At 44.4% G+C, this 72,089-nt stretch overlaps 2 protein-coding genes across 2 annotated transcripts; both read left to right on the plus strand.

The window, feature by feature from the left end:
* Nucleotides 1-13,389: 13,389 nt before the first annotated feature.
* Nucleotides 13,390-27,591, plus strand: LOC127300357 (sulfate transporter 4.1, chloroplastic). The gene is made up of 17 exons (XM_051330460.2): nucleotides 13,390-13,781; nucleotides 17,008-17,056; nucleotides 17,164-17,365; nucleotides 17,944-18,112; nucleotides 18,500-18,565; nucleotides 18,673-18,780; nucleotides 19,296-19,403; nucleotides 19,490-19,555; nucleotides 24,445-24,505; nucleotides 24,653-24,780; nucleotides 25,448-25,489; nucleotides 25,785-25,901; nucleotides 26,043-26,094; nucleotides 26,317-26,455; nucleotides 26,536-26,621; nucleotides 26,793-26,869; nucleotides 26,965-27,591. Exons 1-17 carry the CDS (start codon nucleotides 13,467-13,469, stop codon nucleotides 27,262-27,264), a joined length of 2,085 nt encoding a protein of 694 aa, XP_051186420.1. The 5' UTR covers nucleotides 13,390-13,466; the 3' UTR covers nucleotides 27,265-27,591.
* Nucleotides 27,592-29,602: 2,011 nt separating this feature from the next.
* Nucleotides 29,603-30,672, plus strand: LOC127300358 (uncharacterized). The gene is made up of 2 exons (XM_051330461.2): nucleotides 29,603-29,827; nucleotides 29,931-30,672. The coding sequence occupies exons 1-2, from the start codon at nucleotides 29,641-29,643 to the stop codon at nucleotides 30,323-30,325; spliced, it is 582 nt and encodes a 193-aa protein (XP_051186421.1). The 5' UTR covers nucleotides 29,603-29,640; the 3' UTR covers nucleotides 30,326-30,672.
* Nucleotides 30,673-72,089: the final 41,417 nt, after the last annotated feature.

Below are 72,089 nucleotides of genomic sequence, written 5' to 3' on the forward strand. Positions count from 1 at the left end.
TTTATTCACATAAAATGACATCCTATATATGAATCTTATTCTCCGGACCATTCCGGAACTCCTCGTGATGTCCGGGATCTCATCCGGGACTCCGAACAAATATTCGAACTCCATTCCATATTCAAGTTCTACCATTTCAACATCCAACTTTAAGTGTGTCACCCTACGGTTCGCGAACTATGCGGACATGGTTGAGTACTCACTCTGACCAATAACCAATAGCGGGATCTGGAGATCCATAATGGCTCCCACATATTCAACGATGACTTTAGTGATCGAATGAACCATTCACATACGATACCAATTCCCTTTGTCACGCGATATTTTACTTGTCCGAGGTTTGATCTTCGGTATCACTCTATACCTTGTTCAACCTCGTCTCCTGACAAGTACTCTTTACTCGTACCGTGGTATGTGGTCTCTTATGAACTTATTCATATGCTTGCAAGACATTAGACGACATTCCACCGAGAGGGCCCAGAGTATATCTATCCGTCATCGGGATGGACAAATCCCACTGTTGATCCATATGCCTCAACTCATACTTTCCGGATACTTAATCCCACCTTTATAACCACCCATTTACGCAGTGGCGTTTGATGTAATCAAAGTATCTTTCCGGTATAAGTGATTTACATGATCTCATGGTCATAAGGACTAGGTAACTATGTATTGAAAGCTTATAGCAAATAACTTAATGACGAGATCTTATGCTACGCTTAATGGGTGTGTCCATTACATCATTCATACAATGATATAACCTTGTTATTAATAACATCCAATGTTCATGATTATGAAACTAATCATCCATTAATCAACAAGCTAGTTAAGAGGCATACTAGGGACTCTTTGTTGTTTACATATCACACATGTATCAATGTTTCAGTTAATACAATTATAGCATGGTATATAAACATTTATCATAAACATAAAGATATATAATAACCACTTTTATTATTGCCTCTTGGGCATATCTCTAACAAATACAACATATGTTTCTTACACTAGGAGATATGGAAGAAGGAGAAAAGAAAGATTTTGTTTTAGAAACCCTTCTCAAAGAATTTAGAGGTATAGCAAGAGAAGCTAGAAAAGTTTTTACTAAATATAATATGCTTGGCTCTTATACCAACTTTGCTAGTATCCTTGAAAAAATGGATATGGATAGAATAAGGTACACTAATAATGTTAATGATGGTGGGGAGATTAAAGTACCGATACCAATTAAGCTCCTAGGAATGCATGAAGCATTAGAAAAGAATTTTGATTGGATTGTTCCTGAAAATTTGTTTGATGAGAATAGAAAACCTAAGAGTAATGTAAAAGGAGCCTCTGAAACTTACATATATAAGATACAATGCATGGATGCTTCATCTCTTGATAATACTTGATACACACTTTCTGCGCCTAGCTGAAAGGCGTTAAAGAAAAGCGCTTATGGGAGACAACCCATGTTTTTACTACAGTACTTTTATTTTATATTTGAGTCTTGGAAGTTGTTTACTACTGTAGCAACCTCTCCTTATCTTAGTTTTATTGCATTGTTGTGCCAAGTAAAGTCTCTAATAGAAGTATGATACTAGATTTGGATTACTGTGAGAAGCAGTTTTCTTTCTTTGTCACGAATTTGGGTCTAATTCTCTGTAGGTAACTCAGAAAATTATGCCAATTTACGTGAGTGATCCTCAGATATGTACGCAACTTTCATTAGTTTAAGTTTTCTCATCTGAGCAAGTCTGGTGCCTGTTAAAAATACGTCTTTACGAACTATTCTGTTTTGACGGATTCTGCCTTTTATTTTGCATTGCCTGTTTTGTCATGCTTGATGGATTTTTCGATTCCATTGACTTTCATTAGCTTTGTGCAATGTCCAGAAGTATAAAGAATGATTGTGTCACCTCTGAATATGTGAATTTTAATTGTGCACTAACCCTCTAATGAGTTGCTTTGAGTTTGGTGTGGAGGAAGTTTTCAAGGATCAAGAGAGGAGGATGATATACACTATGATCAAGGAGAGTGAAAGCTCTAAGCTTGGGGATGCCCCGGTGGTTCACCCCTGCATATATCAAGAAGACTCAAGCGTCTAAGCTTGGGGATGCCCAAGGCATCCCCTTCTTCATCGACAACATTATCAGGTTCCTCCCCTGAAACTATATTTTTATTCCGTCACATCTTATGTACTTTGCTTGGAGCGTCTGTTTGTTTTTGTTTTTGTTTGAATAAAATGGATCCTAGCATTCATTGTGTGGGAGAGAGACACGCTCCACTGTTGCATATGGACAAATATGTTCTTAGGCTTTACTCATAGTATTCATGGCGAAAGTTTCTTCTTCGTTAAATTGTTATATGGTTGGAATTGGAAAATGATATATGTGGTAATTGGTATAATATCTTGAATAATGTGATACTTGGCAATTGTTGTGCTCATGTTTAAGCTCTTGCATCATATACTTTGCACCTATTAATGAAGAAATACATAGAGCATGCTAAAATCCGATTTGCATGTTTAGTTTCTCTAAGGTCTAGATAATTTCTAGTATTGAATTTGAACAACAAGGAAGACGGTGTAGAGTCTTATAATGTTTACAATATGTCTTTTATGTGAGTTTTGCTGCACCGCTTCATCCTTGTGTTTGTTTCAAATAAACCTTGCTAGCCTAAACCTTGTATCGAGAGGGAATACTTCTCATGCATCCAAAATCCTTGAGCCAACCACTATGCCATTTGTGTCCACCATACCTACCTACCACATGGTATTTTTCCGCCATTCCAAAGTAAATTGCTTGAGTTCTATCTTTAAAATTTCCATTCTTTTACCTTTACAATATATAGCTCATGGGACAAATAGCTTAAAAACTATTGTGGTATTGAATATGTACTTATGCACTTTATCTCTTATTAAGTTGCTTGTTGTGCGATAACCATGTTCCTGGGGACGCCATCAACTACTCTTTGTTGAATATCATGTGAGTTGCTATGCATGTTCGTCTTGTCTGAAGTAAGGGAGATTTACCACTCATTTAATGGTTAGAGCATGCATAATGTTAGAGAAGAACATTGGGCCGCTAACTAAAGCCATGCTCCATGGTGGAAGTTTCAGTTCTGGACATATATCCTCAATCTCATATGAGAACATTAACTGTTGCTACATGCTTATGCATTAAAGAGGAGTCCATTATCTGTTGTCTATGTTGTCCCGGTATGGATGTCTAAGTTGAGAATAATCAAAAGCGAGAAATCCAATGCGAGCTTTCTCCTTAGACCTTTGTATAGGCGGCATAGAGGTACCCCTTTGTGACACTTGGTTAAAACATGTGCATTGCGATGATAATCCCGGTAATCCAAGCTAATTAGGACAAGGTGCGGGCACTATTAGTATACTATGCATGAGACTTGCAACTTGTAGGATATAATTTACATAACTCATATGCTTTATTACTACCGTTGACAAAATTGTTTCTTGTTTTAAAAATCAAAGCTCTAGCACAAATATAGCAATCGATGCTTTCCTCTTTGAAGGACCTTTCTTTTACTTTTATGTTGAGTCAGTTCACCTATTTCTCTCTACCTCAAGAAGCAAACACTTGTGTGAACTGTGCATTGATTCCTACATACTTGCATATTGCACTTGTTATATTACTTTACATTGACAATATCCATGAGATATACATGTTACAAGTTGAAAGCAACCGCTGAAACTTCATCTTCCTTTGTGTTGCTTCAATACCTTTACTTTGAATTATTGCTTTATGAGTTAACTCTTATGCAAGACTTATTGATGCTTGTCTTGAAGTACTATTCATGAAAAGTCTTTGCTTTATGATTCAATTGTTTACTCATGTCATTTACCATTGTTTCAAATCGCTGCATTCATTACATGTGCTTACAATAGTATTGATCAATATTATGTTGGTAGCATTGTCACTAAGAAATTATCTTTGTTATCGTTTACCTACTCGGGACGAGTAGGAACTAAGCTTGGGGATGCTTGATACGTCTCAAACGTATCTATAATTTCTTATGTTCCATGCTACTTTTATGATGATACTCACATGTTTTATACACATTATATGTCATTATTATGCATTTTCCGGCACTAACCTATTAACGAGATGCCGAAGAGCCGATTCTTGTTTTTCTGCTGTTTTTGGTTTCAGAAATCCTAGTAAGGAAATATTCTCGGAATTGGACGAAATCAACGCCCAGGGTCCTATTTTTGCACGAAGCTTCCAGAAGACCGAGGGGGAAAGGAAGTGGGGCCACGAGGCGCCCAAACACTAGGGCGGCGCGGCCCAGCCCCTGGCCGCGCCGACCTAGCGTGTGGGGCCCTCGTGTGGCCCCCCGCGTTGCCCTTCCGCCTACTTAAAGCCTTCGTCGCGATACCCCCAGTACTGAGAGCCACGATACGGAAAACCTTCCAGAGACGCCGCCGCCAATCCCATCTCGGGGGATTCAGGAGATCGCCTCTGGCACCCTGCCGGAGAGGGGAATCATCTCCCGGAGGACTCTACACCGCCATGGTCGCCTCCGGATTGATGTGTGAGTAGTTCAGCCCTGGACTATGGGTCCATAGCAGTAGCTAGATGGTTGTCTTCTCCTCATTGTGCTATCATTGTCTGATCTTGTGAGCTGCCTATCATGATCAAGATCATCTATCTGTAAAGCTACATGTGCGTTTGTTGGGATCCGATGGATAGAGAATACTATGTTATGTTGATTATCAATCTATTACCTATGTGTTGTTTATGATCTTGCATGCTCTCCGTTATTAGTAGAGGCTCTGGCCAAGTTTTTACTCTTAACTCCAAGAGGGAGTATTTATGCTCGATAGTGGGTTCATCCCTCCATTAAATGCAGGACAGTGATGAAAGTTCTAAGGTTGTGGATGTGCTGTTGCCACTAGGGATAAAACATTGATGCTATGTCCGAGGATGTAGTTATTGATTACATTACGCACTATACTTAATGCAATTGTCTGTTGTTTGCAACTTAATACCGGAAGGGGTTCGGATGATAACCTGAAAGTGGACTTTTTAGGCATAGATGCATGCTGGATAGCGGTCTATGTACTTTTTCGTAATGCCCAATTGAATCTCACAATACTCATCATGTCATGTATATGCATTGTCATGCCCTCTCTATTTGTCAATTGCCCAACTGTAATTTGTTTACCCAATATGCTATTTCTTATGGGAGAGACACCTCTAGTGAACTGTGGACACCGGTCCATTCTTTTACATCGAATACAATCTACTGCAATACTTGTTTTACTGTTCTCTGCAAACAATCATCATCCACACTATACATCTAATCCTTTGTTACAGCAAGCCGGTGAGATTGACAACCTCACTGTTTCGTTGGGGCAAAGTACTTTGGTTGTGTTGTGCAGGATCCACGTTGGTGCCGGAATCCCTGGTGTTGCGCCACACTACATCTCGCCGCCATCAACCTTCAACGTGCTTCTTGGCTCCTACTGGTTCGATAAACCTTGGTTTCTTACTGAGGGAAAACTTGCTGCTGTACACATCATACCTTCCTCTTGGGGTTCCCAACATCACAAGGAAGCTACTACGCCCACATCAACTGTGTGCAAGCAGCGCGCCACCCTATGGTGTGGCCCCACCAGGGCCCCTCTGACGCCGCCCTTCCGCCTACTTAAGGCCTCCGTCGTGAAAACCCTACCACGATCGACGAAACCCGCAAAAACCTTCCAGAGCCGCCGCCATCGCGAAGCCAAGATCTGGGGGACAGGAGTCTCTGTTCCGGCACTCCGTCGGGACGGGGAAGTGCCCCCGGAAGGCTCCTCCATCGACACCACCGCCATCTCCATCAACGCTGCTGTCTCCCATGAGGAGGGAGTAGTTCTCCATCGAGGCTAAGGGCTGTACCGGTAGCTATGTGGTTCATCTCTCTCTCTATGTACTTCAAAACAATGATCTCATGAGCTGCCTTACATGATTGAGATCCATATGATGATGATTGTAATCTAGATGTCGTTATGCTAGTCAAGTGAATTTTACTTATGTGATCTCCGGAGACTCCTTGTCCCACGTGTGTAAAGGTGACAGTGTGTGCACCGTGTGGGTCTCTTAGGCTATATTTCACAGAATACTTATTCACTGTTATGGATAGCATAGTGAAGTGCTTATTTATATCCCTTTATGATTGCAATATGTTTTGTATCACTATTCATCTATGTGCTACTCTAGTGATGTTATTAAAGTACTCTATTCCTCCTTCATGATGTAATGGTGACAGTGTGTGCATCATGTAGTACTTGGCGTAGTTTATGATTATGATCTCTTGTAGATTATGAAGTTAACTATTACTATGATGGTATTAATGTGATCTATTCCTCCTCTCATAGTATGAAGGTGACAGTGTGCATGCTATGTTAGTACTTGGTATAATTACAATGATCTATCATGCACTCTAAGGTTAATTAAATATGAATATCGAATGTTGTGGAGCTTGTTAACTCCGGCATTGAGGTGCTCTTGTAGCCCTACACAAATAGCGGTGTTCATCATCCAACAAGAGAGTGTAGAGTGGTTTTATTATGTGATCGATATTGAGAGTGTCCACTAGTGAAAGTAGTATCCCTAGGCCTTGTTCCCAAATACTGCAATCTCCGCTTGTTTCTTGTTTTATCGCATGTTTACTTACTGCACGCCAGCAAGCACTTTTCTGGCGCCGTTACTACTGCTCATATACATTCATACCACCTGTATTTCACTATCTCTTCGCCGAACTAGTGCACCTATACACCTGACAAGTGTATTGGGTGTATTGGGGACACAAGAGACTTCTTGTATTGTGGTTGCAGGGTTGCTTGAGAGGGATATCTTTGACCTCTTCCTCCCTGAGTTCGATAAACCTTGGGTGATCCACTTAAGGGAAACTTACTGCTGTTCTACAAACCTCTGCTCTTGGAGGCCCAACACTGTCTACAGGAAAAGGAGGGGGCGTAGACATCAAGCACTTTTCTGGCGCCGTTGCCGGGGAGGAAAGGTAAAAGGCATTCACACGCTGGTCCCAGGTAACCAAACACTTTTCTGGTACCGTTGTGATTGCTCGAAGCTATTTCCTTTAGATCCTGCAATTGCATCTTTTTGTTTCTTGTTTACACTAGTTAGGCATAATGGACAACAATGAGCTTCTTATTCTATTTCCTGATTTAAGACATGGATGGTTTGATGCGGAAATTAAAAAACCCATGGAACATATTAGTATGAACGCTTTGGACACCATTGTTGCTAATGATATGGAAAATTCTAAGCTTGGGGAAGCTGGTTTTGATGAGCATGATATTTTTAGTCCCCCAAGCATTGAGGAGAAAATTTACTTTGATGATACTTTGCCTCCTATTTATGATGATTATAATGATAGTAGTCTTTTGGTGCCGCCTACTATGGAGGATAAATTTGATTATGATTACAATATGCCTCCTATATTTGATGATAGCTACTATGTTGAACTTGCTCCCACTACAATTAATAAGAATGACTATGCTTATGTTGGGAGTAGTAATTATTTTATGCATGAGACTCATGATAAGGATGCTTTATGTGATAGTTATATTGTTGAGTTTGTTCATGATGCTACTGAAAATCTTTATGAGAGAGGACGATATGGTTGTAGAAGTTTTCATGTTACTAAAACACCTCTCTATATGCTGAAAATCTTGAAGTTGCGCTTGTCTAGTTTTCCTATGCTTGTTGCATTATACCTACATAACTTGTTTATTTACAAGATTCCCTTTCATAGGAAGCATGTTAGACTTAAATTTGGTTTGAATTTGCTTTTTGATGCTCTCTTTTGCTTCAAATACTATTTCTTGCGAGTGCATCATTAAAACTGCTGAGCCCATCTTAATGGCTATAAAGAAAGAACTTCTTGGGAGATAACCCATGTTTTTATTTTGCTACAGTAATTTTGTTTTATATTTGAGTCTTGAAAGTTGTTACTACTGTAGCAACCTCTCCTTATCTTAGTTTTATTGCATTGTTGTGCCAAGTAAAGTCTTTGATAGTAGAGTTGATAGTAGAGTTGATACTAGATTTGGATTGCTGCGCAGTAACAGATTTCTTGGTGTCACGAATTTGGGTTGAATTCTCAGTAGGTAACTCAGAAAATTATGCCAATTTACGTGAGTGATCCTCAGATATGTACGCAACTTTCATTCAATTTGAGCATTTTCATCTGAGCAAGTCTGGTGCCTCTAAAAAATTCGTCTTTACGGACTGTTCTGTTTTGATAGATTCTGCCTTTTATTTCACATTGCCTCTTTTACTGTGTTGGATGGATTTCTTTGTTCCATTAACCTCCAGTAGCTTTGTGCAATGTTCAGAAGTGTTAAGAATGATTGTGTCACCTCTGAACATGTGAGTTTTTGATTATGCACTAACCCTCTAATGAGTTTGTTTCGAGTTTGGTGTGGAGGAAGTTTTCAAGGGTCAAGAGAGGAGGATGATATATGATTAAGAAGAGTGAAAGGTCTGAGCTTGGGGATGCCCCCGTGGTTCATCCCTGCATATTTCAAGAAGACTCAAGCATCTAAGCTTGGGGATGCCCAAGGCATCCCCTTCTTCATCAACTTATCAGGTTTCTTCTCTTGAAACTATATTTTTATTCGGTCACATCTTATGTACTTTACTTGGAGCGTCTGTGTGCTTTTATTTTTGTTTTTGTTATTTTAATTCTCTGAATAAATGCTTGTGTGGGAGAGAGACACGCTCCGCTGGTTCATATGAACACATGTGTTCTTAGCTTTTAATGTTCATGGCGAAGGTTGAAACTGCTTCGTTAATTGTTATATGGTTGGAAACAGAAAATGCTACATGTGGTAATTGGTATGATGTCTTGAATAATTTGATACTTGGCAATTGTTGTGCTCATGTTTAAGCTCTTGCATCATATACTTTGCACCTATTAGTGAAGAAATACATAGAGCTTGCTAAAATTTGGTTTGCATAATTGGTCTCTCTAAGGTCTAGATATTTTCTAGTGAAGGTTTGAACAACAGGGAAGACTGTGTAGAGTCTTATAATGCTTGCAATATGTTCTTATGTAAGTCTTGCTGCACTAGTTCATACTTGAGTTTGCTTCAAAATAACCTTGGTAGCCTAAGCCTTGTACTGAGAGGGAATACTTCTCGTGCATCCAAATCCTTGAGCCAAACACTATGCCACATGTGTCCACCATACCTACCTACTACATGGTATTTCTCTGCCATTCCAAGTAAATACTTCATGTGCTACCTTTAAACCTTCAAAATGCTTCTCAATTTGTGTCAATGTTTTATAGCTCATGAGGAAGTATGTGGTGTTTATCTTTCAACCTTGCCATTTACTCTTGACAGACTTTCATAATGGACTAGTGGCACATCCGCTTATCCAATAATTTTGCAAAAAGAGCTGGCAATGGGGTTCCCAGCCCCGATTAATCAAACTTCATTAATAATTCTCTTCACATGTTTTGCTCCGATTCATCAGTAAGCAACTTAATTTTGCAAATAGACACTCCTCCATGGTATGAGATTGATGGAAGGCACCCGAGGATTCGGTCAGCCATGGCTTGTGTAAGCAAAGGTTGGGGGGAGTGTCACCCATAATAAAACTAAAGTACATGTGTAAACAAAAGAGAAGAGGGATGATCTACCTTGCTGGTAGAGATAACGTCCTTCATGGGAGCCGCTCTTGAAAGTCTGGTTGGCGAGGTAGTTAGAGTGCCCACTACCATTCGTTGACAACAACAAATACCTCTCAAAACTTTACTTTTATGCTCTCTATATGATTTTAAAACTTGAAAAGCTCTAGCACATGATTTATCCCTGCTTCCCTCTGCGAAGGGCCATTCTTTTACTTTTATGTTGAGTTAGTTTACCTACTTCCTTTCACCTTAGAAGCAAACACTTGTGTTAACTGTGCATTGATTCTTACATGTTTACCTATTGCACTTATTATATTATTTTATGTTGACAACTATCCATGAGATATGCATGTTACAAGTTGAAAGCAACTGCTGAAACTTATATCTTCCTTTGTGTTGCTTCAATGCTTTTACTTTGAAAATATTGCTTTATGAGTTAACTCTTATGCAAGACTTATTGATGCTTGTCTTGAAAGTACTATTCATGAAAAGTCTTTGCCATATGATTCAGTTGTTTAATCATTGTCTTTACCATTGCTTTGAATCACTGCATTCATCTCATATACCTTGCAATAGTATGATTAAGATTATGTTGGTAGCATGTCACCTCAGAAATTATCTTTGTTATCGTTTACCTACTCGGGACGAGTAGGAACTAAGCTTGGGGATGCTGATACGTCTCCGACGTATCGATAATTTCTTATGTTCCATGCTTGTTTTATGACAATACCTACATGTTTTGTTCACACTTTATATCGTTTTTATGCATTTTATGGAACTAACCTATTGACGAGATGCCGCAGTGCCAGTTCCTGTTTTCTGCTGTTTTTGGTTTCAGAAATCCTAGTAAGGAAATATTCTCGGAATTGGACGAAATCAACGCCCAGAACCCTATTTTTCCCGGAAGCTTCCAGAGCACCGAAGGAGGGCCAGAGGGGGGCCAGGGGGGCCCCACCCCACAAGGCGGCGTGGCCAGGGGGTGGGCACGCCACCCTATGGTGTGGCCCCACCAGGGCCCCTCTGACGTCGCCCTTCCGCCTACTTAAGGCCTCCATCGTGAAAACCCTACCACGATCGACGAAACCCGCAAAAACCTTCCAGAGCCGCCGCCATCGCGAAGCCAAGATCTGGGGGACAGGAGTCTCTGTTCCGGCACTCCGTCGGGACGGGGAAGTGCCCCCGGAAGGCTCCTCCATCGACACCACCGCCATCTCCATCAACGCTGCTGTCTCCCATGAGGAGGGAGTAGTTCTCCATCGAGGCTAAGGGCTGTACCGGTAGCTATGTGGTTCATCTCTCTCTCTATGTACTTCAATACAATGATCTCATGAGCTGCCTTACATGATTGAGATCCATATGATGATGATTGTAATCTAGATGTCGTTATGCTAGTCAAGTGAATTTTACTTATGTGATCTCCGGAGACTCCTTGTCCCACGTGTGTAAAGGTGACAGTGTGTGCACCGTGTGGGTCTCTTAGGATATATTTCACAGAATACTTATTTACTGTTATGGATAGCATAGTGAAGTGCTTATTTATATCCCTTTATGATTGCAATATGTTTTGTATCACTATTCATCTATGTGCTACTCTAGTGATGTTATTAAAGTACTCTATTCCTCCTTCATGATGTAATGGTGACAGTGTGTGCATCATGTAGTACTTGACGTAGTTTATGATTATGATCTCTTGTAGATTATGAAGTTAACTATTACTATGATGGTATTAATGTGATCTATTCCTCCTCTCATAGTATGAAGGTGACAGTGTGCATGCTATGTTAGTACTTGGTATAATTACAATGATCTATCATGCACTCTAAGGTTAATTAAATATGAATATCGAATGTTGTGGAGCTTGTTAACTCCGGCATTGAGGTGCTCTTGTAGCCCTACACAAATAGCGGTGTTCATCATCCAACAAGAGAGTGTAGAGTGGTTTTATTATGTGATCGATATTGAGAGTGTCCACTAGTGAAAGTAGTATCCCTAGGCCTTGTTCCCAAATACTGCAATCTCCGCTTGTTTACTGTTTTACTGCATGTTTACTTATCGCACTTGACAAACACTTTTCTGGCGCCGTTACTACTGCTCATATACATTCATACCACATGTATTTCACTATCTCTTCGCCGAACTAGTGCACCTATACACCTGACAAGTGTATTGGGTGTGTTGGGGACACAAGAGACTTCTTGTATTGTGGTTGCATGGTTGCTTGAGAGGGATATCTTTGACCTCTTCCTCCCTGAGTTCGATAAACCTTGGGTGATCCACTTAAGGGAAACTTGCTGCTGTTCTACAAACCTCTGCTCTTGGAGGCCCAACACTGTCTACAGGAAAAGGAGGGAGCGTAGACATCAGTAGTATTCCAGCGGTTCTGAAATAAGTGTTCAAATACATATGTATCTAAAAAGTTACGACATTTATTCTAGAAAAGAGGTAGTATGGTACTCCCCCATCCAATGATATCATTTTAGAAGGGAGGAAGTACTTTGTTTTAGGAGTTCAATTCTTATGTATAGGAACATATATAGGTATACTATCTCCGTCCACAAGGGCACGTATAATGGGGTGATGCCAACCTTCCCTTACGCTTGCCACGTCAGATTTTTGCTTAGTTGGAGGAGAAAGAATGAAGAGAGAGAAAGTTGTCTCCCCTCAGCTAAGGGATGATCTCTTATGAAATAAGAGATGGCTATTTTCCCCATTGTACGACTTGTCTTCTCTTATTCACATAATTTCCTACTAAAAATAATTAATTATCATTTATTGCAAGGCATGACAATAAGAGATAATGCATTGTACCGATTATATTTATCATCATCTCTAGATGACATGGACTGCTAAGAGAAAACGTGCATTTCCTACCATTATACATGCCCTAAATAGATTTATCTAAATCTAGATACTCCGTGTAGTTCATACTAATTGACTCAACTTTATCTAGATGCAAATATATCTGTCAACAAATATGTCTAGATACATCCGTATCTAAATAAAGTTGAGTCAATGATATAACATATGTTCAAGGACGGAGGGATACATTTTAAGAAAGGAAATAGCTTGTTTAGATAGGAAAACAATGTCTCTTTCCCAATTTAGTTTACACATATGTGTGTGTTGTTTTCGTTGCCGTTTACCATGATAGAAGGGAAGATTTCTTTCTCTCTCCTCTTTTTATCCGAATAATAAAGCACAACGGATGGTGACGAAAACATCCATACTCATGCGTGTAAGTATAAACGTATCTCCGTTTAGTTGATTCATATTTGTGTAGATATACATGTATCTAGATACATTTTAGTTATAGATACATGCGAATCTAGATAAATCCAAATCAAACAATTTGGGTGATCTGAATAAACGACATTAGTGCATTGGATGCCGTTACGCAAATAATCTGTAGTTCCTGATGTGAGATTAATAAACGGATCTGTAGTTCCTCATGTGAGATTAATAATGTTGCAAGCACAACACACTTGGACTTTCGTCCTGCCTTGTGCCACGCAACTCACAACAACCAAATCAGCAATACGATGCGATGCACACGTGCCGGCAGGCTGTCCAGGTGCATCGCCGTCGCGAGAAAAGGCGATGCACGCGCCCAGAATCCCGTCCAGTTACAACAACGGCGGTCAACCGCACGAGAACAATGATTGGCCCAGTAGGGCCGTCCGATCGCCACCCCAGGAGAACAATCCGGCCGTCGACACTTGCAGAGAGACGTATAGCCACTCCACGCCTTGGCCCACTCGCTCGCCTCCACATCCTCCGGCCGTCGAACCGAACAATTCAAGGAATCCTCGAACCGAATGGACCGGTCGTCGTTCGCGTCGGCGAGCTCCGGCGAGCTGGCCGCCGCCGCCGTTTCGGGGCTCGGAAGGCCGGTGAGGGTGATACCGCTGCGCCACCCTACGGACACGGCCGCGCGGGGGCCGGCCTCCTCCGCCGCCGCCCCGTCGTCGTTGCTGTCGGCGGCGATGGAGAGGGCGCGGGGGATGGGGCCGTGGGAGTGGGCGGAGACGGCACTCCCGTGCCTGGCGTGGATGCGGAGGTACAGGTGGAAGGAGGACCTCCAGGCCGACCTCACCGCCGGCATCACCGTCGGAGTCATGCTTGTGCCCCAGGTACCCTTCTACTCCCATAGTAGTAGTTTCTAGCATATTGCTTTGACCCGATGTACTATTGCTATACAATGTTGTAATGACCAAGTTCCTTGAGATTTCTGCTCAAAGAATACATATCTCTGAAAATTAGCTGTTGGCTCCTGCTCCTGCTCCTGCTCAAGCTTATTGACTTATTGGTTGCTCGAGTCAGGAAAATAAAACTATTGTTTGCTCTATTGCTTGTCTTATACTACAGAGTAGTACTGTTGGTGTCCGTTTATGAGAAAACTTCTAAAATGCTATTCTATTGGAGCCGGTTAAACACGAATTCTGAGATCTAAAGTCGTGAATACAGCTTATATTCTTAGATCTTATATTGCTTTGACAGGATCCACTACTGCTATGCAATGTTATAATGTCCAAGTTCGTTTAGATTTTTACTCAAAAAAATACATATCTTTGGAAATTAGCTGAATCTTTTGCCTCCTGCTCGAGCTTATTGACTTATTGTTCGCTTGAGTCAAGAAAATAAACTATTTTTGCTCTATTGCTTGTCTTAAAGTATTGTTAGTTCCCGTTTATGAGAAAACTTCTAAAATGATATTCTATTGGAGCCGGTTAAACACGATTTCTGAGATCTAAAGTCGTGAATACAGCTTAAATTCGTAGATCTTATATTCCTTTGACAGGACCCACTATTGCTATGGAATGTTGTAATGACCAAGTTCATGTAGATTTTTACTCGAAAAATACATATCTCTGGAAATTAGCTGAATCTTTTGGCTCCTGCTTGAGCTTATTGACTAATTGGTCGCTCGAGTCAAGAAAATAAACTAGTACTGTACTGTAGTATTGTTTGCTTGTTGCTTGTCTTATAGTACTGTTGGTGTCCGTTTATGCGAAAACTTCTAACTATAGGAGTCAGGTAAACACGAACTCTGAGATGTAAAGTCGTGAATACAGCTTGAATTCTTAGATCTTATATTGCTTTGACAGGATCCACTATTGCTAATAATGACCAAGTTTGTTTAGATTTTTACTCGAAAAATACATATCTCTGGAAATTAGCTGAATCTTTTGGCTCCTGCTTGAGCTTATTGACTAATTGGTCGCTCGAGTCAAGAAAATAAACTAGTATTGTACTGTAGTATTGTTTGCTTGTTGCTTGTCTTATAGTACTGTTGGCGTCCGTTTATGAGAAAACTTCTAACTATAGGAGTCAGGTAAACACGAACTCTGAGATGTAAAGTCGTGAATACAGCTTGAATTCTTAGATCTTATATTGCTTTGACAGGATCCACTATTGCTATGCAATGTTATAATGACCAAGTTTGTTTAGACTTTTACTCGAAAATTGCATATCTCTGTAAATTAGCTGAATCTTTTGGCTCCTGCTCGAGCTTATTGACTTATTGTTCGCTTGAGTCAAGAGAATAAACTATTGTTTGCTCTATTGCTTGTCTTAAAGTATTGTTGGTTCCTTTTATGAGAAAACTTCTAAAATGATATTCTATTGGAGTCAGTTGACACAAATTCTGAGATCTAAAGTCGTGAATACAGCTTAAATTCTTAGATCTTATATTGCTTTGACAGGATCCACTATTGCTATGCAATATTATAACGACCAAGTTCGTTTAGACTTTTACTCGAAAAATACATATCTCTGGAAATTAGCTGAATCTTTTGGCTCCTGCTCGAGCTTATTGACTTATTGGTTGCTCGAGTCAAGAAAATAAACTATTTTTGCTCTATTGCATGTCTTAAAGTATTGTTGGTGTCCGTTTATGAGAAAACTTCTAAAATGCTATTCTATTGGAGCCGGTTAAACACGGATACTGTGATCTGAAGTCGTGAATACAGCTTAAATTCTTAGATCTTGTATTGCTTTGACAGGATCCACTATTGCTATGCAATGTTATAATGACCAAGTTCGTTTAGACTTTTACTCGAAAAATACATATCTCTGGAAATTAGCTGAATCTTTTGGCTCCTGCTCGAGCTTATTGACTTATTGGTCGCTCGAGTCAAGAAAATAAACTACTGTTTGCTCTATTGCTCGTCTTAAAGTATTGTTGGTGTCCGTTTATGAGAAAACTTCTAAAATGCTATTCTATTGGAGTCAGTTAAACATGAATTCTGAGATCTAAAGTCGTGAATACAACTTAAATTCTTAGATCTTATATTGCTTTGACAGGATCCACTATTGCTATGCAATGTTATAATGACCAAGTTCGTTTAGATTTTTACTCAAAAAATACATATCTCTGTAAATTAGCTGAATCTTTTGGCTCCTGCTCGAGCTTATTGACTTATTGGTCTCTCGAGTCAAGAAAATAAACTACTGTTTGCTCTATTGCTCGTCTTAAAGTATTGTTGGTGTCTTTTTATGAGAAAACTTCTAAAATGGTATTCTATTGGAGCCGGTTAAACACGATTTCTGTGATCTGAAGTCGTGAATACAGCTTAATTGAGTAGTTGACTGCACAAGGGAGTGTTACTACGAGCAACTTGTCCATCCCATATATGGTTTGTTTGCAAACAGTGGCATTCAATTGATTTTTCATGCAAGGTTTTGAAGTATTATTATTTCAAATATGGAGTTGAGCTCTGTAATTTATTCAAGTTAGATGGGAAGGTTGGTGTATAGCTAGTTGCCTGTGCCCACTATTAGCACATTCCAGAATTAAACTTTCTGCTATTAGGTTGATTTGTGCATTGGCAAATGCAGTATTTTCATATCCTATTTTCCATGTGATGGGCTTCTGGTTATTGATAGTTACAAGTAACATATCCTTCAGTTAAGCGTAACTTGTTTAATCAGAATGAATGAGATCGGTGCAGCATATATTGGGGGAAAATTGTATGAATTCATAGGTGGTAATTGGGTTCCTCGGCAACCATTGATTACCAAGTGTACCAGGGTAAAGGCGCCATAATTTCATTTATTGTGTTTTTTACTGATTTCGTTTGAATTTGGTATGTTTATTTATGTATATATTTTTAATTCAGCGCTTATTTGCTGTTTTTTATGGATTAACTGAACTTATTGGGTCTTCCTGCTAAGTTGTATTGAAAGTTGTGCACAATATCTCAGCTTGGTTACATAACTTGTTCATTGTCCTGATTTTCCTAACAGTTAGTAACGAACATTCCTGTTCACGTGCGTGCTGGTTTGGTGTTAGTATTTTGTACCCTCCATTTGCTCTACATTTTTTTGTCAGAAATTCATTTTTGTATTGTGTTGTAGGCAATGTCATATGCAAAGCTGGCTGGGCTTCACCCAATTTATGGGCTGTGTAAGTGCTTACATCTGACTCTCCTTACTTTTTCTTTTCTTTATATACTCAAATGAGCATACTAGTTGATGCAAATCATCTGTTTTCATTTTCATTGTGCTGAACAGACACAGGCTTTGTACCACTGATTGTCTACGCAATTTTTGGGTCCTCGCGACAATTAGCAGTAGGGCCAGTGGCACTTGTTTCCCTGCTAGTGTCCAATGTTCTTGGGGGTATAGTTAATTCATCTAGTGAGCTGTATACAGAATTAGCCATATTGTTGGCATTCATGGTTGGGATATTGGAATGCTTGATGGGATTGCTAAGGTAATTCTGTTCAGCGAGGAAAGTTAGTGTTCCTGCTTATCCATTTTGGAAAAATTAAAATTTGAAAGCATTGAACTTGCTCTTGTAACATGTATGCAGATTCATTGTTATTCTATTCTTTCGTATTAGCAATATAACAATGTGTATAGCTCAGATGATTAACTCCCTAGCTGCATATCTTCATTTTCGGATGCTTTATCTTTTGCTAGTGTTTACCCAAAGGACCAAGCTGCTTTCCATTGTATTTTGTCTTGTTGGCAAAACTGTCCTGAAATCATTTGACTTTGGGAAAAAGGGGCATATTACAAAAGCAACACTCGGTGCTTGCATAGTATATATAGAAAGGGAGCATCAGTGTACCCCCATCCCCACGTACACCCCAAAATATCCCACCTCCATCCATGGAAATAAAATAAAACGCAAGCACTGCATCATGAACTGTTCACATGTATAGCTTGTCTTTATGGTTTGTATGGAAGACCTTTATATTTTGCATTGAACATGCACTATATCCATGAACTTTTTTTGAATATTTTTGGAATAGTGCATGTGGTTCATGCATTTTCCTTTTTTGGCAGACTTGGTTGGCTTATTCGTTTCATCAGCCATTCGGTAATATCTGGATTCACTACAGCTTCAGCCATTGTAATTGGTTTGTCCCAAATCAAGTATTTCTTAGGTTACAGTGTTACAAGAAGCAGCAAAATTATACCACTTATTGAGAGTATAATTGCAGGAATAGATCAGGTGTGTTTTCTTCTGCCCCTGTATCTCGTTCCATGTCTTATTTTAGATCCACACTGCTGCCTAAGCATATAGCTTGAAAATATTTTGATTGCCATTAGCTCACTATTGTCACTGCCATTGCAAAGCTTAGCATATGTCTGTGAGCATCACTTAGTTGGATACTGTCCACGGTACCAAACCCAGTACTTTTTTAACAATAAAAATGCGAATGCATTCTTCTGACTACAGTGAACAGTTCTCAAGTTTTAAGCTCTGCCATTTATACGTATTACAAAACATTAATCAACCTTCCTTAGGCACACTGCATACATTAAAACTGCTAATATTACTGTTTCAGATCATGATTTATGTATTATTTTAACCTAATATAGCAGCACTGTTTTGCAGTTCTCCTGGCCTCCATTTTTAATGGGATCAGTATTTCTTGCTATTCTTCTAATAATGAAAAAACTAGTAAGTTGGCATGGCTTTATCTCTCATTTACTTTTCAGTTAACTGTTTGATTCGAAATAGCACACTTTGGTAGTATATCATTTTTATGACCCCTAAATTTTTTGCAGGGGAAAACAAATAAAAAATTACGTTTTTTGAGAGCCTCTGGACCACTAACAGCTGTTGTTCTTGGAACATTGTTTGTGAAAGTTTTCCGTCCATCTGCCATATCAGTGGTGAGTAAGCTCCTTATATTCATCTATCCTGAATCATGCGATGTTATGCAATATATGCACTAAAATGGCTCTGAAACATGTACCTTGGCATGCTCCTTTTTTTGTTCATTTGACATCTATTCTGTTTGATGATGCATATGCATTCTTTGATTTGTTTTTCATGTGTGTATTATCAAATGTTGTGATTACAGATGGCTACCCAGACATTTTATTTTGATAAGATGTTCTGTGAAAGTCAATAAATACCACATGCGTGATGCCTGATGTGTGGTGTTATGATAATTTTCCAATTTTTAACTCAAATTGTGCATGTGGTAAATGCTCGTCTTTCATGCGTGCAAGTTCTCAGCGAGTCACTGCTAACAGACTGCCACAGTCAACACTCATGTTGATTTCCGCTTTGGCTAACCACACGTTTGGTCATATTTTTGTTTTGTCAAGTTAAATTTACCTCATGTCATACATTATCGTGGACAACTACATCACAAGTTATCCTCCATTTCTCGAGTGCCTAGGTAGGTGAAATACCGCAAGGCCTTCCCAAGTTCTCCATTCCCCGAGGATTTGAACATTTGATGTCCCTAATGCCAACTGCAGTTCTTATCACTGGTGTTGCCATTTTGGTAAAAACATATTGCTATCTTTCAATTTGTCTTGCGTTCTGTACTTTATTTAGTGGATATTAAACGTTTGTGGTATATATTCTTAGGAATCTGTTGGGATTGCTAAAGCTTTAGCTGCTAAGAATGGCTATGAATTGGACTCGAACAAAGAGGTATGATGACAGAAACATTGAGTAATTAGTTTTGTTGGTACAAGCTGATCGCATTTGTTCTTCAAACACAATTGTATTATTTTTTTCATCATGTTAATGAAGTTAACTATAGTAACATGTTCGATGCACTCTTCACTCCTATGAGGAAACTAGTTGGTGATGATGGTCTGTTCACCTTGGGGTCATACCAACTATCTATCTGTTCTCTAAGACTAAGGAAACAATTTACCAGACGACATACTTAACTGTGCTCTGCAAAAATATCCAACTCTGACATGAACTTTTCAGATGCACAGAGCAGCACCTCAATTAAGTCAAGTAAATAGTCTTTTTCTTGCTAGTAGTAGATTGAAGTTCTTTTAAATGCTTGGCTCAAGCACCAAGCTTATAATTCTCTAGCCTTAAACTCTAGGATGCATCGTGCTACGAATGGCAACAACTAACTAATCTGTTATCTGCTATCAACCTTGCCTTGTGTGCGGCGTCCTATGCGCCTTATTCACACTCATAACATTACACCCCTTCTCGTCAGTTCTTTTAGTTCTCATCCCAGGATTCTGCTCTGGGTGTGTCGTAACCAGAGAGGTCTATCAGAAGAAGCCTATACCTAAATGAATCAAGCATAGCGAAGAGGTTGCTTACGCCTTCAGGAAAGAGCAGTCCCATGCCGGCGTGCAGCTACCTTGGATAATTGTACCACCACCACCAATGGAGTACAACTTCCTTTGCTTGATGATGCAGTAGTGCTGGGTACCGCAAGCATGAGTAGCCCACACAACCCAAGCATGCACCTTGCTGGTATCGGGACCGCTGCAGATGTGGCCACCTCCTTCCTGTAGGTAGCACTGTAGCAGAATGCCCGCAGACGCAGAGCAATGCGTCACGTCGAGCATCATGGCTGCGTAGGAATGACCCTTCAGTTCCCAGTTCTCAGGAAGGCGTGATCTGTCCATCGTGCTTGTGTGTGCATGCTTCCTGGACGTCCTACCTAGGATTGATGCGGCACATCCTCATGCACTCAAACCTCCTGGACATGGTAGATATGGTTGGTACCGTTGCTTTGCTAGGCATTGCTGCTGTTGTCAAGGAATCAAACAGTGGCGTCGCTGTCCGCCCCTGTAGGTTAGGTCGCGCTAGCCACAGGTGGCAGTGCTGCCTGTTGGTATAGTGTCACCATCCTTGCTGCTGGATGCAGTGCCTCTGCTGCGCAAGGTCGAGGTTATCCTTGTCTCTAGGGTACAACTTGGTAAGAGCATCTCCACCGGCGGCCCCCAAATAGGCGCCGGCACTGCCTTATGGGGGGCGCCGGCAGTGCATCCTCTATTTGGGGATGCTGCTCCCACACCGGCGCCCCCATATGACAGCCCCGATAGAAATTCAAACTTATTATGACATTTTGAAAACGATATTCAAACGAAATTCATACGAAATTTATACAAATGTAACTCGATTTTAAACTAAAAAACAAAAAAAATCTAGCGGCGGCGTGCATCGAAGGCGTTGAAGTCGAGGTTGTTGCCGTCGTCGCCGTCATCGCTGGATGGCCCGAGGGACCAGTAGTCGTCGTCGTCCTTCTCCTCCTTTGGCGCCGGCAGCTCGGAAGGTCCGGTGAGGTCGACCAAGTTGGCGCCGTGGTCCTTGGCGGACCACACCGCCACCTGCCGCGGGTCCATCATGATCTGCCGGTAGTCCTCGTCGACGGAGCGGCCGACAATGAAGTTATGGCCAAGGAACTCCTTCGGGTCGTCGCCGCCACGGAGGGCCGCCTGCGCCTCCATCTCCCACCATTGCTTCTTCGCCGGCGGAAGTGGTGGCGAGGCCGCGGCGTCCTCCTCCTTGAGGCGGCGGCGTTAGCCCGACCCCGTTGTCCGACGGGCCGGAGCAGAGGACGCGCGCCTCGCCCCGTCGCGGATGATGACGCCTCCGGAAGGAGTCGCGGCCGAGCGCGTGCGGTCGGCGGCTGCGGACGATCCGGTGCGCGAGCTCCCGGACACCGTAGTCCTCTTCGGCACCCTCTGCAGAGCAGAGTCGGCGCCATGCACTCCGCCTGCGGGAAGTACAATGGGACGCGCGGAGGGTCGCCGCGAGCGCGTTGGTGGAAGCCATACTGCCGCAGCGTGTCGTCGACATCGCGGCCTTGCCACCAGGCACGGCGGCCGACGTTGTTGAAGCGGCCGCGCGCGCGAGCTCGACGGCGCGCTCGGTCACGCCGGGCTGTCGAGCGCGTTGGCCGGCAGGTTCCTCTTCGCCGGCGTCAGCAGGTTCCGCCGTTCCCTAGCGAGGGCTCACGTCTGTGGCACGGTGAACGGTGGCGACGGTGGCACGGTGAAGCCGGCGTTGGAGACGTGCCAGCTCTGCGGCAGCTTGTACTCTACTGGCACGAGGATGCGCTGCTACATCCGCCTCGTCGTAGCTAAGCTGCAACAAGCGGAGCACGCCGCCGCTGCCGCCGGCCTCGTCGTTGTGCGCCATCGTTGGTGGGTGCGTGGGAGAGGTGGTTTGTTTGCGCGGCGGTTGCGACGGTGGTGGCTAGTGTTGGAACATGGGGAAGAAGGGAAGTGCGCACCGGTGGGGTTTTAAGGGAGGTGGCGGACGCGCATTGAAGGCGCGTGGGGAAGGTGGGTGGACGCCGCGTGGCCAGTCGCCGCCTCGGTTTCCACGCGAGAGGCCATTAACGCCGACGACCAACCTTCCCCCGTCGTTTCCGATGCGAACCGTCGCGTCCTCTCGCTGACAAGGCGCCCCCACCCGCGAAAACCGTCGTCTCGCGAGGCGCCGGCACGCCCGATTTGCTAGGGGTGGACACAAAGCTTGAGGCTCGAGGCTCGGCTCAGGCTCGACAAGGCTTGGCTCGGGCTCGGCTCGGCTCGAAAGATGCACAAGCCAAGCCTAAACCTCCCAACCATGGCTCGAGGCTCGACAAGCCCGCTCGACGAAGCTCGCAAGCCGGCTCGAAGGCTCGATGCAAAAAATAAATTGGCATTACCCTTGCTATAAATCTAATAATTTACAGATGTAATCAACAATTGGCTATTGTATTGGTTTGTATGTTAGGTCGACAACACTGTATTGCGAAAGCATTAGGTACTTTGATCTAGTTCTGATCATATGCGAGTTCACCTATTGTCTACTAGCTAAATCTTAAATATGCATAGCACAAATAAATAAGCAGAAATTGCAAAATAGAGATTAACAATATCATTTGAGTAACACGTCTGGCTATATACATTAATTTAGGTGGCAACCATCTGTAGTACATGGCCACGTCAGCTACAAGTATTACAAATACCTCTTCCAGCAGGTTGTCTTGTAGGAATCAACATGAAACCACAGTATAGAAAATCCATTGATCTCACTGACAAGAAATACTCTACTGTCCGTCTTCCTCATCATGCATAGTCTTATCATCTCTCTCTCCTCAATTTGATTTCCCGATTGTTACACATAGTAATCGAGCAGCCGAGCAGCCAAACAACGGCCGCTGCGCGCGGCGCCGTGCGCATCCGAGGCAGCCGGGAGCCGGGAGGAGCAAGCGGTGGAGGGCAAGGGGACCGAGAGGAGCAGCGCTGCATGAGGCAGAGATAGCCATGGGAGGAAGAGATCGGGGAGTGGCCAGGTCGGTGCAGGTGGCGGCGAGCAGCAGCGGCCGGCGGCGACGGCGACTGAGGTTAATCTTATGGCCTAGCGAGCTACCAGGAGAGGAGGGGATAGAGATGGTAGGGAATCGCCGCAGGCAAAGAAAAAGATGGTGCGGTCTGACTGGGCGCTGAGATGTGGCAGTCGGCTCGTGAGCCTTCCCAGCCGAGCCAAGAGCTTGTCGAGCCGAGCCTCGAGCCCAACTTTTAGGAAACTTTTAGTCACAAGCCGAGCCAGGCTTGGCTCGAAATTTCACAAGCCTTTCCGAGCCGAGCCTCGAGCCGGCTCGGCTCGGCTCGATTCCACCCCTACGATTTGCGCCCTTCGCGAAGAGGCCGGCACAGGGTTGCCGGCGCTTCTATTGGGCTCGAAAAAGCGCCGGTGCTATTTGGGGTGCGCCGGTGCGAGCCCATTTTCGATGCCGGCCCCCAAAATGCTGTCGCCGGTGGAGATGCTCTAACAAAGAAAACAACTAATAATCTTTATCTGCTGCCTTGCATTGTTTCCTGCCCCGTCTCCACGCCGACAATATATTATCTAAGTAATGGAGGGGGGGGTTAGCAACTTGGCATGCATAAATCATGATATCATACGTGCGTTAATAACTAGTAGCATAGATAGCTTCTACAGGCTTAGTCAACTTAATTATCATAAGATTTCAGGCAATCATGTCATCTGTGATGAATGAACATGATAAATTTAGCTCTCATTTCTTTTGTTTCATTTTTCTCTTTTCTAAATCACCTTGCACTACAGATTTGGGAATGATAATGTTCCATCAAAGCATGTGGTCTTAATAGGTGATTAGGATGCCTGTCGTAGGTGGTAATACTCTAGGAAGTTCTACTTAGGGCTCGTTTGGCTGTTCGGGCCAAACTTCCCCGGGTAAATATTCCCGGCCGGGAAAAGTCAGAAACAGGAGCAAACCCCCGGGATTATTTTCCCGACCTCTGGACTAGGGGCAAAATCTCCCCGGGAAAAGGCCGGGATTCCGCCGGGTTTCCTGTAACCAAACGAGCCCTTAGTGACTATTCTTTCCAGAGGCATGAACAGTCAACTTAGGCAATACTGAATTGATGTGTGAATGATCCTGATTTAGATGTAGCAGGGTATCAATGTTGCATTTTTTTTTTTGTTATTTACAAGAATATTTAAAACTATGCATGCATTTGCATATAGCAGTGTTTATTGTTTCTAGCTAATATTCTCTTTATTCAAAATCAACCCTTCTGATCAAGTTCTCCTTGTTACAGTTATTTGGGCTTGGCATAGCAAATATATGTGGTTCATTCTTCTCTTCATACCCTGCTACAGGTAAAATATTAAACATATTTAATGAGTGGGCGCTACTTCATTCATCTGTATTTCTTCGCTGTTCTTTAGCTAAATTTTTTGAGATGTTTTAGTTACTCGCGAGTCTTGAGGTTTTTGAAAGCTGATTATTGATGGATGTCCATGCAGGCTCCTTTTCTAGGTCTGCTGTTAATCATGAAAGTGGGGCAAAGACTGGATTATCAGGAATTATAATGGGCATAATAATTTGCGGCGCTCTCTTGTTTATGACACCATTATTTACTGATATACCTCAGGTAAGATTAGCCATGTGCTTTGTTTTGATAACTCTCTTTAAGTAACCATTGGGTTGCTCAATGAAGTTTCCCGTTTGAAACCTTGTGTTCACCTTTTTCTTTGTGTATTAATGCTACCAACAGTGTGTATTAAATATGAACAATAGTATCACTATATCTTAAGGCCTTGCTAAGTATATACGGAGGACCGAATTTGGAACTTCCAGCTGGAATCAAACTGTTCTTATATCATTTTGACAATATTAAGCATGCCCAATAAGCCTTGTATTATTGGTGTATACTATTTTGCAGATTTAAGTTTGAAGTTTAAGTTTCCTCACAAGAAAATAGGGATCATGTTTGAGTTTTACGTTGCCAGATTTATTTTGACAAATTTATTTACTATAGTGTATAAAAGGTAGCAAAAACATGTAAACTTATCACATAAGTTAATTTTACTCCTAATAGTCAAATGAACTGTACAATCTTGTTTCTTAAAAGGTAAACTTTATTGTGTTCTATGTGGAACTGAATTTTCGTAAGATTCAACCTTTTAAGGTAATTTCATGGGCAGTTTTGCCAAATGTAAACCATAAAATATTTCAATTTTTCAGCATGTTATACTTGTGCTTGATAGGATATTAACTGTTCCATGTATACTTATCATTTCATATCATTTTTCCTTCAGTGTGCATTGGCTGCCATTGTGATTTCTGCTGTCACTGGTCTGGTAAGGACATCTGAACTCATTTATACATACTATGATTAAGAGTTTGTAACAAATACTCATACTATGATTAAGAGTTTGTAACAAATACTCAAGCTAACCATGATGCCTGATGGCAATTTAGTACCTTCTCCGCAAGAAATAAAGTTATGTCTATTTACTTCTGTTTCAGCTTGCAATTTTTGCTCTAGCATGTTTTATCAGTTCTTTATTAAGCTGTCTTCTTCTAACGGATTATTTTTTCATAACTTAAATTGTTCGACACCTGATTTGTCATGGATATTGGGAATGTATCTAGGTAGATTATGACGAGGCCATTTTCCTGTGGGGTATTGATAAGAAGGATTTCTTTCTGTGGGCAATGACGTTTATTACAACATTAGTTTTTGGCATTGAAATTGGTGTCCTTGTTGGGGTAAGTATGAATTTGTATCTAGTCATTTGAGTTACTTATTATATCGATCTTTAACTGAAGTGTAGATAAGACTGGCATGCAAAATTCCAGATTTTGTATGAAGATGAACCATTCATTTGATGGTAACGTTTTCCTTTGTAGGTTGGATTCTCGCTGGCATTTGTAATTCATGAATCAGCAAATCCACATATAGGTGAGTAAATGTGCTACTCTAGAGTCTATGCATGATGACCACTTGCAATCTGCTTGATACCACACCATCATTATGCCTCGGAATGAGCAATCAGAGTTGTATCTCAGGGTTCTCTTCTGTTGGACCTTCCATGCCATTGTTTCTCAATCGTTGATACATTTAAAAAAAAATTACTGCTTCTGATTAGGGTTATTTTAATATGTTTTTATGGCCCGTCTGCAGCTGTTTTGGGCCGTTTGCCTGGAACCACTGTGTACAGGAATACATTGCAGTACCCTGAGGCTTATACATACAATGGAATTGTTGTTGTCCGAATTGATTCACCAATCTACTTTGCTAACATAAGTTACATAAAGGACAGGTGAATCTCTTCATCTGTTTCAGTAATTTGTCTTATTATTAGTAAGGTTCATTGTTATCTTGATGCAAGTTCTTTATCAGGCTGCGCGAATATGAGCTCAAACTCCCAGTTTCAAACCGGGGACCTGATGTTGGAAGGGTGTACTTTGTGATCCTCGAGATGTCACGTAAGCCTTTCCATTTCTGTTGCGATGTCTGTTAAGACTTAATACACATGCTAAATACTGTTGTTTGCACATAATTGTTTCTCTTTCGTTTGAAAACCGTATCTTATGATTAATAATTAATTGGACTACCTAGATGAATAGTTTAGATGATCGTAAAATTTGGGCATGCAGCTGTTACATACATCGACTCGAGTGCTGTTCAAGCTCTCAAGGACCTGAACCAAGAATACAAAGCACGCGACATCCAGGTTCTTATCCTGAGCACTTCTTCTATTCTACAGTATGAAAACTCTTAATGTATCTGCGTGTTAAAACCCTGGGAGGCCTTTTATATTACTTGCAGATCGCTATAGCGAACCCTAACCGGCAGGTGCACCTACTGCTGTCAACAGCGGGCATCATAGACATGATCGGTGCAGGGTGGTGTTTCGTGCGGGTGCATGACGCCGTGCAAGTATGCCTCCAGCATGTGCAGAGTTCATCATCAAATTCCATTAAGCTATCCCCACAGGCATCTGGGAACTTGACGGACTCTCCCAAGGCACAGCAGCGGCATGGCTTCCTCAAGAACCTCTGGAAAGCACAGGATGGGAATGGGAGCACCGATGAGGCTCAGTCTTTGCTGCGCCAAAACCTTGTGTAATACTCTTACCAGTTTCCCCCTTCACTGCCAATCGGGATGCATGCATTTGTATCTTTGTTGTTGTATGCATATAGAGTACAAGGATGTAATTAGTCAATTACCGGTTGTTGTGTTGTTCATACAGTAGGAATGTAGGATTGTGTTGTATCAGGACAGTGTAGATACGTCAGCTATCTGTAATATCTGTTGTCGAATGGCTGGTTCTCTGTATCATAACAATGTAATCTATATATTACAACACCACAGAGTAGCGATTTGGCTACCGTGAAGAATTGAGATTCTTGCAAAAAAAAAGTAACATGAATCCACGAGAGTGATAAGCTGTCAGCATCCAATGTCAGGAAAATGTGAGTCTTGGTTCAGCTATTGTTAATGCTCCCAATACATAATGCTTAAGTTGTTGCTTGGTTATTTCATTGAGTGTCAAGCAGCAGCGATTGTATAGGAAAACTGTAATGATCTTCTTCTTGCAATGTAACTGAATTATTAGACATGAAGAAAAAATTTGTACTTCCATTGCTGTTATTATTGTGAATTTCCATGTTTTACGTTGTTCCGTGGAGGCGTGGAGCACTGTATTACTTGATTCGTCCGTGTATTCTTCTTGGCATATAACAGTTCACGGACGTATGTTGGAGCAAGTTTGACCTTGTTTTCTGACGAGGAGAGACACATAATTGGGTGCAGGTGATGACCGGAGGGTATGTACAACTTTCTTTTCTTGAGAGTGTGTACACTACAACTTTCTGATGGTTCGGAAAGAAACAACACAGGCCGGGGGCTAAATCCCTCCTGGATTTGCTCCCCGAGCTCCATCCGCCCCGGATCTGGGCTCAACGGCACCCCACCTCGCATGAGGTGGCCAGATCCCTCACCTTCAAGCCGCCGTCGCCCACAGAGACAGCCAGCAGCCTCACCGCGCAGCATGCCGACACCACCGCACAAGGCCGAAGCGTCGGACCACCACCGCGCCAAAAACTCCACAAACTCCTCGTCGGCGCTCCTCCGAGCACCTCCGCAGCGGGGATGGAGCAGGGAGACCTTATTCCTACGCCAGGACGCCGCCGCCGCCTCGCCATCCTGACCAAGAAACCCTAAACTACAGAAAGCAGACCTAATCCCCACCCACCGGCGATGATCCGTGGTCTGCACCTCCTCAGAGAGCCATGAGGGCCCTCCGATTCGGAGCTGACCGCCGGACTCGCCGGTGAGAGGGCACTCTCCCGCGGTCGCCTCCCTCTCGCCTCTGTGCACTGTAGCAGGGGAAATGGCACGAGAAGGGGAAAACTGCTGGTTCTCACACTCACGAGAGCGCGCAAGATGGAAGGAGACTGACTGGTGCAATATTTTCATAACAGCTACTGGGGTGTTTTGGATTTAGTATGCTGCATTTTGTCCCTAGCTCCCCGAATCATTGTATCTTGAAAGATGTGACTAATTATCAGTCGATTCAGAATAACTCAGTTTTCATGTTTTCATCAAATCTTAGTTGTAACTTATAACTAGCATGAATTATGAAAAAAAATCTAATGGTCCTTACCCTTTTTTTAGTTACATTTTTACTTGTAACTACAAAATTCTCAGTTGCAAACCCACACTTACAACTAAAAAAACTTAGTTGCAATTCAACTTGCAACTCATATATGCAGAAACCATGATGCAATCAGACAATGTAAAACTTGACTAAGCACTAACTCGGTTCTCAGCTTTGACAAGTAGCAGCCCTCTTTTGAATGGTCATCTATGCAACTAGGAGAAAAGGGAAGGTATCCGGTTTGCAATCCAATCAAGGAGCCAACCATTAACTTGATTTTTTTGTTTTTGGAGAAAAGGCACTTGGCCCGGCTTTATAGGAGAAGATAAGTTCAACAGTCTTTTACAGTTCTCAACCACGAACTTGATTGAGTTCAAATTGAATAAAGGCTGAGCAAGGCCAACTATGCAAGTGTGAGCGCGCCCGGCCGCCACCGGGGATTTGCATGTGGAGGAGCCCCTATCTTGTGTATCTCCTTCTCCTAGCTATGGTCTGCTCCGCTCAGTTCCAAGTTCCAACAAGGGAGCATGTCGATAGAAAAAAAAACACGAAGGGCGACAGACAAAATGGTCCATGTCAAGCATCAGGGCACCACACAAAGAACGTTATCTTCTGGAAGAATTTAGGCACCCAGCTCTCGTTAACGCTGCCCGTGAAGGGAGAGTCACGCATGGTGACAAAGCTACACACGGGACGAAGACGACGGTACATGCATGCATGTCTCTTCCCTGACAACGAAGCGGCAGAGCCTTCCAAGAGGGCGTATCGGTTCTGTTCTTCTACTCCTCTCCTCCGCGTGCATAAATACCGGAGCTAAGCACAAGCAGACGACGTTCAAATCAATGGCGCCTCTGTTTCTCAAGAAGATGGACCGTTCTGGCGCCACCAGAATGCGCAGTTCGCACCTGCTCCTGCTACTGGTTGCGCTGCTCTCTTGTTTCCAGTGTCACCTCGCCGTCCGGCATGACCCGAAGCGCACGCCTGCCGTCGTCCACCCCGGCGGCGCGGCCACGGATGCTGCTTCCTCAGGTGCGCCACTAGCTTCAGATTGAAGTTGTTATTACCTTACGTTCGGGCAAAAGTCCTAGCTAACATTCGGGCGCGATTCTTGTGCCATGTCGATCGATCGCAGGTGCCCCGGACGCCGTTCGGTGCCACGACAGGGCCGTCTGCAGCGAGAAGGGCCTGTTCTTCCCGCCGATCCCGCTCGTGCCGGAGCCGCCCAACATCGGCGGCGTGCCCATCCCTCCGAACCCGATCACGCCGGCGCCGCCGTCCCTCGTCCCGCCGGTGTTCCCCACCCCGTCTCCGCCGTCCATTCTGCCGCCGCTCGTCCCGCAGCCGCCGCCGGCGTCGTTGATACCGCCGATACTGCCGCTGCCGTTGCTTAACCCGCCGCCTCCGCCACCACCGCCCCCGTCCATCCTGCCGCCGGTGCCCTTCTTACCGCCGACGCCGTTGATCCCTGGCTTCCCTGGCGTGCCTCCAGCTTCTTCCTCGAAGAACGGCCGACCGGCGAAACCATGAGGAGATGCTAGTCTTCTTGCGCCGAAATATCTTCGTGAACGACATCCTATACCCAACATACTCCATTGTGTGCCCGTGCACTCCACTGTGTCTGTGACTCTGCCGTGGTTTTTCTTTGTTTTCGATGGCACTCCTCATATTAATCGAGCATATTTTGAGTTGCAATGTACTTCCTCCCTTCTATATTACTTATTCTAGATTTAGATGTATCCACACACAAAATATATCTAGACATATCTAAATAAGCCAAGTGCTGGCTCTCATGCATTATTGTAGGTTTATTGAAAACCCTAGACTCGCACTTCTGAGTTGTTCTAATAGCAATGAAGAAACACGAGGTTTTCCCAAATAGTTCATTCTCAATTAAGGTTGGCTCGGAAATAAGGTTTTAGGAGGATACGTGGCTAGATAATATTATACTCCGAGAATAATATCTAGCTCTGTGTAACGTTGTGTGTCACGAATATACCTGTGCATTTCTCGCCGGGCCGACCAAAGCCCGAGGCAAAAAATCCTGGCACAGGCCCAGCCCGGCCCGACCGTTGGGCCGAAAAAAGTGGCCCAAGCCTGACCCATCAAGGAGAAAGCCCATCGGGCCTTGAGCCGGGCCGCTTTAGTAAAACGCGTAAAATCACGGCCCATGCTCGGCCCGGTCCAAGCATCGGGCCACAAAATCAGGCCCAGGCCTGGCCCAGAGGCATGGTCAGGTCGGGTTTGGCCCGGGAATTTTGGGCCGGGCTGTAATAACCCAGAACATAGGAACATCTAAAGGTAGATTTAGAAATGGGATGTGCATTTCATCGCAAAACGAGGGAAATTTTCGCGTCTTATTGTAACTAAACCTAAGAGGGATCGAGGTTCTCTCTCAATTGCAATTAGAGTTAAGCAATGTGAGTTATGAAATTTCGACATGATCTCTTTTGTATCTTGTTGATTTTGGGAGTTGATTTTATTTGACAAGTTATATTGAATTTACAACTCAAAGAATAAAAGTTAAACAATATAGAATATAAATTATGAGTTCATAATTCAAATACACTTCATAATTCAAATACAATTCATAAATTCAAATCACTTTGGATTTCAAATTACAATATACAAATCATTTATAAGTAAATGATACAAAGCTAATTGAGCTCATAAGGAAATTTGAGCTTTATTGATTTACACACACATATACAATGTCTTTACAATATTCTCTATACAAGAATTGAATGAATTATAAACAGAAATAAAAATAAGATTACATCAATTGATCCTAAACTAATGACTTGGAAGAATTGCTTCCTAGGTCATATTCATCTTCAAAACCTGCAAAACAGAAAGAAAAGCTATACAGGGGGTTAAATAGTAAGTCAGTAACCAGCCAGGGGTGAACCAAGTGTCACTGACACTTGTGTTTATCCAAAACCTTGGACAACACAAGGATAAGATGAAGCAGACCAACCCTGGGCATGCACAGAGGGCTCAAGTTTCACCAAAGGGCTTCACAACTCATGAAGATGTTGTGCAAGCAACAGCACAACACCATAGCTGAGTCACCAGCCAAGCCAGGGTTGTGTGCCACAGCCAGAGAAGAAAGACCAGAGGTAAAAGTAGGGTAGAAACCCTAGAAACCAGGCACAGTCGACCAGATCACCATTTTATCCAGCAACAACCAAGAAACAGCAATAGTTCATCCAGTTCTTGCTCAAGAACAACACAAGAAACCACAGGAACCATTTATCCATCCAAAACCCAACAGAAACCATGAGATCATGAACAATACCATAAGGAGCTAGGAGGAGAAGGACAAGTCACAAAACCATCAAGCAACTGCTCAACAACAGTCAAGCTTATCTATCTAGGAGCTGGAACCAGTTATACCAAGTTCGTGGAGAGGATCTAGTGGATCCAATCCATCATTCATGCATGACACAGGTCATGATTGATGAGATGCTCAAGGGGTGATCATCACTTGGTGATTGACCAATGATCACCGGCAGTAAAAGGGAGCCAATAGAACCTAAACCATCCAGATACTATTTTTGTGCATATGAACAAGAAGTGTAAAGAACGAGAGTTGTTGAAACTAGCATATTGGAAGATTAATTGGCCAAAATAACCATGAGCAGCCACAATATTATAAATCTCTTCCTCTTGACCAAATTTGTAACCCTCATTAATAGATGCACAGATGTGCACACAGGCACAGAAAGCACCAGTAGAAGATTTACAGGTTATAAAAGCTACCAAGGACCACCTAGTGAAACCCTAGCTACTAAACCATCAGAAACACCCAAGATTTCTTCGCATGCAAGCATAATGGTATTCATAGCATGTATGATGTCCTATTATGCAAGCAGAGATGAGTAGCCAACAAGATTTAGCCAATTGTGTGAGCAACCAATCTATAGGAAAGCAACAGAGGTCACATCAAACACAAAACCATCCATTTAACCAAGTATATAAGCCATCACTATCCAGAAATGGATTCAGACCTTATTTATTTCCAAATTAATTCATGGAAATACTAACTCATGCACAACAAGGCATTTAATCAACACCGCATAAGCAGTTCATCCATAAATAATTCATTCAAGCATAAATATATAGTAAACCATGCTTGAACAGGATAATAGCATCACAGAGAGGCAACAGTCACATGAATCATTGCTTACTAGCAATAGGATCTTGTCCAATGAGCTTTGGACAGCAATAGCAACACATACACACACTTGTGCATTTTCCAGAGCAAGAATAAGCCACAGTAGTAGTAGATAATTCATTTAAATGGCCAAAGAGTAAGCCAGTAACTAGCTACTAGCATTTAATTGATCAAATGGATCAATTAGATCAAGCTAAGACAGAACATAGCATCATAAGCATGCAGTGATCCAAGGATTGGATCAACTGAAGCCTACACAGGGCATGGGTGAGCATCACTGACACCACAAGTTTCAGTAGTGCAAACCTAGGCCAATCACAAGCCATTAGCAAGCAATTGCATAGCATAGAATTACAAGTGGATAGCACATGTGATCAACCAGTAGGCATATGAACAAGTAGGCACAACATAGTAAGCCAATAAGCATAGGAATTGCATCAAAAGGTTTAGGAGTAGGACATAGCATGCACAGCAGCATAGCAAGGACAGTAGCACAACAACATCACATGAACAGCAAGAACGACAACACAAGCAGTAGCATAGCAAGCACGACAACACGTCAAGCACAACAGCAACAACATATGCTAGAGGCAGTAGACACATATCGAGAAGGAATAGATGGAGAAGAGGAGGTAGAAGAAGCAGAAGGGGGTTACCTGGTGAGGAACGAGTCGCAGTAATGGTGGCACGGTGGCATAGGCCAGACACGGCGGCGCCAAACCGCGGCCAGTCCCGTGCCAGGCCACGCACACCACGAGGGAAGGCAGAGAACACCCAGGAGTGGCGAGGAAGCGCAGATCGGCGGAGATCGTCACGGATCCGTTGGCATCTGCGAGCATCGCACACGCACGCGCACGGTCGAGTACGAGATCGACGAAACTAAGCGGACGAGCAGATGCACCATCGCGCGCTGAATCGTTCGAGCACCACGTCATGCCTTGGTTCGGTCGGAGCTGGCCGTAGCACGGCGGCGACCATGGTGGCGACACGGTTGCCACCGAATCGCCTAGGGGTTAGGGTTTCGCAAGCGAAGCGGTGAGCGAGAGAGAGAGTGAGGTGGGCCGAGGGACTCGGTACCACCGAACCGTTTTGGACTGGCTCGGTTGGCCGTCCAAATGGGCCAAAGTAGTGGGTCGGCCCAATTGGGCTAGGGGTATTTCTGTCTTTTTGTTTTCACAAATAACTAGTGAATTCTACCAAATAAAAATAAATGGAAAATACCTCAAAAAATCCAAGAAAAATAGGATTAATGAATAACAAATTATTCTTAATAATAATAAAATAAGAAATGAAATTTGTTATACAATTTCAAATTTTGAAATTTTTGAATTCAAATTTAAACTTTAAATTTTAATTGTAATTTTTCCTTGGATTTAAAAATCAAGGAAAATTCAAAATGAATTCAAATAATTATTATTCAAATAACTTCAAAGGAAGTTCTATTATTCCAAGTCATTTCTTTTAAAGATTAAGATTTTCCAAAAAGGGAAATATCTTAATAATTCAAAATTCATGAATAATTCCAAAATGAGGAAAACCCTATTTTTTCCTTATTTGGAATAAATATTTTCCAAAGGAAAATATCAACTATTTTTCAATTCTTTTCTTATTAGAAAAGAAAACCATGTTAAAGTACTTAAAGTACCGCCAAAGGCACCAATACTTAATTCAACCCTAATTCTTAATAACCATGTCGGGGTAAGGGATTCAACATGAAATAATACATACATTCATGCATCATTTGGATCTTATAACATTGTCTTTACCGGACAATGATGCTTCTTTACAGAACCCGAGGTTCAGGTTCAATCCAACACTTCGAACTGCATTATCTCGCAGTCACCAGGCAAGTTCACTCTTGCTCATGTCACCTTGATTATTTTATATCAATTTACCGCAAAAGTACTATACTTATCATTTCTTCATTGAAACGCAAATTTTACTTTCCCAATTATGAATATGACTATGTGGTGGGCAATGGAACCATGGTATGTGTTGATATGGTGGAGGTTCCATTGCAAGGGTTCTATAAATCTAGGACTAATCACCAATGATGTCTAGTGATTCTAACGCCGTACAATTCACGTTAACCATAAGATCTATAATGGCTCTGGGGAAGTCAGTTGTATCTTTTCCCTCTTGCATATCAACGGAGTTGATGGAGCCTGGCTGGGTGTTGGGGATAACACTGCAGTAGGTTGGGAAATCCTTTAAAATCCTCACCCGTGTGGATGAGAGGCTCTATCGTCTATGAAGGATTGTCCGTAGTACACCGGGGGTAAAGCCGTATGATTGGGAGATGTCTACCGGGGGTGTACGGATGGACAAAAGGGTGGGTATGCAAGGTCACGGAGAACACAGTGATTTGCTTGGATCTTACACCTGGCCTCACACCAAGGAAGTGTGGACGAGAAACGCGTCTCGGTTGGTATCAAGGATAAGTTCTCTTATGAGAAAAGTAACGCACCTCTGCAGAGGGTATCAAACTATGGCAGTCACTCCTTGTTCCGGGAAGGGAACTACGAACGCGGCAGGAAAGGAACTCCATGAAGTTCTGTTCAACCTGTGAACACTGGCAGGCATAGTTTTCTGAATAAAATAAACCTTTTGAAGAAATGTTTGCAAAACATGCATTGACATGAGATTTTCTGATCAATGGTTGTAGCTAGTGCATCAAACACATTTTCCCTTTTGAGCTTGCTGAGTACCTATGCACTCACTTTCTTTCGATACCCTTGCTAGACTGTGAGAATGAAGTGGAGGCCACTGACGGAGCACCGGAAGGCGACTACAAGCTGGTCTATGAAGAACCTGATGTGATCGGAGGAGTGGAAGGCGTGGACTATGGGATAGTCTACGGGCCCGACAACAATGAGGTGGAGGAGTAGTGTCATACCCTAGTGTCATAGAGCCGAGCAACGTAGAAACTTACCTAAATAAGTTGCTGAGCTCAATTTACTATTCATGCTGGTTTGTAATGAACTTAAGTAGTATCTTAGGGTGTTCTCATCGGACCTATGAGAATACCAAATTGTTAAGTCTGTGATTGTAATATAATCTCGAGTGTTATGACCTGCAATGTTTCTGTTGTACCACTCTGAGGGATGTGATATTTGTGAAGAAGCCCATTCATGAAGATCATATCAACAACTTGTTTACTACAACATGCAGTGGTATGTTGGGTCACCGCACGGGCCGACCGGGCCGAGCTGCCCATGGCCAGGCATAGTCACGAAAGTGAAACGACCGCTAAGAGCATCTCTAGCAGAGCCCGAACTCGCGGCCGAAACCGCAAAATTCCAGCGAGAATAGGGGTTCGGGCCAAAACTGGGCCAGAACGGAGCCCGAACTCGCGTCCTGGCCCGTATAACGAGTTTAGGTCCCCAAGAAATCGATCGGTCGCCCCGTATTAAAAGGGTTCACGGAGGGGAGTTCGGTTCGCAAACTCTACTCCCCTCCACCATTCCATTCCCTCCGCCGCCAAGCCCCTTTTTCGGCGAGCAATCCAGCAGAGCCCAGGCACCGATCCACCCTCCGCGTCGGCGCGATGGCGTCCCTTGGTGGCTCCCAAGGCCGTGGCGCCGGATTGGCGGCGGTGACTCGCTGCCGCATCCACCCGTGTTCCGCGGCGGAGCGACGCAAATGGAACCGATCGGAGGGCGCGCGCAAGTGCAGCGCCCACCGGTGGACGAACTAGGGGCTCACGCCCCCAGGGAAGCTCGCCAGGTACGGCAATGCCGGCGAGGGCTCCTCGTCCGGCCAATCAAGTCGCACACCATGGCTCCCCATCGCGTACAGCAGCGAGGACGAGGACCTCGTCCCCACGCATTCACCCACCATCTCCGCCGGCGACTACGTCCACTACAGCGATGAGGAGGAGGCCGTCCTCGCGCAGACCAAGGCCATCAGCGAGGCGGAGGCTCGCGCTCGCTTCCGCCGGGAGGAGGCGAATGCCGTCCGCCAGGTCCAAGAATACGAGGCGGCCCGCCGGGAGGCCCGTGTCCGCCGCGTGAAGCTCGAAATAGTCGAGCTTGACGCCGACGACGCGTGAATCTCTCCACGACAGCGTCAGTGCCGTCTGCCGCCGACACACTGCGCCACCACCGGCACCGCCGCGCGCATAGGCCACTGTTTTAGGCCGCATTTTTCTTATCTAACTAGTGCTCGCCGGTGTACAACTACTTTAGCTTTAATTTGTCGAACTATGTAAGTTTTGATGCTCAATCGGAGCATCAAATTTATCTCGAACTATGATCATCGCCTAATTTACCCGCGCCATTTTGAATTCCGTTTTTCAGTTCCACTTTTACGGTTTCTAATATGTGACAACGGTTTTCCGGCCCGTAAACACGAGTTCGGTGAACTGAACTCGCTTTTTCAGTTCACGTGGTTATGTGCTCTGCTAGAGATGTTCTAAGGTGTTTAAAACTTCACCACCGAATGTGACATTTAGAAGAGATCTTGTTGGTCCCTGACTAACATCATGGAATGCTTTGCTACAATGTCTGGCTTTGGTCCTATTAATGCAGGGCCGACGAGTTTCTTTTGGAATCTACATGAGAGTGGTAAATTCTCCATGGATTCTATGTACACGACATTGATCCAGCTATTGTTCCTTATCCCGCTGGTGTTCCCCGCCCCGTCTCCATCGTCCATTCTGCAACCGCTCGCCCCACAGCCATTGTTGGCATCGTTGATACCGTCTGTGTTGCCGCTACCACTCCTTAACCCGCCGCCACCGCCGACCATCCTGCCGCCGTTGATCCATTGTGTGCTGCCAGTTTCCTCCTTGAAGAATGGTCATCCAAAAAAACCGTAAGGAAGAAGATGCTAGTATTCTTGCAGCGACTGAGAGATCAATCGTTGACAACTTATACTTAGAGGACTTTTACGGTAGGGACATACAAATACCAACACCCAACCAACCAGATCGATAACCCAGAATTATATATACTTGTTGACCAATGGAGTAGTATTTTTTACCAAAGAGAAAATTCAGTAGATAAAAAAAAGCATCCCCTAGAAATGGCAGGCGAGATCATGTTGGGCATGCTCCTTCTAATGGGTATCCTTCTCATGTGGATTGTGAGGAGATGACATATTGAAGCCTTTCAAGCAGCCCAAACTGGTGCAACAACCTACTACCCATTAGGGTAATGACCGAGGGTTATTTTGGACATTGCACATGAGAGAGAAGATAAGACTCCCATCCAGCCACCACTAGGTGGAGTGACTAAAATCCAAGAGAACCTCCGTTGGATAAGAAAACCAAGAGAGAAGGGAAAGAGAGAAAGTTGAAGAAAGAAGCTAAATCAAGTGCCATGCCTTGCTGACAAGGTTCTGAAGACCAGATCTGCATCATTTTCTCCTTCAAGTTGTTATTCCACCATATTTGACCATATTGCTCCAATCCCTAGCTCTTGTTGCCCCCAATCTTATTGTTGGCATCCAAGATATACTTGTATCTTGATGTCCCTTTTTCCCAAATAGTCTACGGTCTTACGCCCCTAGCTAGCTGGTTCTCCCTGAAATGCGATGAGATACTTTTGGGGGTAGGCATTGTTAGAGAGATATTTGTATATTGTATTTTCCGTAGTAGTTAGGGGGTTCCCTGCATATTTCACACATGTACATATACTATATATTATGGCAGTTGGCTCCGTGGAATATAATTTGCATATTCCTAACATGGTATCAGAGCAAGAGCAAGGTTAGCTCTTCCGCACGCGCAACTCGTGTTCGTGTAACACGTACATATCGATTTTTTTCTCTTCTCCCAATTCTTGAAGCTCTCTCCCGTTGTTGGTCGCCGCCATCTAGCCAGCCGTCATCTAGCACGCCGCTGTAGCAGTCTCCCTCATCTCCTCCGGCCGCCGCCGTCATCCTTTTCTCTGCCGCTGCTGGCAGGTCTCTCTCGGCTGCTGTAGGCCGCCACCAGGGCCGGCCGCCCCGCCTGTCCCGGCCACGCGCATCGGTTGCTGGAGCTGTTGCCGTCCTCCTGTTTCCATCGTAGTCTGTCCAGTCAGGCCTCTCTGGTTCGATCTAGGAGAGTTGACCCGATCCAGATCTCCCAAAAAAAACTCAAAAAAAAAACAGGAAACATTGTTTCAGCATGGTCTCCTCACACCAGTCATCTTTCGACAATGTTGCGTGCCTTCCATCAGTACTTGGTGCTTGTTCGGTTTCTTGGTCTGTTTTCACACAAGATGGTGAGTGTTGTACATGGACACTTCTGCAGCACCCTCTCGTGACAGTGACCATGGTATGTCGACTCGCCGCTCTACATCGACACCTTGCTGTTGTGGTTGTTTAACGTCGACTTCAAATATGGCGCCTCGCCGCTCTACATCGACACCTCTCGCGGCTTCTACCCGTAGTTGTGGCCGCTGATACGTCTCCGACGTATCGATAATTTCTTATGTTCCATGCCACATTATTGATGATATCTACATGTTTTATGCACACTTTATGTCATATTCGTGCATTTTCTGGAACTAACCTATTAACAAGATGCCGAAGTGCCGATTCTTTGTTTCTGCTGTTTTTGGTTTCAGAAATCCTAGTAACGAAATATTCTCGGAATTGGACGAAATCAACGCCCAGGGTCCTATTTTGCCACGAAGCTTCCAGAAGACCGAAGAGGAGACGAAGTGGGGCCACGAGGTGGCCACACCCTAGGGCGGCGCGGCCTGGCCCCTGGCCGCGCTGGCCTGTAGTGTGGGCCCCTCGTGCCGCCTCTTGACCTGCCTTTCCGCCTACTTAAAGCCTCCGTCGCGAAACCCCCAGTACCGAGAGCCACGATACGGAAAACCTTCCAGAGACGCCGCCGCCACCAATCCCATCTCGGGGGATTCAGGAGATCGCCTCCGGCACCCTGCCGGAGAGGGGATTCATCTCCCGGAGGACTCTACGCCGCCATGGTCGCCTCCGGAGTGATGTGTGAGTAGTCTACCCCTGGACTATGGGTTCATAGCAGTAGCTAGATGGTTGTCTTCTCCCCATTGTGCTTAATTGTCGGATCTTGTGAGCTGCCTAACATGATCAAGATCATCTATCTGTAATTCTATGTGTTGCGTTTGTTGGGATCCGATGAATAGAGAATACTTGTTATGTTGATTATCAAAGTTATGTCTATGTGTTGTTTATGATCTTGCATGCTCTCCGTTACTAGTAGATGCTCTGGCCAAGTAGATGCTTGTAACTCCAAGAGGGAGTATTTATGCTCGATAGTGGGTTCATGTCTCCGTGAATGGGGAAGTGACGAGAAATCTCTAAGATTATGGATGTCTTGTTGCCACTAGGGATAAAACATTGGTGCTATGTTCGAGGACGTAGTTACCGATTACATTACGCGCAATACTTAATGCAATTGTCTGTTGTTAGCAACTTAATACCGGAGGGGTTCGGATGATAACTTTGAAGGTGGACTTTTTAGGCATAGATGCATGCTGGATAGCGGTCTATGTACTTTGTCGTAATGCCCAATTAAATCTCACAATACTCATCATAATATGTATGTGCATGGTCATGCCCTCTTTATTTGTCAATTGCCCAACTGTAATTTGTTCACCCAACATGCTGTTTATCTTATGGGAGAGACACCTCTAGTGAACTGTGGACCCCGGTCCAATTCTCTATACTGAAATACAATCTACTGCAATATTGTTCTACTGTTTTCTGCAAACAATCATCATCCACACTATACATCTAATCCCTTGTTACAGCAAGCCGGTGAGATTGACAACCTCACTGTTTCGTTGGGGCAAAGTACTTTGGTTGTGTTGTGCAGGTTCCACGTTGGCGCCGGAATCCCTGGTGTTGCGCCGCACTACATCCCGCCGCCATCAACCTTCAACGTGCTTCTTGGCTCCTACTGGTTCATAAACCTTGGTTTCATACTGAGGGAAAACTTGCCGCTGTACGCATCACACCTTCCTCTTGGGGTTCCCAACGGACGCGTGCTGTACGCGTATCAAGCTCTTTTTCTGGCGCCGTTGCCGGGGAGATCAAGACACGCTGCAAGGGGAGTCTCCACATCCCAATCTCTTTACTTTGTTTTTGTCTTGCTTAGTTTTATTTACTACTTTGTTTGCTGCACTAAATCAAAATACAAAAAAAATTAGTTGCTAGTTTTACTTTATTTGTTATCTTGTTTGCTATATCAAAAAAAAATTAGTTACTTGTATTTGCTTTACTTATTTCATAATGTTTCCTCCTAAGTTTGTTCTTAAAGATGTACCGGTAGGCCGAGGGTCTATCCTTGGGAAAGATAATATAGAAGATTTTTTCACTCATATTAGTACGGTTGAAGATTTTGAAGATAGACACTTGGTAGAACTTGCTCCTACTTATGAAATTGTTGTTGCTTCTTTAGTACACGCGTTAGAAGCTAGATTTGTTAATCTTAATCCTGTGATTCAACATATGTTTCTTACACTCAGTGATATGGAAGAAGGAGAAAAGAAAGATTTTGTATTAGAAACCCTTCTTAAAGAATTTGGGGGAATAGCGAGAGAAGCTAGAAAAGTCTTCACTAAATATAATATGCTAGGCTCTTATACCAACTTTGCCAGTACCCTTGAGAAGATAGAAAAGGGATAGACAAAAGTACACTAATGAAGTTAATTATGAGGGGGATATTAAAACATCAATACCTTGCAAGCTCTTGGGAATGTGTGAGGCACTAGAAAAGAATTTTGATTGGATTGTCCCTGAAGATTTGTTTGATGAGAGTAGCAAGCCCAAGACTAATGAAAAGGGAACCTCTGAAACTCACATAGAAAAGATAAAATGCATAGTTGAGAAAACTCCACACCCCGCTGTAGATGCACCATCCTTTGATAATACTTGATACACACTTTCTGCGCCTAGCTGAAAGGCGTTAAAGAAAAGCGCTTATGGGAGACAACCCATGTTTTTACTACAGTACTTTGTTTTTATTTTGTGTCTTGGAAGTTGTTTACTACTGTAGCAACCTCTCCTTATCTTAGTTTAGTGTTTTGTTGTGCCAAGTAAAGTCGTTGATAGTAAAGTTCATACTAGATTTGGATTACTGCGCAGAAACAGATTTCTTTGCTGTCACGAATCTGGGCTGTTTTCTCTGTAGGTAACTCAGAAAATTATGCCAATTTACGTGAGTAATCCTCAGATATGTACACAACTTTCATTCAATTTGAGCATTTTCATTTAAGCAAGTCTGGTGCCTCGATAAAATTCGTCAATAGGCTGTTCTGTTTTGACAGATTCTGCCTTTTATTTCGCATTGCCTCTTTTGCTATGTTGGATGAATTTCTTTGATCCATTAATGTCCAGTAGCTTTATGCAATGTCCAGAAGTGTTAAGAATGATTGTGTCACCTCTGAACATGTTAATTTTTATTGTCCACTAATCCTCTAATGAGTTGTTCTAAGTTTGGTGTGGAGGAAGTTTTCAAGGATCAAGAGAGGAGTATGATGCAACATGATCAAGGAGAGTGAAAGCTCTAAGCTTGGGGATGCCCCGGTGGTTCACCCCTGCATATTCTAAGAAGACTCAAGCGTCTAAGCTTGGGGATGCCCAAGGCATCCCCTTCTTCATCGACAACATTATCAGGTTTCTCCCCTGAAACTATATTTTTATTCCATCACATCTTATGTGCTTTTCTTGGAGCGTCGGTTTGTTTTTGTTTTTGGTTTTGTTTGAATAAAATGGATCCTAGCATTCACTTTGTGGGAGAGAGACACGCTCCGCTGTAGCATATGGACAAGTATGTCCTTAGGCTCTACTCATAGTATTCATGGCGAAGTTTCTTCTTCGTTAAATTGTTATATGGTTGGAATTGGAAAATGATACATGTAGTAATTGCTATAAATGTCTTGGGTAATGTGATACTTGGCAATTGTTGTGCTCATGTTTAAGCTCTTGCATCATATGCTTTGCACCCATTAATGAAGAAATACATAGAGCATGCTAAAATTTGGTTTGCATATTTGGTCTCTCTAAGGTCTAGATAATTTCTAGTATTGAGTTTGAACAACAAGGAAGACGGTGTAGAGTCTTATAATGTTTTCAATATGTCTTTTATATGAGTTTTGCTGCACCGGTTCATCCTTGTGTTTGTTTCAAATAACCTTGCTAGCCTAAACCTTGTATCGAGAGGGAATACTTCTCATGCATCCAAAATCCTTGAGCCAACCACTATGCCATTTGTGTCCACCATACCTACCTACTACATGGTATTTATCCGCCATTCCAAAGTAAATTGCTTGAGTGCTACCTTTAAAATTCCATCATTCACCTTTGCAATATATAGCTCATGGGACAAATAGCTTAAAAACTATTGTGGTATTGAATATGTACTTATGCACTTTATCTCTTATTAAGTTGCTTGTTGTGCGATAACCATGTTCACTGGGGACGCCATCAACTACTCTTTGTTGAATATCATGTGAGTTGCTATGCATGTTCGTCTTGTCTGAAGTAAGAGAGATCTACCACCTTATGGTTAAGCATGCATATTGTTAGAGAAGAACATTGGGCCGCTAACTAAAGCCATGATTCATGGTGGAAGTTTCAGTTTTGGACATATATCCTCAATCTCATATGAGAAAATTATTAATTGTTGTTACATGCTTATGCATAAAAGAGGAGTCCATTATCTGTTGTCTATGTTGTCCCGGTATGGATGTCTAAATTGAGAATAATCAATAGCGAGAAATCCAATGCGAGCTTTCTCCTTAGACCTTTGTACAGGCGGCATAGAGGTACCCCTTTGTGACACTTGGTTAAAACATGTGCATTGCGATGATCCGGTAGTCCAAGCTAATTAGGACAAGGTGCGGGCACTATTAGTATACTATGCATGAGGCTTGCAACTTGTAAGATATAATTTACATGATACATATGCTTTATTACTACCGTTGACAAAATTGTTTCATGTTTTCAAAATCAAAGCTCTAGCACAAATATAGCAATCGATGCTTTTCCTCTATGGAGGACCATTCTTTTACTTTCATTGTTGAGTCAGTTCACCTATTTCTCTCCACCTCAAGAAGCAAACACTTGTGTGAACTGTGCATTGATTCCTACATACTTGCATATTGCACTTATTATATTACTCTATGTTGACAATATCCATGAGATATACATGTTACAAGTTGAAAGCAACCGCTGAAACTTAATCTTCCTTTGTGTTGCTTCAATGCTTTTGCTATGAATTATTGCTTTATGAGTTAACTCTTATGCAAGACTTATTGATGCTTGTCTTGAAGTACTATTCATGAAAAGTCTTTGCTATATGATTCACTTGTTTACTCATGTCATATACATTGTTTTGATCGCTGCATTCACTACATATGCTTTACAAATAGTATGATCAAGGTTATGATGGCATGTCACTCCAGAAATTATCTGTGTTATCGTTTTACCTGCTCGGGACGAGCAGAACTAAGCTTGGGGATGCTGATACGTCTCCGACGTATCGATAATTTCTTATGTTCCATGCCACATTATTGATGATATCTACATGTTTTATGCACACTTTATGTCATATTCGTGCATTTTCTGGAACTAACCTATTAACAAGATGCCGAAGTGCCGATTCTGTTTTCTGCTGTTTTTGGTTTCAGAAATCCTAGTAACGAAATATTCTCGGAATTGGACGAAATCAACGCCCAGGGTCCTATTTTGCCACGAAGCTTCCAGAAGACCGAAGAGGAGACGAAGTGGGGCCACGAGGCGGCCACACCCTAGGGCGGCGCGGCCTGGCCCCTGGCCGCGCCGGCCTGTAGTGTGGGCCCCTCGTGCCGCCTCTTGACCTGCCCTTCCGCCTACTTAAAGCCTCCGTCGCGAAACCCCCAGTACCGAGAGCCACGATACGGAAAACCTTCCAGAGACGCCGCCGCCGCAAATCCCATCTCGGGGGATTCAGGAGATCGCCTCCGGCACCCTGCCGGAGAGGGGATTCATCTCCCGGAGGACTCTACGCCGCCATGGTCGCCTCCGGAGTGATGTGTGAGTAGTCTACCCCTGGACTATGGGTCCATAGCAGTAGCTAGATGGTTGTCTTCTCCCCATTGTGCTTAATTGTCGGATCTTGTGAGCTGCCTAACATGATCAAGATCATCTATCTGTAATTCTATGTGTTGCGTTTGTTGGGATCCGATGAATAGAGAATACTTGTTATGTTGATTATCAAAGTTATGTCTATGTGTTATTTATGATCTTGCATGCTCTCCGTTACTAGTAGATGCTCTGGCCAAGTAGATGCTTGTAACTCCAAGAGGGAGTATTTATGCTCGATAGTGGGTTCATGTCTCCGTGAATCTGGGGAAGTGACAGAAATCTCTAAGATTATGGATGTGCTGTTGCCACTAGGGATAAAACATTGGTGCTATGTTCGAGGACGTAGTTACTGATTACATTACGCGCAATACTTAATGCAATTGTCTGTTGTTAGCAACTTAATACTGGAGGGGGTTCGGATGATAACCTGAAGGTGGACTTTTTAGGCATAGATGCATGCTGGATAGCGGTCTATGTACTTTGTCGTAATGCCCAATTAAATCTCACAATACTCATCATAATATGTATGTGCATGGTCATGCCCTCTTTATTTGTCAATTGCCCAACTGTAATTTGTTCACCCAACATGCTGTTTATCTTATGGGAGAGACACCTCTAGTGAACTGTGGACCCCGGTCCAATTCTCTATACTGAAATACAATCTCTTGCAATCTTTGTTCTCTTGTTTTCGCAAACAATCATCATCCACACTATACATCTAATCCTTTGTTACAGCAAGCCGGTGAGATTGACAACCTCACTGTTTCGTTGGGGCAAAGTACTTTGGTTGTGTTGTGCAGGTTCCACGTTGGCGCCGGAATCCCTGGTGTTGCGCCGCACTACATCCCGCCGCCATCAACCTTCAACGTGCTTCTTGGCTCCTACTGGTTCGATAAACCTTGGTTTCATACTGAGGGAAAACTTGCCGCTGTACGCATCACACCTTCCTCTTGGGGTTCCCAACGGACGCGTGTTGTACGCGTATCAGCCGCTCTCTATCGCTTTTGTCTACATCGCCTCGCCGCCCTACATCGATGACTCTCGCGGCTTCTACACATGGCTGTGGCCGCTCTCCATCGCCTTTGTCTACGTTGCCTCGCCGCTCTATATCGATGCATCTCGTGGCTTCTCCAAGTGACGCTCTCCGTCGACTTTGTCTACGCCACCTTGCCGCTCTACATCGATGCCTCTGGATGCTTGTGCACGAGTTTGTGACCACTCTGCATCGAATTTTCATGCGGCTTTCACGAGAGATTACGCCCAGTCTTCCTCGGTGGAAGTCTCGACCTCTTCAGTTGCGTCTCTCATTGTGTGTGAGACTGAGCAACTCCGAGGCCTTGCTACTTGGGACTCTTTGAGTCTTCGACAGGTTCTGATGGTTCCATGACTGACTTTTCTGGCAATGAGTGACAAGGGATTAACTTGTCAATGCCTACAGATTGTAGACTTACGGTTTCATAGAAAGTAGAGGGCAAGTAGATCTCAAAGGTTCAGCCGAAAAGGTGCTCGACTAAGAAAACTAGGGTGTATGTTGACGATAGATTCGATGGATTCTCCTCTCCTCGACTCCCCTTTATATAGGAGTGAGAGCCGAGGGATTTCGTGCCGTACAAGTTACAAGCTCTGGGAAACTATACGAGTCTTTCCCGTATGATTACATGATTCGTGATTCCTAATATAACTCTAGATTCCTTATCGATGTTCGCCGGGCTTCTGGGCCTTGAAAGCTTCTAGTTGTGGGTCTTCAGTTAACCTCGGGTACTTTATTTGGCAGGCCCATTCGGAATGCCTATATCAGTAGCCTCCGAGATTTTGTTTGAATCGTAGAATCAAGCAAAATCTCCATCGTAGAATTGAGTCACATCTTTATATATCATTGAGCCGAATATTTTTGTTTAACATATAGTTTGTACAGGGATATTGGTAGATGGGGCTAGTTCATCTGACGGATCAGGTACCAGTTAACTGATCTTGTGGCAAACCCGCATAAACCTACCTCAAGATCAAGTCCCTGGACTTGAACTCGGTATACTGGCGCAATTCGACACGCGCCTCTTAAGGTCTTATCGTGAATCGAAATCCAGTTATGTTTTATCGAGTACCCAATGCGTCCGCTAGGATTTTTCTTCGCATCTGTTGATACAGATAAAGTGGGAGAGCGCATTCTAGTGTGATACCATGCCACACAGGACAGATCCTGGGGACTTACCTTCGTAAAATGTTACGGCATTCAGAGTTTTTACCGTGGCGGACGCGCTCTGAGAATATATTGTCGAGTGCCTTTGTTGGCTGTTGGAATTGCGAATTTCTTCGAGTTTTCTGATGACAATTTCTTGATCTCTTGATGGGAGTACATGACGAGTTATGTGTAACTCGAATATGTACGATGATAATTCTTCATCTGCACTTCTATATTGTCTTGTCATTCTCTTGTTATTTCTTCCTCATATTTCATCGGGTGCGTGACCAGCGCTCCCGATGGGAGTAACCCCCGAGGCTACAGCCGAGTGTTTGCACTTGGCTGTATGCTCAACTTTTGCTATTTTGGTCAACTCTATATTTTTTCTTTCGCCTCATCCTCTTATCAGAAGTATAGACAGTACTTCTGATAAGAGTAGCGCCCGAGCATATGAACAGATGCCTACATTTGATCATAGGCTCTCGAAGTTTTTCTTTTTATCCCTGCACTTTCTTTAAAATTCAACGTTTCTTTTGTCGCTATATTTTGTTGAACCACTCAAATCTTTCTTTGAATGACGTCGCTGCTGATGATAGCCACGATGCCCACCTTGGAAAGCCATGACTCCTGTCACCTCACTGGGCCGTGGGTCCAAAACTCTGCGCCATTGACACATCGCGCAAGTGGGGGACACACGTCCTCCGTAATTTCCGGCATGCGTAAAGCAACTTCCCTTCAGTAAATTTGGAGCGGTAAGACCCTTTTACGTACCCTTTGGACACGCGTAGGGTTCAAAACACTCCCTCTTTTCATCCAAAGGCTGGATGTATCATCTTCTCTCTATAAATTCATCTTTTACTCCTCATTCATCCCCTTCGCTATGCCGCACATCTCATCTCTCTCTCTCCGCCATTGCTGCTTATCGAGCTCCTCGTGCACAAGCTCTCTTTCCCCTTGTTTCTCTGCCAAAGTTTCCACCATGGCTCTGCGCACGAAGCAATGCAAGAACCGCACTCCGGGCACCGACGAGCCCGCGGAGAAGGTCAGGGTCTCGGGCTGGGAGCGGTCAAAGATCTCCGCCCAAGACCAAAAGCTGCTAAAGAAGAAGGAGGCCCTGAAGATGCCCGGAGATGAAAGCTCTCCTCATTCTTCCATTGGATTCCGGGTAACTTTCGTTGAATTCATCATTCGCGGCCTTGCCTTTCCTGTCCACGAATTCCTTCGTGGCTTGCTGTTCATCTATGGGATCCAGCTGCATCAGCTGACCCCAAACTCTCTCCTCCACATTTCTATTTTTATCACTCTTTGCAAGTGTTTCCTGGGCATCCATCCTCATTGGGGCCTTTGGAAACGCATCTTCTACCTTCGGCGCAACAATTCGAGAAACGTCACCTACAATGTAGGTGGCGTTTGTATCTGCGTCCATCCCGATGTCGATACTATTTCGACGTGAAGTTCCCCGACTCCATCCAAGGTTGGCGCAAGAAGTGGCTGTACATCCAGGACGAGTCCTCTCTCGCCCAAGAGTATGGTCTTGCGCCCCTTGATCCTACCGAAGAAATCCAGAGGCGCAAGTCAAGGGACACAGAGGTCATAACCGAAGAAAAAGCGACCACTAACGCCTTGATGACCCCCATCCACGAGCTTCAAAACACCGACGGGGAAGAACTTTAGGGTGTACAAATAATTGCCTACTTCCTTCGGATTCAAGTGCAGCCTCTACAGGATCGCAAAAATCCTCTTTGGATGTATTCAGGTGCTAAGGATGTCGACCGTATTTCGAAGGACCTTTCTGTGAAGGACTTGGAGAGGCTCGTCCGCTGTTTTGCCTCCTTGAACAAAACCCACGAAGTTCCGTTGTCTTGTCGCGTGGAGCCATATAGTGATAGCCACGCTCTTCCCGAAGTAAGTTTTTTCTTTCGGGTTGAGTTTCCTATTTTTCGACTGCTGTTGATTTCCCTTGTGTGCTTATTTTCTTTGTCTTCTCTTTGTTTTGTACCTTGCAGGGCCACCAAACTCTGTCCTCTCTTCCCCCATTACCTGAAGGTGGGGAGGTGGATGGTCGAGTCGTTGTTACCGACAATTCGCAAGAATCCTCCCTTCCTGAGAGTGAAGCTGTGGAATCTCAAAGATCTGCGGGTTCCTCCGAGAAAGATACAGAGTCAGAACAACATTCTAAATCTGCCCATTATATCTCTCCTCCTCTTGCCACTTCTCCGGATGGGCGCAAGAGGAAAAGAAACAATGACGAAGATTTTGGCGCGCCCAAGCTCGCCGAACCAGCTGCCGAAGAATCATCCCCGATGGAACAAGATGCCTTCGACCCCTTCGTCGAGACTGGTGCTGTTAGCTCGTAAGTTGCTCTTTTTTGTCTTTGTCTATCTCTTTTTCCTTCAGTACTCTCATAATTTTTTTTACTTTGATGCTATATTGACAGAGCTGACGAAGGAGCAGAAGAGGAGGAACCTACAGCTCATGGGGCAGCTCCTACGAGCACCTCCAACACGGTGGTTCTTTCCGAAGAACATCGTGTTGCTGCGAAAACCTCGCCTCCCCCGCAGCATAACTCAAAAGCGCCAACTCCTGTGCCCAACCCCCGAGCGTTGAAGACGAAAAAAGCTAGAACCGGGGCTGTCAGCACACAAGAGCTTGTCACTGGGAGTACATCAGCTCCTCTCCTTGAAGATGTAAGTTCCTTTTTTCCTGCTTGTCATCTCTTTTGCTTGTCGAATATTTCTCTCCTGATGATGTTTTTCAATCTTGTCGACTTTTGTGCAGCCCTTAATGAAAGATCTGGTCAACCTGGGCTCCCAATTAATTGGGCTCCGCGACGAGGCCGCCACTTTAAGAGGTAAATCTGTGTTGTGCTTAATATGTTTCATATCCCCATCTTGATTCTACGCCTTCTAACGTTTTCCTTTCAGATGCACTCCGCCGTGTCGAAGAACGTGCCGACGCGCTAGAGGCCAAGCTTAAAACTAGCGAGACAGCTCGCAAAAAGGCTGAGAAAGATGCCGCTGCTGTCGAAGGTCTTCGCCAGAGGCTCAAGACTGCTGAGGATGCTTTAAGCGACAAGGAGGCACAGCAAGTCGAGCGCGAAAATGCCATAGTGGAGCGCTTCGAAACACATAACCAAAGATTTACAAGTAAGCCACGCTTTCATTTGCCTTATGTTGTTGCTTGTGTTTGTTTGTATTTAGTGTTGACGAACTCCTGCTTTTCTCCAGCAGGGAGGATGGGTGAGCAGCATACTTTGAATCAAGAATCTGATGATCATATTATTGACGCTCTTAATATTCTTGAACTGAACTGCAACTTGGCGCGCACAAACATTTCTTCCGCACGGGCTGCCCTGAAGCGCGTCTTCCCCCACTTCTTCCCGAAAGATACCCAACCGGAGATCTTCTCCCAGCTCACCCAGCATTTCCTGGCGACGGAAGATCCTGCTTTGGCCTATCGTCAGGCTAGCCTGAAGATTGGAGTCGAAGGAACCATCTCCCTAGTCGCGGCCAGCTGACAGAAAGTCGACTGGGTGAAAGCTGGCACTCCCAAGGGCATAAACTCGGAGAAGTGGAAGGTTCTGGTGATGGATGCCAATATGAAGGCATGTGTCGCCATATATCCTGCTTCCGGCATTTTGGGATGATGTGCCCTCTCGTGTCTACCGACATAAATGACATGTCAAGGTTTTGGATCAAGTTCTCTCGTTCATGCTCAGGCACATTTGCCAATCGTGATATGTTTCTTGCACGGGCATCTGTGTGACTATCTCGGTTTTTGATTGTCGACTCAGGGCGGCCCTGCGCGCACTTGACGCAGAAGCTGCAGCTCTTCTTTCGTCGAGTATCTTTCTTTGTTTTTCCAACTCTCGTCCATCACGGGCGAGTTTATATTGATATGCTTGCAACACTTCTTGTGTAGCCGTGGTAGCCATCGGTTTTGTGCCATTCATGGCTCTCTGAGCTCTATCCTAAGTTGCTTGCGGTAGCTGTATTTTCTCTCGCGGCATGGACCCGATGTATTTGTTTCCTGTTCCACACGTGAGATCTGCGGGATTGATGTATGGATTGCCCAAATCATCGAAAGCCTCCGACGCTTCATCCTCTTGCCGGCTTGATTCCCCGATTGCACAGACTTGATGATATATTGTAGTTGTGTTTTCATCATCTTCAGGGTCGGTGACACCGTCGTATAGATCGACGAAGACATCCCTAATAGAAGTAGATCTGTTGATGAAGTCGAAGTTTTCGATGCTTTCCAAGTTGCTACCCAGATCGGAATCCGTGAACGACCCAAAAGTCATGTCGCCGAACAGATCGGCGAGTCCCCCACCGACGGTGGGCTTGGTGAAGCTTGGTGGTGAAACCTCCTCGTCGCCTGACTCGATCGATGATGTTGATGATCCCGAGAAATCGGAATCGGCCGCTAATGATCCCGAAAAAATCGGTGTCGCGAGACGATGCGATCCTTCTTTCCCGACGCGGAAGCGGAAACTCCCGAACATCATCTTCATCGACTCCTCCAAATCAGCATATGCACGCAAATGGGTGGGAGGGTGAGGGACAAAATCGTCAAGATCAGGTTGGATCCATTTACCTCCGTCCATCGCATTGCTTGTCGTTGATGATATTGACGATGCCATCGAGATCACCTCCTTGCAGCCTCCAATCCCCACAGATAGCGCCAATTGACAAGGGATTAACTTGTCAATGCCTACATATTGTAGACTTAGGGTTTCGTAGAAAGTAGAGGGCAAGTAGATCTCGAAGGTTCAGCCGAAAAGGTGCTCGACTAAGAAAACTAGGGTGTATGTTGACAATAGATTCGATGGATTCTCCTCCCCTCAGCTCCCGTTTATATAGGAGGGAGAGCTGAGAGATTTCGTATGGGTTGTATGGGTTGTCTATCTCCGGCAACACCTCTTTGGATTGTATGGGTTGTCGTCTTGGTAAGAAGATTCAGCTACCATATCCCTCATGGTGACTCTATGTCCGCTCGTCCTTTTGATCTTGTTCATTCAAATGTTTGGGGTCCAGCTCCCCTTCGCCTCAAAAGGGGGTCATCAATACTATATTGTTTTTATAGATGATATTTACTTTATGTATTCTCATGGTGAGGATCTCTCTATTTATAAGCTCTTTGTTGCCATGGTTCACACTCAGTTCTCTAGACGTATTCGTGTGTTTCGTTCTGATTCCACGGGTGAGTATATCTCCAAGCATTTGCGTTGTGTTCTTGTTGAGGAGGGCACTCTCGCTCAGTTCTCTTGTCCCGGTGCGCTTGCTCAGAATGGCGTTGCTGAGCGTAAGCATCGTCATCTTCTTGAGACTGCTCGTGCAATGATGATCGCTTCCTCTCTTCCGCCTCATTTATGGGTTGAGGCTATATCTACCCCGGACTATCTCATTAACATTCAGCCTTCGGTCGTCCTTTAGGGTGGCATTCAAGCGACTCTATGATCGCTCTCCTGACTATTTTGTTCTTAATTTGTTTGGTTGTGTTTGCTATGTTCTCCTCGCTCCTACTATCCGCGCAGTTTGTTGAGTGTGTTTTTTCTTAGATATAGTGATGAGCATAAGGGCTATCGTTGTTGGGATCCGGTGGTTCGTCGGATGCGCATTTCTTGGGACTTTTGATGAGTCTTGTCCTTTCTATCTGGGTTCGACCTCCTCGACCTCTATTATGGAGGATCTCTCTTTTCTTGTTTTTCCTAATTCTCCTCCCCCGGTTCCTCATGTATCTTCTCCTTCCTCTCCCCTTGTGTCGTCACCTCTGGCGTCTCCGATGCCTTCTTCTCCCTCGTCTCCTCCGACGCCCCCGTCTCCTCTAACACCTATGTCTCCTTCGTCTCCTCGGCGCCTTCATTGTCTTCATCCTCCTCGCCGGGAACGCCTTCTGTTGATCCTTCTCATCCTAATTTTCCTTTTCACTATACTCGTCATCCACGTGTTGTGACCGAGTCATCTGATGCACCCTCTACTTCTGGCGCACCATCTTAGCCGACTTATTCTCTTCGTACTCGGCCTCGTCTTTCTCCTTATTTCTATAATCCTGCTAGCTATAGTGTATCTGTCGAGGGTACTCCTCGCCAATGCCTTCCGATAGGGGCTTAGGGTTGATGGAATCCTGCAAGCTGACACGAGACATCGGTTCACAGACAAGCGGGGAGAGCGATTTACCCAGGTTCGGGGCCCTCAATGAGGTAAAACCCTTACGTCTTGCCTGTCTGTTCTTGATTATGATGACAATGGGTTACAATGGGGTGCCGAATAGTTCGGCTGAGATCTCGGCGAGATTGCTATCGCTAGGGTTACCTGGCACTAAGCTTTTGCTGGCTATGATTGCTAAGATTGTTCGTGTCCCTCGGCAGCCCCTCTCCTGGCCTTTATATAGGAGGCCAGGTGTCAAGGGTCCTAACCGAGTACGACTAGGTTTACAGTACTTTTAGATCTAATCTTTCCTTGTTGGCTGCTTCCTTGTCTTGCCCGCCAAGGTTTCCTCCGGTGCGCTGTCCAGGTGGCCCATCTAGCCTTCGGGTGTCTTCATGGGCCTCCAATTAGTCAATACAGGATAGGGCAACGTTGGTTACTCGAAGGGTAGTGCCCACGTCAGTAGCCCCCGAGTGTCTAGCCGAAGATAGTTCGGGTAGAGACTAATGCATGTCTTCTCCTGATGTTCTTCTCCTGATGTTCTTTTCCTTCATTTTATCGGGTGCGCGTCAGCGCTCCCGATGGGAGTAGCCCCCGAGTCTAGGTATGGATGCTTGTAATCCGTGCGTAGACTCAAGTTGTACTACTCGAATATTCTCCTCTGCCGAAGTTTTTCGCAGGTCTTCATAGGTCAATCGATATATTTTCTTTGTGCAAAGGATAATGAGTAACGCGCCCAACTTTTGTTGGTTAACTGCCGATGGCAAAACAATGTTACCCTACACAGAATCAAGTCCCCGGGCATGATCCTGGAGTGCAAAAAACTTCTATCGGGTGTGCATCACGCACTCCCGATGGGAGTGTAGCCCCCGAGCATCTGGGTGCAAGTGCTTGTAACCGAGTGCAGACTCAAACCTTCTTCCTTCGACTGCTCATTTTGTCGAGTCTTCATTTTATTGGGTGCGCGTCAGCGCTCCCGATGGGAGTAGCCCCCGAGTCTAGGTACGGATGTCTGCAGCCGGGAGTAGACTCAAGTCCTTCATCCGATAACTTTTCATTTTTTTCCTTCGAATGCTTCTAGGGTTTTTTTTATGACGTCACTGTTGTGGGCCGATTGACAGGACTTGACCTGACGTGTAACTGCCGTGGGCCGATTGACAGGACTTGACCTGACGGGCCCACCCTAGCTCTGCGCGGGCAGTTTTTAGGGCTTGACCAATGCACGCGTGGCGATCGAGGCGTCTCCTCAATTTTCGCATGACGTGGGAATAATGGGCCGCCGGTTCCACTCCTTCAAGCGCCACGTGTACAGTCAGATCTGCCCCACTCCCCACGATGCTTTGTGGAGTTATGGCCACGATTGGGCGCAAATCCTTACGGGATAAATAGGGAGCCTCCTTTCTTTTTTATCTTTTACCCCGTTTACTGCTCATCTTCTCCTTCAAGCCTTCCTGTTCCTCTGCTTCTTCATCAGAAGCTTCGTTCACCATGGGCAAGAAGAAGAGCGGCAGTACCTCGGAGGCGAGCAAAGTTAGCCGTGATTGGAGTGCCTCCGCCATTTCCAACCGCGACATCAACAAACTCCGCGCTCTCGGCTTCATCTCCGCATCTGAGGATGACATTCGTCTCCCAGGTTCGGTTTCTCGCCCATAGCCCCCGAGGGGCTTCACTGTCATGTTCGTTGCTTTCTTGTTCCGTGGCCTCTCTCTTCCGGCCCACGAGTTTCTTCGCTCCCTCCTTTTCTTCTATGGGATTCAGCTCTGGCAGCTGACCCCAAATTCCATCCTCCACCTTTCCATTTTTATTACCGTCTGCGAGGCCTTCCTCGGCATTGAGCCTCACTGGGGCCTTTGGAGGAAGATTTTCTATGTGAAGCGTCACAACGACAGTAATGGCCCCCCGTTGTCGGTGGCGTTGGCTTTGTCGTCAGGAAGGAGGTCGACTACTTTGACTATCCGATGAAGGAATCCGTCCAGGGCTGGCGCAACAAGTGGTTCTACCTGCGAGACCCCGCCGTTCCTGGGCGGCGTTCGAATCTCCCTCTTTGGGATGATGTCTTGATAGCTCAAAAGAAGAAGTCTTGGCAAAACGCCCTTTCTCCCGAAGAAAAGGCGACAGCCGATGAACTGTTTGAGCAGATAGTCACTTTGAAGAATACAGGAGGCATGACGATGCGCGGCACTGAAGTAGTTTCAGTGTTCCTACAATGTCGAGTGCAGCCGCTGATGTCCCGCCCTCACCAGATGTGGCTTTATACTGGCAAAAGCGATAAGTCAAGGATCAACTCTGCCGACCTATCGGCAGATGAGCTTCGGGACGAAGTTCGTCGCCTAACATGCCTTAGTACGAAGGACACCATTGTCTTGACATCGGCTCGTCCTCCTTATGATCTCAAGCACCTCCCGTCCGAGGTAACCTTCTGCTCCTCGTTTATTGTTATTATTTCTTTTCCTGTATGTGCCTTACAAGTCTCTTTCCTTTTACAGGCTCCCACTGTTGCCCAATGTTATCCTCCCTCACCCGAAAGCGGCGTGGTACTGGAGGATGATGATGATGATTCTGAGGGAACCGAGGACGTTCAACACGTTCTTGAGGACAGCGATGTCCAAGAGGAGGAAGCTGCCGAAGATGACGCCTTCCTCGGGAGCAGGCGTCGTAAGCAGGTACACGATGACCTTATCACTTCGGCTGAATCAAGTCCTAGAGGAGGAGATAATGATGCCGACAAAGCTGCTTCGCCTCCTCCTGCCAAGAAGAGTTCAACAAGTTTCTTTGTGGACGAAGATGATCTCGATCTGTGAGCATCTATACTCTTTTTGTTTTAATTTATTTCCCGTCATCCTGCATGCTAACTGTGTACTGTACTTAAGTAGCTCCGATGATGACGATGTTCCTCTCGCGAAGAGGGCCAAGCTAGCCTCTGTGAAAGCAGCATCGGCTAAGGAGTTAAATCCTTCTCCTGCCAAGTCAACACCTCCCTCACGAACGGGTGTGGAGAAGGTCCCAGTATCGAGAGTTATTCCTCCTGACGATGCTCCCACTCCGTCGGCTGGCCGTGACCATGTAAGTGCTTAATTTGTCTGGCTTTGCCGAGTTTCTATCATCTGACTCCTCTTGATTTTTTCTGGCTGCAGCCGATTTACGCTACAGTCGACGCCGTGGCGGACTTCGCTGAGCAATTCACTCGCCTTGAGGCCGAAAACTCCCAACTTCAGAAGGCCGTCAAATCTTCGGCTGATCAGGTGGTTGAAGCCAACAGGCTTGCTACCGATGCCAAGAATGAGAACGCCTTGTTGAAGGAAGAAGTGAAGAGGCTGAAGCGTCAGATGAAGGATGATCAAGATGCCAGACGTGCAGCGGCGGCTGCAGTCGATGAGAAGGAAGGTGTCCTCCGTGAATCCGTCAAGAATTTATTGGGTAAAAATCCTCATGGTATTCCGCTTCTTTCTTGATGTTTCTTCATTGATTACTGATATGTTTCTCTTTTAGAGGCCGCCAACATAACTGTCAGCCGACGCCATCAGCTCCGGGAGGATTCCACAGCCGACGCTTTGTCACTTGCCGCTGAGTCTAATATCAGGTCCTTAAACTACTGCAAAAGTCCAAGGGAGCACTGTCGAAGCTATACTCGATGATCTTCCCAAAGATGAAGTTGGACAAGACTCTCGAAGAGATGACGGAAGCTTTCCTTGTCGATCCTTTCGAGCCTGTGGAGGTACTGAAACGCCGCAACCGCTTGATTGGGGCGGTTCTTACTTTTCAGTTGCTTATGGGCCATGGGATGGGGTCGGAATTGGAGGAGTTTTCTAAGGCACTGCCTGTTGATGACGAAAACCATCTGGTCGATCTTGAGCCTTTCAAGAGATCAGCAATAACTTGCGCCAACCGACTTCTAAAGCTGGTGGATGAAGCACAAGCCGAGCCTGTTCCTGAGTCTGCCCCTGGTTCATCTTCGGCAATTCCTTGAACTGTTATTTGACTTGTTGTACATAAGATCATCCGTAACTCGAAAAATTCGGCTCTGTTGCCAATTAAACATCCTTTTGTCTGTATGATGTATGCTCAATGCTCCTGATGGGAGTTTTTATATTAATGCTTGGTCTGAACTGAGGACTGTACTGCAGATTCCTTCATCTTCTTCCCGTGCCGAGCTCTTTCCGAACCCTTCAAGTAATGACGAATCAGACCTTGTTCGTCATTTACATGATCAGGTGTCTTGTCTAAATAAGGACATCACCTCTCTTCGTGCGATGGATGCCTTGGTGAAGAAAAAGGGAGAGATAGCGACTGCTGTCGAACAATACGCTCTCGATGGTCTTCATGTTGCTACCGAAAGTTTAGGCTGTAAGTATTTGCCTGTCTTCTGATTTCTGGCATAGCTTGAATGTTCTTTTATCTGACATTTGTTCCTTTTCCAGTTGTAGCTTCGGATGCAGCTGAAGAGGACAAAAAGATTCATGAAGAAGTTGAGGCGATGACCGATGTCGCGCATCCAACGCATGGTCTATGGCTGCATCGTCCGAAGGCTGTCGTCATGGCGAAGTTTAAGTACCGGGTGATGAAGGCGCATTATTACTTTGATAAGTACTATGCCCATCTCACGATGGTTTGGAACACCTTGTTTCCTCTGGACCAAGCACCCGAAACCTTGTCTGGCTTGTTCACCCGATTCAAGTCTCCTGAGAGGATTCGACAGCTGGTGCGGAAAGAGCTCCTGGCTGGTGCTGAGCTTGCCTTTGCTTCAATATTGGCGTGCCATCCATCTTTAGACTTGATAGCCGTAGCAAACACTGAAAGGGATTTAGGCCAGTACTATGATGTTGCTAGAGGTCCTGCTTACACCGTCGTTTCTCGGATGGAATCGTGCCTTGAAAAGGAACTGAAGGCCCACTGGGACCGGGGAACCCGATTATAAATGTAATAACCTTGTATCTGCATAAGATTGTTTACTGCGTACGCTGCACGCTATGTTAGTTTGATATTTTATTGTCAAGTGCGGCTGAGTGATCAGTTCAGCCTGCTTTCTCGATGACTTCGTTGAATTTTACGCAATGTTATTGCGAAGTCGATATGTAATTTATTCGAGAGCTTGGCTTCGTCACGCGGTGCACCGGTTTGAGCCTTATCTTGTGATAATGTAACCATCGACTGCAGCACTCGCGTATTTTTCGAGGCTTGGATTGGTTGTTTTTGTGTGTCATTAATCTTAGCTCTCGCTGAGAGTATTTAATTAATGACACTATGTAAGCACATTTCTTTTGGGCCAACGCTCCCGATGGGAGTTAGAGCCGATGGTAAGGACTCCAAACGTTATGTTCGGGTGCCAAAGCCTGAAGCAAGAAAAAGGTAGAAAATCTGATTAGATCTTTATTCATAATGTAAAGCAACTTTATAAGCCGTTGAATGATTAAAAACAATCATGTCCTATGCATAGAACCGTCGCAACTGCGCGATGTTCCATGGATTCTCGATGTCTTTTCCTGAAGCTGGATTTTTGAGCCGATAGGCTCCTCCTGGTATCACTTCAGTGATGATGTATGGTCCTTCCCATGGAGATTCTAGCTTCAGGGGTCTTTTTTGCTTCAGCCGAAGTATCATATCCCCAACATTGAAGCTTCGACTGCGTATTCGTCGGCTGTGGTAGTTTCTCAGCGCTTGCTGGTATACCATTGTTCTTGCCAAGGCGATGTCTCATACTTCATCAAGGAGGTCGACAACATCTTGTAGCGCGATGTTGGAGGAGGACTCTGTGTATGCTGTCACTCGAGGGGCTTCAAATCGGACGTCGGCTGGTAAGACTGCTTCGGCTCCGTACACCAAGAAGAATGGAGTGTATTGAGTCGACCTGTTGGGCGTGGTACGCAAACTCCAGAGTACAGATGGCAACTCTTCGACCCAGGCTCCGGCTGCGCCTTTAAGGCATTTCTTGAGGCCATCTCCTATTAGACCATCGATACTTTCCACCTGGCCGTTGGACTGGGGGTGAGAGACTGATGCGAATTTCAATTTGATTCCTCCATCATCACAAAATTTCCTGAACTCCTCGGAGTCAAAGTTGGAGCCGTTGTCTGTGACAATGCTGTGAGGCATACCGAATCGACAAGTTATTCCCTTGAAGAATTGAACCGCTGTTTCAGCTTTTTGGTTTCGCACAGGTACTGCCTCGATCCACTTAGTGAATTTGTCGACTGCAACCAATAAGTACGTGTGTCCTCCGGGCGACGATCTTGGCAGCGGTCCAACTTGATCGAGTCCCCATTGAGCGAAAGGCCATGCCAAGGGTATTGTCATTAGGTCCGTTGCAGGAGCGTGTGGTTTTGGTGAAAAACGTTGGCAGGGATCGCACTTCATGACTAGATCCCTAGCATCCGACGCTGCCGTTGGCCAGTAAAATCCTGCCCTAAAGGCTTTTGCCACAAGGGCCCTGCTCCCTGCATGATGCCCGCGGGTTCCTTCGTGTATCTCACGCAACAGTGCTTTTCCATCGTCAATGGCGATGCACCTTTGGAAGATCCCTGAGATGCTACGCTTGTAAAGCTCACCATTTATCACGGTGAAAGCCTTTGAACATCTGACGATTCGCCTAGCTTCTACAGAGTCCTCCGGCAGCTCTTGTTTTGTCAGATACGCTAGAAACGGTTTGGTCCATAGTGGCTCGAGGAGGAGGACTTGTTCGGCAGGGGGGCTGGAGATTCTTCAGCTGAAGGAGTTTGCTGTGAGCTTGTCTCTAATTCATCAGCCGATGATTTTGGAGGTGCCGACGTCTTTTCTTTTATTGATCGCTGAGCGATCACTTCGTAAAACACTACGTCTGGGATGGGGGAGCATGTAGACCCGATATTTTCCAAAGTGTCGGCTTCCTCATTACTGGCTCTGCCGATATGTTTGAGCTCGCATCCTTCGAATTTAGCCTCCATATTCTGATACAGCTGCCGATAGGTGATCATGTTGTCACTGACTGCATCGCACAGGTTCATCGACTGCTGCACCACCAAGTTCGAGTCTCCATAGATTTCTAGGCGAGTAGCACCACATGCCTTTGCCATTTTCATTTCGTGCAACAGCGCTTCGTATTCTGCTTCGTTGTTTGTCGGCAAAGAAAAATTCATGCGTAGTATATACTTCATCTTATCTCCCTGTGGTGATATCAGCACCACTCCTGCTCCCGCACCTGTACTCCGTTTTGACCCGTCAAAGTACATTATCCATGACCCTGACATGTCGGGTATTGCCGGCGTCTGTGATTGGATCCAATCTGCCACAAAATCTGGGAGGATCTGGGATTTTACCGCCGTTCGATTAACGTAAGTTATGTCGTGTGGCGCTAGTTCGATAGCCCATTGGGACACCCGACCTGTGGCTTCCGGATTGGTCATTATGCTCTTCAGGGGTGCTTCACTTACAACTTTAATCGGGTGCTCCGTGAAGTAGTGCTGCAACTTGCGAGCTGACCTCCATACTGCATATGCCAGCTTCTGGTGATGGGGATACCTCTGCCTTGCAGGTGTGAGCACTTCACTGAGGTAATAAACGGGCCTCTGCACACCATGAACTCTTCCTTCTTCCTCTTGTTCGACGACTAAAACGCTGCTGAAGACTTGTGCCGTTGCAGCTATGTACATGAGCAACGTCTCCTTCTCGCGTGGAGTCACAAGTAATGCGGAGGTTGATAAGATTTTCTTCAAGTTGTCGAAGGATTCCTGTGCCTCCTTTGTCCACTCGAACTTTTCCGATTTCTTCATCAAGTTGTAGAAGGGCAAGGCTTTTTCCCCCAGCTTCGCAATGAACCTGCTGAGCGCTGCTAGTCGGCCTGCCAGCTGCTGCACTTGGTGCAGATTCTTTGGCGGCTCCATATCGAGAATAGCTTTGATCTTCAAGGGATTGGCTTCGATTCCTCTGGCTGATATGAAGTACCCTAGTACTTGTCCTCCTGGCACTCCGAAGAAGCACTTTTTGGGATTCAACTTGATTTTGTATCTATCCAGATTGTCGAAGGTTTCCCGCAAGTCATCGATGAGTGTGGCTGCGTGCTTTGTTTTCACCACGATGTCGTCGATGTAAACTTCAATGTTTCTTCCAATCTGCTCTGCAAGGCAGGCTTGCATGCAGCGTTGGTAAGTAGCTCCTGCATTTTTCAACCCGAAGGTCATGACGTTGTAACAGAAAACGCCGTGTGGAGTAATGAACGCGGTTAGCTCCTGGTCTTCCTTCTTCAGTTTAATCTGATTGTACCCGGAGTATGCATCGAGGAAAGAGAGACGGTCGCATTCGGCCGTGCAGTCGACTATTTGGTCTATTCGAGGCAGCGGGAAATGATCTTTCGGGTAGTGTTTGTTAAGGCTGGTGTAGTCGATGCACATGCGGAGGGCGGTTGTGTCCTTCTTCGGCACCTGACGGGATTGGCCACCCACTCAGATTCCTTAAGCTCTCGAATAAATCCTGCCTTGCGGAGTCGATTAACTTCTTCGCCGATTGCTCTTCTCTTTGGTTCAGAAAATCGTCGCATTGATTGCTGTACTGGTTTGGCCGTCGGATCAACATTCAGGGCGTGCTCAGCGAGTTCCCTGGGGATACCTGGCATGTCGGATGGTTCCCATGCAAATATCTCCCAGCGCTCATGGAGGAACTCGATGAGCGCGCCTTCCTATGCGACAGTGAGATCAGCCTAGGTATTGACCGTCTTCTTCGGGTCAGTAGGGTGCATCTGCAGCTTCTTAGTTTCCTTTGTAATGTCGAACTCATCGGGTCTTACGTTTCGATTGTCGGCTGGTGGTTGTGCATGGTCGGTAACGGTATCGATCGCGTTGAGTTCTTCCTTGGCTCCGAACTTCGAGGTGATCTTCTAGAACTCCCTGTCGCAGTTGTCTGATCGAGCGAAGCTGCCGTGAACGGTTATTGGGGTCCCGTTGTTGCCTGGCATCTTCAGTTTCAGGTACGCGTAATGAGGCACGGCCATGAATTTAGCGAACGCAGGCCTGCCGAGGATGGCGTGGTACTGAGATTCCCAGTCGACTACCTCAAACTCGACCTTTTCTTTCCTGAAATTACTGGGTGTGCCGAAGACTACGTCCAATGACGTTTTGCCTAGCGAGTAAGCGGGTCGAGTCGGTATAATGCCGTGGAACCCTGTGTCAGATTCTCTTAGCATGTCGACTGTTAAACCCATTGCTCTCATTGTGCTGGCGAATAGCAAGTTCAATCCACTTCCTCCATCCATGAATACTTTGCCCATATTGTACCCTCCAATTTGCGCTTCAAGGACAAGGGCCACGTGACCGGGCCTTGGGACAGCTTTCGGGTGATCCGCCCTGCTGAAGGTGATGCTTTGCTCTGACCAGTCGATGAAATCCGGCGTATCAACCATAGCGACTTCCGCATATTTTACTTCTCGTGAGAACTTCCTGATTTCTCTTTTCGAAAAGCTGGTTTTATGGATCATGTTGATTTGTCCACGTAGCGCTGGGAATACTTCGGCTGGTACATATTCGTCTTTTTCCATTGGCTCGTATGGTATCGGTACGTATGGTTCTGGCGGATGGTCATAGGACCTTGCCTTCTCCTCCATCATGTGGACCCATGATATAGCTTCGGCTCTAAGATCATCACAGAACTGTCGAATCTCCAGGAAGTGTCGGCAGTTCCTCAACAAATGACTGGACTTCTCCCGACCATCTTTTGGGTCAAAGTAGGAGTGGAGGTAACATGGCGCCTCGAGTTGCTCTGTAGCCGAAAGGTATGGAGAACGGGTGCGGCCCCTGATTGACGATATGTCGTGGCATCCTTGCTCGAACTGTCGAGGGTGAACTGCTGTTCTGCCTTCCTCCTCACGGTGTGAGCTTCTTCGTTTCTTTCTTTGCCCAGCCGTGGTGTCGAGATTCCCTCGGGCGCTCTCTTGTATGCTTCTGGGCGAAATTTTTAGGGTTGTCGCTGATGGGACACCCTCCGGAGGTACGGCCTTTGGGTCGGACGCACCGGTCCTGGGGAGGCGAAGGAAACCTCCGGAATCGATGACGAAGTGGACGCCACCGAAAATAGCCTCTGCGTCGTTAGACGATGCCATAGAGTTTGAGTGAAGTGCTTCGTGGCGCGGTATGAACTCGAAGGACCCGCAGCGGATCGGATCTCTTGACTCTGTCGGCGTCGGTGATTCGAGTAAGAACGCTGCAGACGTGACTGGTACTGCCGATGACTTGCCTTGTGCTGACAGGCTTCCCACAGACGGCGCCAATTGTCGAGGGTACTCCTCGCCAATGCCTTCCGATAGGGGCTTAGGGTTGATGGAATCCTGCAAGCTGACACGAGACATCGGTTCACAGACAAGCGGGGAGAGCGATTTACCCAGGTTCGGGGCCCTCGATGAGGTAAAACCCTTACGTCCTGCCTGTCTGTTCTTGATTATGATGACAATGGGTTACAATGGGGTGCCGAATAGTTCGGCTGAGATCTTGGCGAGATTGCTATCGCTAGGGTTACCTAGCTCTAAGCTTTTGCTGGCTATGATCGCTAAGATTGTTCGTCTCCCTCGGCAGCCCCTCTCCTGGCCTTTATATAGGAGGCCAGGTCTCAAGGGTCCTAACCGAGTACGACTAGGTTTATAGTACTTTTAGATCTAATCTTTCCTTGTTGGCTGCTTCCTTGTCTTGCCCGCAAAGGTTTCCTCCGGTGCGCTGTCCAGGTGGCCCATCTAGCCTTCGGGTGTCTTCATGGGCCTCCAATTAGTCAATACAGGATAGGGCAACGTTGGTTACTCGAAGGGTAGTGCCCACGTCAGTATCAGCTATCCTGGAGCCAACGACTTATCGTGTTAATGTAAATAGGGTTGATCTCAATATTACTGTAGTATTCCACAATATATAGACCAAACCAAATTCAAACCAATGTATGAATAGAGTTCTTCAAACCCTAATCTTACAAATTTGAACCTCTCTGTTTCTCTCATATTCATGGGGAAAGAATGGTAAATTGAGGATTTAGAGGGTAGAGATCGCATATCAGATCGCGGTGATGGTTCTTCTCCTTCATATCTCTTCACCTCTCTTCAAGAATGTGTGGCGGATATTTTTTGTTTTCTGTATGTCTTCTCTCTATGGCCCCAGCACGAAAGTTGTCCCTTTTGACAGGATGAAGCAGGTGGCACATGGTATGACCGGGCCGTGTGGGCAGGTTCCCACTGTACCACTACTCATCAGACCTTCAGATGTGTCGCCTGGGTTGGCTCTAAATTAGGAAGTTGACGATTTTCCTCCAATCAGCTCAGAAATGGGTTTTAATCCTTCCAAAAGTGTTGGGCACCTGAAAGTCACAATACAAAACAAGGTTTCTCTATTTTTATAATATTAGCATTAGTTGAAACTAGAAAACCATCAAAACCAAACAAAATGAGTAGAAAAAACCCTTATAAAAAGTGATCAAAATAGAACCTATCACCTGTATATGTAGATCATGACTTAGGCTGGAGATTCCACCCCTAGGGGCTGAATTTTCACCCTACCGAAAGCTTCAGGGTCAATACACTGAAGACTCTGACCCTATAAAACCGCAAAAACCAGGTTCAAATTTGACATGTCTAGAACATAATATTTTGAGATTTAGAAGAGGGATTAGGATAGAACAACAAACTGGCGAGTAAATTCTATAAAAACCAACAGTGAGCGAAATCACACAAAAAATATTGTCAAATAAAATTCGAAAGGAACCAACTCCTCAAAGTGAGGAGGTCGGTGGCCTAGGCCACCTTGTTGGAGTATATGTGCGAGAGGCCGCGTAGATGAATCTAGGGCCGACAACCACAAATCCATATTTAAGATCTTATTCGTCACAAGTGACAGATACATAAATGTATTTGGTTGTTTTATGCTTAATGGTGGAGAAACAGTACAAGACATAGGATTATACTCCCCCTATGTAAAGTCCTAAATCCCAACTAGATACAAAATTGAGACACCGATGCATGTAAAATGCATACATGAACTTTATCCTTTATCATATTGAATTCCCACATATTTGAAACATATATGATGATAATATCATGGTTTACATTGATTTATGTGGATTTACCAATGATCCCCTTTATTTGGTTTATAACTCTGCAGAACAGGAAATCCATGTTTCGTGTATTTTTCACTTTCAGAAACATATACGGAGTCAGATTAACCTGGGATTTTTGGAGCATTATTTTTTCATTGGGAGAAGCACCCTGGAGCTTGGAAGCAGACCTGGATGGGTCTGAGGCCCAAAAGAGGTCAGGTGGCGCGCCCAAACATAGTGGGCGCGCCACCCCCTCTCTTTCAGTGGTCGCTCATTGATACGTGCATTTTGCATCATCATTATGGCTACATATATGATTAATTTTCATTGTTATTTGCCATCATGCACCTTTATTTATGCATTTTAATCGATTTCTGGGGCTTTCCTACAAAGTCCCCTTCATTGGTATTTAATTAATGGGAGGCAGAAAACCTCCTTTTTCGTATTTAATTTATTTCAGGACTTTCTGGATCGCTAAAAATGGAGGCAAAAAATACCTGATCAGTTTTTCACTTGGAGAAGGACCGTGAGCGAAAGAACCACGCGAGAGGGGCCACGAGAGCCAAACAAACACATGTGGCTGATACGTCTCCAACGTATCTATAATTTCTGATGTTCCATGCTTATATTATACCAATTGCTACATGTTTTATATACACTTTATATCATTTTTATGCATTTTCTGGGACTAACCTATTAACAAGATGCCGAAGTGCCAGTTCCTGTTTTCTGCTGTTTTTGGTTCCAGAAAATTACTTCTGCGAATATTATCGGAATTGCGCGAAACAAAAGGCCACGTCCCTATTTTTCCAGAAGCTTCACGGAGTCCGAATGAGAGACGAAGGGGGGCAACGAGCTGGCCACCTCATAGGGTGGCGCGGCCCCACCTTCTGCCGCGCCGCCAGGTGGGGTGGGCCCCTCGGGACTCCACCGACGCTGCCCCTTCGCCTATATATTGCCCCAGATGCGAAAACCCTAAAGAATCTAGTCATATTCCACCAAGGGTTCCGCAGCGCCGCCACCATCGACGACAAGTTTCGGGTGACAGAATCTCTGTTCCGGCACGCCGCCGGGACGGGGAATTGCCCCCGGAGTCATCTCCATCGACACCACCGCCATCTTCATCGCCGCTGCTGACTCCCATGATGAGGAGGGAGTAGTTCTCCCCCGAGGCTGAGGGCTCTACCGGTAGCTATGTGGTTCATCTCTCTCTCCCATGGTGTGATCTTTACGTGATCATGAGCTTTGTAATCTAGTTGAATATGTAGATGTTACTCTTGTCTATTATGCACTCTAGAGGTTACTTTAATATGAACTCCGGAGTCACTCTCCACGGTGTGATGGTGACAGTGTGCGCATCGTGTGTGATTCCTTTATGACGTTGTGGAGCTTGTTTACTTCGGCTTGAGGTGTGCTTTTGCAGCCCTACACAATGAATGGTGTTTGTTATCCAACAAGAGAGTGTTTGAGAGTAGCATTTATTTATTCAATTATGTGATCATTGTTGAGAGTGTCCACTAGTGAAAGTATGATCCCTAGGCCGTGTTTCTAAGCATTGAAACACCGTTTCCAACAAGTTCTGTTACATGTTTGCTTGCTGCCATCTTTATTTCAGATTGCAATTACTACTTATAATCATCCATATTATTTGTATTTCACTATCACTTCGCCGAACTAGTGCACCTATACATCTGATAAGTGTATTAGGTGTGTTGGGGACACAAGAGACTTCTTGTATCTTAATTGCAGGGTTGCTTGAGAGGGATATCTTTGACCTATACCTCCCTGAGTTTGATAAACCTTGGGTGATTCACTTAAGGGAAACTTGCTGCTGTTCTACGAACCTCTGCTCTTGGAGGCCCAACACTGTCTACAGGAATAGAAGCGTTCGTAGACATCAAGCTATTTTCTGGCGCCATTGTCGGGGAGGTAAGGTAAAAGGTATTCACATCCTCCGACTACTAAGCTATTTCCTAGCACTGTTGCCGGTGTGTGAGTGCTCGAAGCTATTTCCTTTAGATTCTGCAATTATATCTTTTTGTTTCTTGTTTTTATTTCACTAGTTAGGCTTAATGGAAAACAACAACAAAATTAGAGATCTTTATGAAATTTATATTGAATTAGGACATGATGTGTTTGAAGAGAGAATTAAAAAACCCATGGAACTTTGTTTGCAAAATAGTTGTAGCAATGTTTTTAGCATGAATTCTTTGAACACTATTATTTTTAATGCTATGGAAAAGTCTAAGCTTGGGGAAGCTGGTTGTGATATTTTTAGTCCCCCAAGTTTTGAGGAGAAAATTTTCTTTGATGATACTTTGCCTCCCATTTATGATGATTATAATGATAGTGGTATTTTGGTGCCACCTACTATGGAGGATAAAGTTTATTATGATTATACCATGCCTGCAATTTATGATGATTACAATGATGGTTGTGATAGTTTTAGTCCCACTATTACTAATAAAATTGATTATGCTTATGTGGAGAGTAATGATACTTTGCATGTGGATCATGATAAGAATGCTTTATGTGATAGCTATATTGTTGAGTTTATTCATGATGCCACTGAAAATTATTTTGAGAGAGGAAAGTATGGGTATAGAAATCTTCATGTTACTAAATTTCTTATCTTTATGATGAATGTTTTGAGCTTTCTCTTGATTTGCTTTTATTTGATGGGTACTTTAAGACCTACTGGTCCTTATGAGAGAGGGAGACACGATTTCATATATCACAATAACTCCTCTCCTTGTGTTGAAATTTTTGAAGTTACACTTGTTTTGTCTTCCTATGCTACTCACTTTGTTCTTCATTGACTTGTTTTCTTACAAGCCTCCTATGCATAGGAAGAGTGTTAGATTTAAAAATGTTTTATATATGATTCTTGATGCTCTCTTTTCAACTCTCATCTTTATGTGAGCATCATAAAAATCACTATGCCTAGCTAAAAGGCGTTAAAGAAAAGCGCTTATGGGAGACAACCCATCATTTTTATTTTCTGTTATTTTTGCTTTTCTTTTTGTTTTGAGTCAAGGTGTTTGTTACTTCTGTAGCAATACCTTTATATCTTTATTTTCTTGCATTGTTGTGCCAAGTAAGGTCTCTAATAGAAAGTTGATACTAGATTTGGATTTCTGCGCGGAAACAGATTTTTAGCTGTCACGGTTTTGAGCTTTTCTCTCTGCAGAAAAATCTAAAAATTCTGAAAACATTCATGAGTAATCCCCAGATATGTACGCAACTTTCATTAGTTTTAAGTTTTCGGATCTGAGCATGTTAAGTGCCTCGCAAAAATTCGTCTTTACGGACTGTTCTGTGTTGACAGATTCTGCCTTTTATTTCGCATTGCCTTTTTTACTGTGTTTGAGTGGATTTCTTTGCTCCATTAAATTTCAGTAGCTATGGGTAATGTCCAGAAGTGTTGGTAATGATTGTGTCCATGCAGAACATGTGAATTTTTTATTATGCACTAACCCGCTAATAAGATTACTTCGAGTTTGGTGTGAAGGAAGTTTTCAAGGATCAAGAGAGGAGGATGATATAATATGATCAAGAAGATTTAAAAGTCTAAGCTTGGGGATGCCCCTGTGGTTCATCCCCGCATATTTCAAGAAGACTCAAGCGTCTAAGCTTGGGGATGCCCAAGGCATCCCCTTCTTCATCAATAACTGATCAGGTCACCTCTAGTGAAACTATATTTTAATTCCGTCACATCTTATGTGCTTTATTTGAAGCATCTGTGTGATTTTATTTTTGTTTTGTTATTTTCATTCTCTGAATAAATCGGATCCTAGCATGCTTGTGTGGGAGAGAGACACGCTCCGCTTTTTCATTTGAACACTGGTGTTCTTCGTTTTACTTTTAATGTTCATGGCAAAAGCTGAAAGCCGCAGCACTTATTGCTATTTGGTTGGAAACAGAAAATGCTTCATGTGGTAGTTGGTATACTGTCTTGAATAATTTGATACTTGTCAATTGTTTTGAGCTCTCAAGTAGATCATGTTTAAGCTCTTGCATCATGTAGTTTAAACCTATTAGTGGAGAACTACCGTAGAGCTTGTTGAAATTTGGTTTGCATGATTGGTCTCTCTAAGGTCTAGATATTTTCTGGTAAAAGTGTTTGAGCAACAAGGAAGACAGTGTAGAGTCTTATAATGCTTGCAATATGTTCTTATGTAAGTTTTGTTGTACCGGTTTATACTTGTGTTTGCTTCAAACAACCTTGCTAGCCAAAGCCTAGTACTCAGAGGGAATGCTTCTCGTGCATCCAAAACCTTGAGCCAAAACCTATGCCATTTGTGTCCACCATAACTACCTACTATGTGGTATTTTTCTGCCATTCCAAGTAAATACTTCATGTGCTACCTTTAAATAATTCAAAACTTTATTACTTCTTATTTGTGTCAATGTTTTATAGCTCATGAGGAAGTATGTGGTGTTTTATCTTTCAATCTTGTTGGGCAGACTTTCACCAATGGACTAGTGGCATATACATCCGATTATCCAATAATTTTGCAAAAAGAGCTGGCAACGGGGTGCCCATCCCCAATTAATTAACTTTCATTAATAATTCTCTTCACATGTTTTGCCCTGATTTATCAGTAAGCAACTTAATTTTGCAATAGACACTCCTCCATGGTTTGTGAAATGTTGGAAGGCACCCGAGGATTCGGTTAGCCATGGTTTGTGAAAGCAAAAGGTTGGCAGGAGTGTCATCTATAAATAAAACTAAAATACATGTGTAAACAAAAGAGAAGAGGGATGATCTACCTTGCTGGTAGAGATAACGTCCTTCACGGAGCCGCTCTTTGAAAGTCTGTTTGACAAGGGGGTTAGAATTCCCACTACCATTCGTTGACAACAACAAACACCTCTCAAAACTTTATTTTTATGCTCTCTATATGATTTCAAAACTTGAAAATCTTTAGCACATGATTTAATCCCTGCTTCCCTCTGCGAAGGGCCTTTCTTTTACTTTATGTTGAGTCACTTTACCTACTTCCTTCTATCTTAGAAGCAAACACTTGTGTCAACTATGTGCATTGATTCTTACATGCTTGCTTATTGCACTTATTATATTACTTTGTGTTGACAATTATCCAAGAGATATGCATGTTGAAGTTGAAAGCAATTGCTGAAACTTAAATCTTCCTTTGTGTTGTTTCAACACCTTATATTGAGAATCTATTGCTTTATGAGTTAACTCTTATGCAAGAATTTTTGATGCTTGTCTTGAAAGTACTATTCATGAAAAGTTTTTGCTATATGATTCATTTGTTTAGTCATTATCTATTTGTTAGCAAACTATAGACCATTGCTTTGAGTCACTTCATTCATCTCATATGTTTTACAATGGTATTGACCAAGATTATGTTGGTAGCATGTCACTTCAGAAATTATTCTTTTTATCGTTTACCTACTCGAGGGCGAGTAGGAACTAAGCTTGGGGATGCTTGATACGTCTCCAACGTATCTATAATTTCTAATGTTCCATGCTTATATTATACCAATTGCTATATGTTTTATATACACTTTATATCATTTTTATGCATTTTCCGGGACTAACCTATTAACAAGATGCCGAAGTGCCAGTTCCTGTTTTCTGCTGTTTTTGGTTCCAGAAAATTACTTCTGCGAATATTCTCGGAATTGCGCGAAACAAAGGGCCACGTCCCTATTTTTCCAGAAGCTTCACGGAGTCCGAAGGAGAGACGAAGGGGGGCCACGAGCTGGCCACCTCATAGGGTGGTGCGGCCCCACCTTCTGCCGCACCGCCTGGTGGGGTGGGCCCCTCGGGACTCCACCGACGCTGCCCCTTCGCCTATATATTGCCCCAGATGCGAAAACCCTTAAGAATCCAGTCATTTTCCACCAAGGGTTCCGCAGCGCCGCCGCAATCGACGACAAGTTTCGGGGGACAGAATCTCTGTTCCGGCACGCCGCCGGGACGGTGAATTGCCCCCGGAGTCATCTCCATCGACACCACCGCCATCTTCATCGCATCTGCTGACTCCCATGATGAGGAGGGAGTAGTTCGCCCCCGAGGCTGAGGGCTCTACCGGTAGCTATGTGGTTCATCTCTGTCTCCCATGGTGTGATCTTTATGTGATCATGAGCTTTGTAATCTAGTTGAATATGTAGATGTTACTTTTGTCTATTATGCACTCTAGAGGTTACTTTAATATGTACTCTGGAGTCACTTGATACGTCTCCAACGTATCTATAATTTCTGATGTTCCATGCTAGTTTTATGACAATACCTACATGTTTTGCTCACACTTTATAATGATTTTATGCATTTTCCGGAACTAACCTATTAACAAGATGCCGAAGTGTCAGTTCCTGTTTTCTGCTGTTTTTGGTTCCAGAAAGGCTGTTCGGGCAATATTCTCGGAATTCGACGAAACAAAAGCCAAACATCTTATTTCACCGAGACGGACCAGAACACCGAAGGGGAAACAGAGAGGAGGCCCAGGGCCCCCACACCACAGGGCGGAGCGGGTGGCCCCCTGACCGCGCCAGCCTATGGGGAGGGAGCCCCCTGGCTCCTCCGACTCCGCCTCTCCGCCTATATAATCTCTCGTGATGTGAAAACCCTACACCAATCGACGATATTCCACGAAGAGTTCCGTAGCCGCCGCCATCGCGAAGACAAGTTTCGGGGGACAAAATCTTTGTTCCGGCACGCCGCCGGGACGGGGAAGTGCCCCCGGAAGC

Source organism: Lolium perenne, chromosome 5, assembly GCF_019359855.2.
Source record: "Lolium perenne isolate Kyuss_39 chromosome 5, Kyuss_2.0, whole genome shotgun sequence".
NCBI classification, from domain to species: Eukaryota; Viridiplantae; Streptophyta; class Magnoliopsida; order Poales; family Poaceae; genus Lolium; species Lolium perenne.

What these genes read in the sequence shown, in the direction of transcription:
- LOC127300357 (XM_051330460.2), top strand. Translation starts at nt 13,467, where the DNA reads ATGGACCGGTCGTCGTTCGCGTCGGCGAGCTCCGGCGAGCTGGCCGCC. An exon ending in TTCTAATAATGAAAAAACTA is followed by an intron (nt 18,566 to 18,672) that starts GTAAGTTGGCAT and finishes AATTTTTTGCAG; the next exon opens with GGGAAAACAAATAAAAAATT. An exon ending in AATTGGACTCGAACAAAGAG is followed by an intron (nt 19,556 to 24,444) that starts GTATGATGACAG and finishes TCCTTGTTACAG; the next exon opens with TTATTTGGGCTTGGCATAGC.
- LOC127300358 (XM_051330461.2), top strand. Translation starts at nt 29,641, where the DNA reads ATGGCGCCTCTGTTTCTCAAGAAGATGGACCGTTCTGGCGCCACCAGA. An exon ending in CACGGATGCTGCTTCCTCAG is followed by an intron (nt 29,828 to 29,930) that starts GTGCGCCACTAG and finishes GATCGATCGCAG; the next exon opens with GTGCCCCGGACGCCGTTCGG.